This window comes from Corylus avellana, chromosome 5 (assembly GCF_965113065.1).
Source record: "Corylus avellana chromosome 5, dhCorAvel1.hap1.2, whole genome shotgun sequence".
NCBI classification, from domain to species: domain Eukaryota; kingdom Viridiplantae; phylum Streptophyta; class Magnoliopsida; order Fagales; family Betulaceae; genus Corylus; species Corylus avellana.
The window spans coordinates 29446093-29509800 of record NC_142494.1 but is presented as its reverse complement, the minus strand read 5'-3'; the positions used below and the strand labels follow the sequence as shown (position 1 = coordinate 29509800).

Below are 63708 nucleotides of genomic sequence, written 5' to 3'. Positions count from 1 at the left end.
ATTTTTAAAAAACTCCTACCATTAAAAGGTTCCCCCCTCACATGATGACAATTGAGTCAATTGACACTTTTTTTTTTTTTTTTTAATTAGTTTTAATACGTCAAAAAGTTATGCAATTTATCATTATCACGTATATTGGAAAAATGGCCATTTTTTCATGATTTATAACTCCACTCTAAAATAGTTTTAAAAATTACAATTTGATCAAAATTCAATATTGTTTTATCACAAGTTCAATGATAATATATCAAGTCAAGGTCAAGGCACAATAAAAACTTATAAAACAACCCATCTATGTCTTACTTGAAATAGACTGACCAACCTCTATTTTTTTTTTTTTTTTTTTTGATATGTCCATAAGGGAAGGAGGAGGGGGAATTCGAGCTAGTGATATTCGCTTTATTAGGCGTAGTTCACAGCCGATTGAGTTACCCCTTGGGGGACCTGACCAACCTCTATTGAGTATTAATGTTAGGAACTATTTTATCATCCTTGGGTTATCCCCAATGTAACGGAACTTTTAAAATTATTATTAAATTTGAGATTATTATTATTATTATTAAATTTTGATCTATTTATAATTTTAAAAGTCATTATCTGCATTACTCATTTTTTTAATTTTCTTAAAGTTAACGTAATTTTTAAAACTACCACTAGATTTTGATTTAATAATGATTTTAAAAGTCACAATTTTTTTATTTTTTTTTTTAAAAGAATGGTCCCTAGCCAGCATTACTCACCTCCACCATAATAGGTCATAATCTCAGCCCTCCAATGCAAGGATGAGGTTCTAACTGGTGAGGACGTCTCTGCAAACGTAAGACAATTGTTAATACTTATCCCTTCCACATTGGATTCTCTCCTAGTTCAGATGACCGAAGTACCCCCCTCATGCTATGGTTGGCGAGTGCATGACCGAAAGGCCAAAATTGAAATTGCCGAAGGCGGCGGACAAATTGTAATTTGCCACGGGGTTGAATGCTGACTCTATAAAGTCATTAGGTGAACCATCACGAGCAATGGAGACCCCACCCTGACCATGTGGCTTCAGATTCCTTTTGTTGTCGCTGCGGTGGCAAGCAAATTCTCTCTCAATTATCTATTATTATTATTATTATTAACTTTTAATTTATTGGTAATTTTAAAAGTTATATCATAATTAAAAAGATACTATAAAAACACTAAAAGAATACTTAACATTTTTCTTTTAAAAATAATATATACATGTGAAGAATTTGGTGTGACAAATTCAAACTAAATAAAACTAATGAGATAAACAAAATCAAACTAAATAATACCATTTATTTAGTTTGTTCATCTCTCTATAAGAGATAAACAAATTCACCATTGAATATATGGACTCATATGTAAATTTCACAAATTAAATAATAAATTTACAAAAGTGATGGACAAAAAATAAAAAAATAGAAGAATTCATAGCATCTTTTGGGTTTATGGCTGATTTTTATGGAGTGAGCCTTTATGGTACGTAATTAGCACCAAGCTTATTTATCTCCATATATACCAAGTTTCATTGTGAATTACTTGATAGTTCAATGGATGTATATTTCAAATGAATGGTATAATGTAATGTATTTATATATAATTCCACTTTTTTTTTTCTAATATATATAATTCCACTTTATTATGACCTTATTATAGCGATAAGTTTTTTGTAAAACAATGGTATAATGTCTTTTGATGTGGTTCACCAATGTAGGTGAGTTCATGAGGAGGGGGAGGAGGGCTATACCTATATAGGAAGAGGACACAAAAAAAAAACACGAGAAAGACATTTAAGTTAGGGGTGATCGTCGGTTGGTTACGGTCAGTCGTGGAAGAAAATTTTTTGTTTCGCCCCAAAGTCGGTAAAGCCGGTAAATTTATCAACTTCTTCCGCCAAGCTTTTGTTCCGTCACCGATAAGTCGGTTAAGATGTTGGTTGATAAGTCGAAATGAATTTCAGTAGAAATATTGTTGTTGTTCGCCCATTTTGTCGAGATAGTTGAGGAAGAAGTTTTAACGTTTGAGACGTTTTTGCAGAGAAGGAGAAGAAGATGAGCAATATTTTGTTTTTCATTAGGGTAAACAAATGGGCGGTGGAGATGACATCTTGGAGCCTTGGGAATAGAATTCGGCGTAAATGGGAGCATGGAGTATATGGACAAGTATCCGACAACATCCTGAAATAAGACAAATGAAAAAGAAAAAGTAGACATTATTTGGGAAAGTGGGAAATAAAATAATACAAATAATAACAACTTTTGTAATAAAAAAATAACATTATTTGGGGAAGTGGAAATAAAATAAGACAACAATAATTTTGCAATAAATAAATGAATAATGTCAGTCGAATGTCGCATATGCGTTTCATCTTCTTCTTCCACCAGCACCAGTTTCTTCCTCCATTACTTCTCAAATATTGCAGAGTCACAGTTTTTTTTTTTTTTTTTTTTTTTTTTTCTTTTCTTTTCTTTTCTTTTCTTTTCTTTTCTTTTCTTTTAAGCCGCAGAGTCACAGTTGATTCATCAAGGATATGCGTTATATATGTATTAACAGGTATTGTCGGTTTGGTGTCGGTCGAAAACCAACTTATGTAAAAGCTCTTCCGTCTACCGAACCGACAATGTCGAAAATCTTAAAAGTTTATCGCCTACCGGCCGGCTGGTAGTTGGTGTCGGTCGGCGTCGGGGCGGTTACGGTCATAACACGATCGATCGTCGACTAATCGGAAAATTTGCTCAGCCCTAATTTAAGGTAAAAAAAATAAACAAACAAACTATTATACTTTAATAAGCATCATCTATTTCTTTTATTTTTCAATTTAATAGAGTGTAATTATTGTCAATATCCTCCAAAGTAAGCAAAGACAAAAAAGACCACCAATTTTTGTCTAAAAAAATATATATATATATATATATTCCCATAAATCCGAAAATAAATAATAACAATTTTTGTTTCTTAAAAAAAAAAAAAGATAATTTTTTTTTTTAAAAAAAATTTCCACTCTCTTTCTTAATTTTTAAAATTTTTAAATTTTATTAAGGGTAAACATTAATAATTTTCAATAGTTTGAGTAAGACATAATCATAATTAAAAATTTGAAAAAAAACTTTATTAATTGAGTAATAATTCGAAGAAATTATATAAAATTTTCATAAACTTTTTAATTGTCATTTGGTCGTTGGTGAAATCATAAATAGCACTCGATGACATGGCGATGTTTATCCGGCAGCACAGAGCCACACGTGCACATCATGCATATAATTGGAACCGTGAAGCAACGAATAGAGGAAGAAACTACAGCCAATTTCGACTTCTCCAGACTCCCAAGTGGCCTACCAAGAAAAGAAAGAAAAAAAAAAGTTGATCTTGTACAGTGGACTTAGTTGTGTATAAGTAGGGGAGTCCGGCTTCTTTGTGCTGCAGAAAACAGAGACTCCATTGAAAGCCTTTTCTTTCTCCCTATATATATATATATATATTTGAGAGCGAGAGAGATGGCGATGAAGGGTGCTGCTACTTCTGCGATTAAAGCCGTTGCTTCCTCAGGGGTCACTAGGAACCTCCATGTAAGAATTTCCTTTATGCATGTGGTTCTAATTTTGATGTCCATAAACCAATTTTGAATTTGATTTGCAATACTTCTGTTCTTGTTGTTGTTTGCCAATTTCTTTGTTTCTTTTCTCTCCAACTTTGGGGCTGAAATTCGTATGATCGGACGGTAGAAAATGTTTGGATTACTCGTATTGGCTGATCGTTGATGTGTAGAATCCCTTCCCACAACCAGACGGTACGTCACGATCTGGGATCACTGATCAGGATGATCATACTTGGGTTGGGTGAGTTACACGCAAAAAGTGTTGACTGCCACAGATTATTATGATAATTGATAAAGCAAAGCTTATGGGGATAACCATTTAATTTCTTCACGGGCCCGCTACAATATTTTTTTAGTTATTATGATTAATTAATTATATTATCATCAGCAATCATTCAACTCGTTTATCACGTAGCAGCGGGTATAATTGAGGATAGCCTTGTCCATCCGGACCCACATTATGAAGCTTTAAGGGACAAGTTTAAGTGAGATGCTTTTTATATTTATATTTAAATATTAATTAAATAATATTTTATTTTAATTAATTGAAATTGACGTTGCCACCTTATGCATGTGACTTTCATGAATGTGAAAATAAAAAAGTAAAAAAGTGGGCACATTCCAATTATTAATTGTAGGCCTTAAGCAACAGCCTAAATTGCCTAAGGGTTGAGTTAGCACTGGCCTTCTCATAAGTTTGAATTGGCAGAATATTGATTGAGTCATTGATTTTTCCATTTTCTACCGGCTTAGGTTTTTGGGATAATTGAGAGTTTTTCGTGATGTCGAAGTAACTTGACCTAATCTAAAAGTTAAAAAATCCACACTTGTGATTGTTAATGCATTTGGGTAAGTGTTTTGTGCTTTTTGTTTGAAAAAGTGTTTTTGATAGAAGTGTATTTTGGTGGGGTCTGTATTTTTGTGAGGTCATGTTTATTTCTCTCAATGTGAACAGGCTTCTCCTGGAAGCAAGAAAATCGTGGGGGTGTTTTACAAGGCCAATGAATATGCTTCCATGAATCCCAATTTTGTGGGTTGTGTGGAGGGAGCTTTGGGCATACGTGACTGGCTTGAATCACAAGGCCACCAGTACATTGTCACTGATGACAAAGAAGGACCAGACTCTGGTCAGTATATTGTCAGATGATACCATCATACTTACATAAATTTGTTGCACATGATTTAAAGTAATATCTTGCTCTTCACTCATATTGTAGCATCTCTTACATGTATATGTTGTAAGTTTTTATTATTATTATTATTATTTTCCTTTGAATTTACTTGTACCGTGATATCAGAACTCGAAAAACACATTCCCGATCTCCACGTCCTCATATCTACCCCATTCCACCCGGCCTATGTTACGGCAGAGAGGATCAAGAAGGCCAAGAATTTGCAACTGCTTCTCACAGCTGGAATCGGGTCTGATCATATTGATCTGAATGCTGCTGCTGCTGCTGGATTAACAGTTGCAGAGGTCACAGGAAGCAATGTTGTTTCAGTTGCAGAAGATGAGCTCATGAGAATCCTCATTCTTGTCCGGAACTTCTTACCTGGATACCATCAGGCTATTAATGGGGAATGGAATGTTGCAGCTATTGCTCACAGGTCTTATGATCTTGAGGGAAAGACAATTGGAACTGTTGGTGCTGGACGAATTGGCAAGCTATTACTTCAACGTTTGAAACCTTTCAACTGTAATCTCCTTTATCATGATCGTCTCAAGATGGACCCTGAATTAGAGAAGCAGATTGGGGCAAAGTTTGAGGAGGATCTTGATGCAATGCTTCCCAAATGTGATGTAATTGTCATCAACACGCCTCTCACTGACAAGACAAGGTATTTATTTCATTGCTTGTCCAATCACTATTTTACTGCTAGTATTTTTGGCTCCTTTGAATTTACAGAAAATCACTTTACAACAGCTTTCTGTAAAGTGATACAGAATACATGACATTGCCGGGATGGTCTCAGTTTTGTTTAGATACCATGTTGTGATACGGTTTGAATCTGCCTGCTGTTGAATGTCATGTTTCTGTTTCACTTGTTTGCTATCATTATATTTTGGAATTATGCTCTGAAAAGTAAAACTTATGAGAATTTTGATCTTGTGAATCAGAGGGTTGTTTGACAAAGATAGGATTGCGAAGTGTAAGAAGGGAGTCTTGATTGTTAACAATGCTCGTGGAGCAATCATGGATACACAAGCAATTGCTGATGCTTGCACTAGTGGACATGTTGCAGGTAACTGAAGAACCGGCCCAAAAATAGATACTTTATCTTTGTCAGTCTCCTCTGTTTGGCTTATGGATTTGCTTTGTTTTCTGATTCTCCAGGCTACGGAGGTGATGTTTGGTACCCACAACCTGCTCCAAAGGACCACCCATGGCGCTACATGCCAAACCATGCTATGACCCCTCATATTTCTGGTACCACCATTGATGCACAGGTAGTGTCCTGTTCTCTTTTGAATATTCTTTTCCATTTCATTTGTTCAATTCCCTCACCATGGAATTTTGTGCAGTTGCGATATGCTGCTGGAACTAAGGACATGCTGGAGAGGTACTTCAAGGGTGAAGAATTTCCTCCACAACACTACATTGTCAAGGAGGGTAAACTAGCAAGCCAGTATCAGTAAAAGCTTGTGCTTTTTGTGTGAGCCGTCTCCTAGACGGAGTTTCTTGTCTGCTGATCACGTAATAAGTCAGCAAAATCCTGAAATAAATGTAATCTCTGTGGGATTTGACAAACAGTTTAATGCAAAGGTTTCAGCTTGCTTCATGCGGATGTCAATCAATTGGAAAATGAATTGTTTGATATTGACTCAAAGTAGAAATTGGAGTTGGCAACATGTTAGATGTTAACCCCGTAAAACAAATTTTTGTCTTGAAATAATCTGAAAATCATGATAAAATCAATATCAAGCTTGTTTGAGTTCATCGAGTTTGTAGCATTCTAATGACAAAAGAAAAAGAGCAACAAACTCAAATGATTCATAATATGACAGACAATACCAAATCACTACTTTTATTCACATCTAAAGGCTGATTAGTATTAACTACCTTGGATTCTTATTGATGCTTTGATGGGGCTGAGTCAGGCTATGGCTCAGTTAGACTTGAAGGAGCGTCTGCGGTTCCCACCGTTTAGGTCTTTCCTGTGCGGCTCCCAGCGGGTAGGTGCTACTATGGTCACGTACAAGTAAAATAGCCACAATTAGGATAGCTACAATTGGTCTCTTCGACCTACTCTTTTTGCTTTTAAAAAAAAAAAAAAAAAAAAAAAAAAAGCCATGTATGTTAAGGTGATCAAATTAATTTATTCATTTACTCAATTTGTCTCTGTATGATTGCAAAAAGCAATTTTTCTATAATTTATATTTTCCAAAAAAAAGGACCCTTTTTAGTAATAACTTCCACATTTCATTTTATAAATAAATAATTATTATTCTAATATGATGCATTTATTACCTTTTTAGTTTTTTAAATTTATATTTTTGTTCGAAACCCTTTTAAATTAATTCATCATATGACATATTGTGGCTATTGGATCATCCATTTTTTCACTTGTTCTTTTACTTTTGCTAAATATAACATGTTAACTTTTTTTTTTTTTTTTAAGTGTGAAACGTTGTGATCATTGCCAAAAGGTGTTACTTGAACTAAAAGTCATTCAATTTAAAAAATATCATATTTTCAAAAGTCCGAGCTACTAAACAAAAATTGTTTAAATAAAATTGATGCAAGAGCAAATCAATTCTTAAACTAAATTATTTTTATTCCAAGGGCGTTCAGTTTCCTATAAAGGGTTAAAGGCTTCTAAGCCTTGCCTTCTAATATCAAAGAAAAGAGATGGCTAGAAAATGTATTGGAATATTTATGGTGGTTTTGATAGAGTTGTGTATCCTTATTGTGGTGAAAATACAAGCTAACAACCTGAACTTCACCTCTTTCGCTCATTCAGATCCCATCATGATTTCTCATTTCTCTGAACTTGATGAAGCTCAAAACCCAAAGCATCATGAACAAGAGCCAAAGTCAGACCGAAAGCTAGAGCAACAAAAGCTAGAGCCAAAGCAAGCATCATGCGTTACAAAAAAAATTGAAAGTTGTAAGAAAATACACAAGGCAATTATTGGACATAGACATCTTGGCTATAGTAAGTGTCTCTATGCCGGTTTTCATGCCTGCCGTCTCATAACCTCCAATTACGAGCCTTGTGACGTTTTTGAAAGTTGCATATTTGATTGCTGGTATGAACACGGTTGGAGAGGTCTCTATAAGACTATTGCACCTTGTTTGGAACTTTGTTATGAAACGCATATCAAGAACTATCAACACAATCCTTGAGCTCCAATTTTAGATTGGGTAAAGTTTTCTTAACTACTCTCTCCTTAATTATCTCCATGTTCATTGAAATAATGCATTATGCACATACATATATGCATGAAAAACATATTCAGATGCCTTAAATGCTTATCAATATTCTTAAATGTCGTAAAAAATGCCTCTTTTAACTCTTACATTATAATTTTAAACGCGACAATAAAAGGTTTATTATAAATATTTATTTTTATTTACTGCGAAACATTGAACATTGTTTATTCCACATGAATCTTTACGTGTATTAGAAGTTAATTTATACAACCTTTCTAAATTATGAAGCAGAAGTTAATTTATGGGTAAAGTCTATTTAATTCCTCCAAACTATCAATTCAATGGCAATTTACTCCCCAATATCAATTATGACAATTTACTCCAAAAATTATCAAAACAATGACAATGTATCCCCCTCCCCCCCTCCCCCCCCCAATGCTAGCAAAATGACGAAATTACCCCTATAGAATTTGTAATAAGACAAAAATACCCTTAACAATTTGAAAAAAAATTAAATTTTAGTAATTTTGTTTTTATTTTAGTAAGGGTAATTCCATCATCTTGTTAAAATTTGGGGTACATTATCATTATTTTGGTAGTTTGTGGGGTAAATTGTCACAATTGATAATTTAGGGAGTAGATTGTCATTGAGATGATAGTTTTAGGGGGTTAAGTAAACTTTACTCTTAATTTATTCAACCTTCCTAATTTATGGGGCATTTAATTAGCAATTTCAATACTTAACGCAATGCAAAACATATCATTTTTTTTTTCACTTATTAATAATTGTCAAAATGTTTGTATTAGACTAGTTTTTGATGACAAGTATGTATGGATTGCCAAAAACAAAAACTGAATAATGTAATTTTATTTGAATTGAAGGAATAAAGTATAAAAATTTTGTACCAATAAATGAATATTATGAATATCTATGTATAAAATTTTATCAATGGAAATGTGTACAGGCACCACAAGTGTAATAATTGACTTTTATTTTTTATGTTTTACTTGTATTTTGTAATTTGAGCAAAATTTTCACATACGGAGTATTCTATTTACTTAACAAAAGGCACATATTTCCACGTTCTTCACTATGCATTTTATTTATTGAACTGCATTGCACACTTACAACATGCTCTGTTAGTCTGTTTCAGGTTCAATTGGAAGCTTTTCAGAGCAATGTGCGAGACTGCGATTTGTTACACAAAAGTTCTCAAATGTCTCTTGTTTCAAATAATATTTTTTTTATCCTTTTTTTTTTTTTTTCTTATTATGGAATAATATGAATCATGGACACTTTACTAAATGATTTGTACTATTGTATATTTTAGCTTTCAAGTGATGTTGATTGGACTATTTTGAATCCAAAAGTATGTTATGTGTGGTTTGAGTTTTATTTGGGGTTTGTTGATCTTGTTTGAAGGTTTTAGTATTGTTAAAACTAGCACAGTTTGTTAAAATGAGAACATTATGAAATAATATTAGTGCCAATAAAAACTAAACAAACCTCATCAGCCTTGTCTAGTAGTTCCCATTGAGACAAAATAATTATAGGATCCCCAAAGATGCATAAAAGAGTATAATTAAAAAATAAAATAAATAAACCAACCACATAATAGACCAAGATTTAAGTGGTTCGACTTAACAATTCTACATCAACCTGTGAAGACAACTCAGAGAAAATTCACTATCAAAATATAGAATACAAAGGTGGTGGGGAGAAAAATAAGTCAAGTCCAAAGCTCCAATATACCAAAATCTCACTCTCACACAAAAGAGAGAAAAAAAAAATCAAAAGAAAACTCTATTTCTCTCTAAATGCCAATGCAACACACTAAGTTGTGAGGACAAACGAAGTGAGACATGCAACTCTCTTTCTCCACTCCACCTTGTGTAGTGTGCTTCATTTCTCTATTTATAGAAGTTGAAAGTTGATGAGTTATCACGGTTGCAAAAGGAAAGGACTTCTATTCCATCCAAAATAAGGATTGACAATGTCGGTTGAAAGATCTCCAATACTAAACCAAATACAAAAGGTGTTGGGCCCCACTCTCTAGCTTAAATTCAAGTTAGTACACAACAAATCTCCACCTTGACTTGAATTTCATCGAGTCCCCAATGCAAAACTCTTCATGACGTCTCCTTCAACACCCCTAAGCGTAATCACAAACTACAAACAACAATCAATCCTTGAGAACATGAATTGGTTTAGTTAACATGTTCGTAGGATTTTCTGCCATGACAATTTTATTCAATATGATATGATGATATCTCCATCTTTCCCAACCACCCAAAGAAACTGATATCTGACGTCAACGTGTTTGGTTCTCTTCTGATACATTTGATTTTTGGTCAAATGTATTGCGCTTTGGCTATTACAAAATACAACACTTTCATCCTGATGTAAACCCGGACCACTAACTAGATCTCTTAACCAAATTGCTTCTTTCATTGCCTCTTATGCTGCCAGATACTTTGCCTCTGTAATGGACAAAGCAAGTGTCGAGTCTGTCGACTATAATTCCCAATAGATCTTTGTTGGTCTCCTCTATTTGGCTTATGGAATTGCTTTGTTTTCTGATTCTCCAGGCTACGGTGGTGATGTTTGGTACCCACAACCAGCTCCAATGGACCACCCATGTTACATGCCAAACCATGCTATGACCTCTCATATTTCTGGTACCACCATTGATGCACAGGTAGTGTCTTCTCTTTTGTTTTGTTTTTTTTTTTTTCATTTCATTTGTTCAATTACCTCACCATGGAATTTTGTGCACTTACGATATGCTGCTGGAACTAAGGACATGCTGGAGAGGTACCTCAAGGGTGAAGAATTTCCTCCACAACACTACATTGTCAAGGAGGGTAAACTAGCAAGCCAGTATTAGTAAAAGCTTGTGCTTTTTGTGTGAGCCGTCTCCTAGTCGGAGTTTCTTGTTTGCTGATCATGTTTGATACTGAATCAAAGTAGAATTTGGAGTTTGTAAAACAAAATTCTGTCTTGGTCTTGTTTGAAAATCAGGATAAAATCAATAACAAGCTTGTTTGAGTTCATCCAGTTAGAAGTATTCTAATGACAAAACCAAAGAGGGGAAAGTTAAAAAAGCTTTGCCAACTCTTACTAGCATTCATAATTACTACCATTTTCATTGTTTTCTCAACATGGACAATGGAAGTTTGAGATATGATGCTGCCAAAATGGCATAAAGATAAAACTCTGCAGTTTTCCTCTCAATACATGGTCAAAATAATTACTTTCTAATTACAACAACATCAAAAGCAGAACTTCGATTAGGTCTCTTGGTTTTGCTTAAGGAATTCGAGGTCCTTCATTTGCATTTTTACAGCTTCTTTTGTCAAGGGCTTCGGCTCCAGGACATTGTTATTGTCACTGCCTTCAGCTACTCTCCTTGACTTCTCATCGACAATCCTCTGAATCTCTGATTGCTCCACCGTTGGGAATACAGAAGCAAGCATGATAGATAATAGACTCTTATCTCTTTCCTCAATAAGGTCCCTCCCAAAGCAACAGACATAAACTGCTTCAAGAGCCTTCTCAACTCGAATCTCCATTGGGATGGTTGGAGCAGCAACCTTTGACTTCACCCGTCTCTACAGTTTGAAAGGCATTTCGTATAAGAATTTATCAAAGAATAGCTTAAAGGTTTCAAGCCTCACCAGATCAAGGAATCAATTGTTGAATGGAACAAAAAGCGCACACAGAAATATTTGGTATGATGCCAGTTGTTTACTTCACATAATACTAATTGTTGTTGAGATAAACAAGAAGTAGAGTCTCTAAGTGATGACTTGTCAGAACATTACCTTAACCCAAAAACATACCTATGGGTTGATTCGACAATGTTACATTAAATGCTCACTTTTGTTGTTATTATTCAATGTGGGTTTTATCAAGCATGAATTTCTTAACATAGAATTGTTGCGACTCTTGATGAGCTAATATAATTATAACCACCAGCATTTTACACTATCTTTGCCCCTTTAATTGTAGTATATAAATAACAAATTTTAATAAGTGAGAGAGACAATTCAAAAGTTTTGAGATTACTATGGATGAATCATGAGGTTGTCAATTCGCTGACTCTTTCTCTTTAAATTTGCTTCTTGTCATCTCCTTCCTCTTAACAATAAAGTCACATGACAGTGGGGAGGGGCTGTGATATGTATAGTTTCATATGTTTTAATCAATCTAGGAGGACATACACTTAGAGATGAATCCTTGACAGCACCTCTCTTGTTTATATGCTGTGACAAGACACATGGCATTGATGGCTGTTGCCGTCAGAGCATTATCTTTGGTCATAGTGTGTCTGTAGACGGGCGTAATTGCATAAATACATTTTGATGTTTATGTAGGACAAGATATTGGTTGATATACTATGATACACATGTATAATGCATAAAACAACCAGTAAAAAGAAAAGAAAAGAAATCAGATCTAATTGAAATAAAAAACTAAAATGATAAAATGCACAGAACAGTTTGGTCAATATACATAATGTACTAAAATTTGTATTAATAGATTATCTTATTGGTTTTCTGAGTATATATATGGTATGGATACTAAAGATCTGTTTACATCCTAGAAGGTTTTATGACTCAAATTACAGTAATCATCCTCTTCTTCTACTAAGGTTGCAACAGTTGCAGAATGGAGAATAATAACTAAGAGTGTCTCAAAATATTATCTGTTTCTCTTTTTTTTTTTTTTTTTCTTCCCTTAAACGATGGGGGATGTATAATCATAGTACTTCTGATGAAAAGAAATTAGGGTATCTCTATGTATTGTTCACCCAACAAAAAATTGAAGATAAAAGAAAGTATTGTTCATATAGGAATAAAATGGCAAATTGCATATTCCAAAACCATTTCCCAACCCAGTCCCCACAATATCAGTAAAATTATTAACATGGTTTTTTTTCTAGATTATGGGTATGAATATGACTAGTTTTGGTTATGCAAGAATTTACACTACCTTATCTGAATCAACTTGGGTTTGTTACAAGGTTCCAGAATAATTTTTATTAATTATGAGAAAAAAGGGGATCAGATGAAATTAGAGCAACCAACCTCTTTTGCTTCATTCATCATAGAAAGGAAAGTCTCCTCTTCAAATTCAATATCGTTTGAAATTCGAAGCCTGGCTACCCCCTCCAAAATCTCCTCAGATTTGAGAAGCCCTGCACCAACGGCTGCTAGCCAACAACATAGTAGAACATACAAAGGATCCCCTGCCTACCCAGAAAGAAATCTCAGCCTCAAACTCAATCCCAGTACAAAACTTCATGAAATTTAGAGTACTAAGCAATAACGTTCTTGTCTCGTCAAAACAATAAATCAAAAAGCTACCTATAGAATGAAAACTCCAACATTTCATGAAACACCAAACCATTAGCAAAGATTATTACCCGGCCTCGTCGTTCTTGGAACTCATAGAAAGCTCTAGAGTCAGAAATGCTACACTTGTTGCCCACACGCATTCTGAACTCAGTAAAATCAATAATTTCACCGCCAAGGCCACCTTCGTCGCTCATAATTCTCGCTATTAGGCCAACAACAGGGAGGGAACCGATGACCTTGCTGGCAAAACCGGATAAAGAGTTGGGATTCTCCATGTAAGCTCTAACAGACAAGACCCCATTAGAGTTTGGCACTTTTGGCCTACTGGGTCTCGTGGGATTGCCATAAACCTGGTGGAAGAATTGCAGCAAGGGTGAAACTGGCTTGCAGGTTATGTTGGTGAAATGGGTTGCGAGGTTGGTGGTGGGAGAAGATAGAGTGGAAGTGGGCGTCGACACAACCACCATGGTTATGGTAAGTGGAAGCTATTGGCCCCTCGTTTGTATTATTGTATATACGTTATCTGCGAGAAATGATTTGTCGGATCCCGCTTGTGTACAGCACACGTGCTGTAGAAAATTTTAACGGCCCAGATGCTACCAAGTAGAATTCTGGCATTTTTGTTATGGTGATCCGATGGTGAGGAGGATGGGGCCCATCCTCAGACTTAAATAGAATTCTGTCATCCCCATGGTGGGAGACTATACCGTTGTCTCTCACATAAGAGGATGTTTGGAACTGTTTTTTATTAATATATTTTTTAAGTAAAAAAATGTTGGTTTTTTTTTTAAAAAAAAAGTTTTTACTAAAAGTGCATTTTCGTTATTTTTGGATTTTTTAAACTCTCAAAAGCGCTTTCAATTTTTTTTTTTTACTAAATGTATACTTTTTTTCTCAAATGCACACCCAGGCCCTAAATCCCAAAGAATATATTTTGAAGGCGTGGCAGCTCTTTTAAGTAAGACTTCTGTTATATTTAAGAGAAATAATAAAGACACAATTTTTTGGCACAACTTTGTCCTAACTTTTTTTTTTTTTTTTTTTTTTTTGTGGTCATTTAAAAAAAAAATTTAAAAATAAAAAATAAAAAATTCTGAAGCAATAACATCCTATGTGGTCTTTTTTATTTGGTATTTTTTTTTTTAAAAAAAAAGGTCTTTTTCTTTATAATAATGACATTTTTTTATAAAAAAAATATGACCATTTTTATGAAGAAAAGTGTCATTTCTCTTTAAAAAAATATATATCAAATAAAAAAAGAACCACATAGGATGTTATTGCTACAAAAAATATTTTTTATTTTGTTTTTTAAAAAAATAAAAAATAAGAGAAAAATTGAGTAAAAAATGTGTTAAAAAATTGTGTCTTTATCATGCTTCTATATTTAAATACTAATTAAATAATACTTATTTATATTTGAATGTTATATATTTTTATTTAAAATCCATTCTTCTCGTTTGATGGTATGCTAAATTATTAAATTAAGTTTTTAGTTAGTTCTATTGTAATAGATTCTAGATCTCCCACAGAAAGATATGAACCGCAAAACACAAAACCTTGAAAGATAGAGAATACATGCATAGGCTACGAAGTGTTGAAACTTGAGAGGCAAAATATACTTACAATTTTCATTGGCTAATATTTAGGACCTTCTTCTTCTTTTTACTTTAGTTATTAAATAATTAAATTTGATTATTGCTAATGTGGCGGTGTCATGTGGATTACTACATCAATTTAAGTTCACGTAGTACTTACCATGTCAATTACTAAATAATTAAATAACATTTTGATTGAGTGTGTAAGCTAAGAATTGATGCCATGTTATTTGAACTTACCATGCATATGTATATAACTCTGAATTTAAATACGTTTTATTCCTTCCAAAGTCATATAATTCAACTAGATCAAGTTGATATATTTTATTATCTTCATATGTCTCTTCATAATGTTAATACCCAGTTACCATTTGTAAAAAGTTCGTTTGAAGAAAACTTTTTTTAGGCGAATGTTATACGATATGGAGTTTTGCATTGCTTAAACACCAAATTAATACATTGATCAAAAGCCATATATGTTGATGTTATCAAATTAATTTATTAATTTACTCAATTGTTTCTTCATAATTGCAAAAGGCAATTTTTCTATAATTTATCTTTTCCAAAAAACACAGACCCCTTATAGTAATAACTTTCATATTCTCACTTGATAAATGAATAATAATAATAACAATAATATGATACCTTTATTACATTTTTTTAATTAATATTTTTGTTCGAAACCCTTTTAAATGGGTTTATTGATCCGACATATTGTGGCTATTGGATCATCTATTTTTCACTTGTTCATTTACTTAAACTAAAAGTCATTAATTTAAAAAATATCATACTTTCAAAAGTCTCAACTACTAAACAAAAATTGTTTGAATAAAATTGATGCAAGAACAAACCAATTCTTAAACTAAAAATATTTTTATTCTAATTGCGTCTTTTCATTCAATTTCCTATAAAATATTTAAAGGCTTCTAAACCTTGCCTTCTAATATTAGAGAAAAGAGATGGCTAAAAAATGTATAAAAATACTTATGGTCGTTATGATAGAGTTGTGTATCCTTATTGTGGTTAAAATACGAGCTAATAACCTTAACTCTACCTCTTTCGCTCATTCAGGTCCCATCATGATTCTTCATTTCTCTGAACCTGATGAAGCTCAAAACCCAGGGCATCACGAGCAAGAGCCAAAGCCATACCAAAAGGCGGAGTATTATGGGCCAAAGCTACCATTGCCTAGTTGCATTACAAAAAATTGAATATTGCAAGGAAAAACATAAGCCAATTCATGAACGAGGAGCTATCATGAATGCCTATGGATATTGTCTCTTTGGTGGTTTTCAAGTTTGCCTCCACAGAACCAACGATTATGGGCTATCAATTGTTTTTGAAAGTTGCATATCTGATTGCTGGATTCACCACGTTTGGAAGAATCATAACTATGACGTTATGCATTTTGTACCTTGTTTGGAACTCTGTTATGAGACACATATCAAGAACTACCCACACAATTTATAAGCTCCAATTTTAGATTTAGAGCAATGTACAAGACTGGGATTTGTTACATAGCAGTTCTCAAATGTCTTTTGTTTCAAATAATGTTTTTATTTTTATTGTGAAATAATATTAATCATGGACGCTTTACTAAATGATTTGTACTATTATGTATTTGGGTTTTCAAGTTACGTTAATTGGACCATTTTGGATCCAAAAGCATGTCATTTGTGGTTTAGATTTTAACTGGGATTGGTTGATCTTGTTTTACCTTTGAAGATGTTAGTAGTTAGTGTAGCACCCCTAGCCCATAATGGTTGGATAATTGGATTAGTTAATAATTTGGACTTAAGAGGCTCAAAGAATTACAACACCAACGAAACTAAAACGGTTTGTTAAAATGACAACATTTTGAAATAAAAATTAGTGTCTGCTTTTTAAAATTATCACTAGAGCAATATTCAATAATTATAATATAAAATTTAATGATAAATTTAAAAGTCACTAATCCTCCTTATAATAACATTACTCATAATTATAATATAAAAAGTAGGGGGAGGCCTATTTAATATTTTTATACCACCTACGAGTCTCAAAATATTTCGATGCCACACTCCGTCTGGCAATGGACTTGGCTCAAATCCTTTTTTTTTTTTTTTTTAAATAAAAAAAAAAAATTAACTTTTCAATATTCTTATTTTTTATATCACATCAATAACTTTTTATTACTATTCAAACAGAAAAATATATTACAAAATAAAATTTTTTCATAAACAAAATTAAAAGGACAGTTTTTTTTTTTAAAACTGGGTTGGAGGACTTTCCTCTAACTTAGTCTATAAAAATGACATGTGTCTTTTTTTTTAATAACATATGAGATGCACATGAGTTTTTAATAAAATTTATTCCAACTTTGTCTCTACTATTAAAAAAATATGTGCATATCACATGTTCAAAGGACACATGTCATTTTTATAAACGGAGTTGGAGGAAATTCCTCCAACCCAATTTAGAGGAAAACTCTGTACAAATTCAAAACTTCTATTTACTTTACATCATAGATTCATAGCAATCACTTTCAAACTAAAAATTACTTGCCAAGTCTATTGTCATATGGAGCCCGGATTGATTTGAAATTTTTCCCATAATTTTATGAATAAACCTCCTATGCCGGTGGGCTGCAAAACATCACTTTTGCAACTCCCAATAGGAAGTTGACACCTCACCGAAAGCACAAAAAAATCACAAAACTAACCTACCACTTAAAACACTAAATTTTAAAGGTTTCATCTTTTTCTTTTTCCTCACCCATCTTCCAACAAGTCCCATTTATTCTTCCTTATCCTTCATTTCTTCTTCCATATCCTTCTTCTTTATCCTAAATTTATTCTTCCTTTAACATAGAAAGATAGAGAAAAGAGAGATGCTGTGAGAGAGAGAGAAAGACCCAGCCATAGAGATGCTGCCGTGACCCAGCTGTGGGTCATGCCGATGGTTTGGTTTTGTTAGCCAACGCGGTGGTTTGATTTTTGGTTTTGTTAGCGTCGGGTTTGGTTTTTTGGGTTGGCTGTTATCTAGTGTTTTGATCTTATTTTGTTAAAATGCACTTGCTGATGTGTCATCACATGAAGGAATGCTGCAAAACACCCTTTTTATTCACCGACTGCATAGTAGGGCTCTCTAATTTTATTTAGTAAGAATTCGAAATAATAATAAAAAAGCCAAATTGCAGAGAATGTTGTGTTCAAAACAAAACCCCTAATTCCCACTCCCCGGGAGAGAGGCAGACCAGAGAAAGACGAAAGTGAAAGAGAAAGAGAAAGAGAAAAAGCCATGGGAGCTTATTGCAACGACGACGTCTCTCTGTCCCCGATGTACAGCTTCACTTCCTCCCAAGATATCAGGCTCTCCAAGCACGTCTACGACAACGTCCACGGCAACATTTACCTCGATCCCGTATTTTTCATATATTCCTATCTTTTTCTCTTTTCTTAGACTGTGTTTGGTCGGAGGATTTTGATACATTTTTCATTATTCGTTAATTAATTCTCTTCGTTCTTGTACATAGTGCAATGCTAGATATTGGTGTTAAATTTTGTACTAAAAAATGAAATCAGAAAAAGTTCCTGGCTTGATGATATTCACTTAAAGGGTATTTAGTATAATCACTGTGTTATCTATTGGACGCAGCTCTCTTTGAAGTTTATTGATACCCAGCAGTTTCAAAGGCAAGTTAATTTTTTCTTTTATTTTCCCAGTAAATTTACCGTGTGCTTTTGTCACTGCTTGCAGTTATTTTTGGGTTATTGATTTGATTGATTTTCGTATCGCAGGCTTCGTGAGTTGAAACAGCTTGGTGAGTTTGCTAGTCTTTTCTTTCAGCCATTATGGGAGGCCCTGCTATTAAATACCAATAGAAAATGGTGAATTTAATCATTTAATTAATATTCTAAAATTTTCCTCTCTAAAAAGAGCACTCAATAGGTAGAATATACTGACACAATTTATCCCAAAAGCTTAAACTGGTAGGAAATTATGAGTTCAATTATTTAATTAATATTTTAACATTGGCTCTCGAAATTTCATATGTAATCATTTGGTTTTGTTAGTGAATGTTGTTTGTCACAGATTTGAGATTTATCAATTACTTGTATAGAATGTAACACCCTGTGAAAAATTCTTTAATCTGATTGAATGGCATAAACAATTTATATTAGTTGAAAGCAATAATTTGATTTTAAAAGTTTGCTTCACCAACATTGATTTTTATCCTCCCTGTTTTTTCCCTCACCCTGACAGTTGTATGTAGTAAATAAGTAAGGGGTTTTATTTTTTTTGATAAGTAAGGGGTTTTATTTGGGCGTATTAGGCCTATAGTGTGTTTGTGTATGTGTGTATTTGGCCATGATAATATAGTGGTTCTATCCTCCCTCTTTTTACCCCCACCCTGATAGTTGTATGTAGTATATAAGTAGGGAACTTTATTTGTTGTTAGGTTGTCTCTACACTTGTAGTAGATATCCATACTTTATATTAACACTGTGATGCCTTTGATGTTGAGTGTAACCCAAGCATCAATATTTTATAAAATAATTTGTAAAAGAAAAAAAGAAAAAGATATTCGCTAATCTTTAAGCAGAGATCAAACTTGCTAACTTGTCAAATGTTTCATGTGTTTCAGGTTTGGCGCACCTGGTTTATCCAGGCGCCATGCATTCAAGGTTTGAACATTCTCTTGGGGTGTATTGGCTTGCTGGTGAAGCTGTTCAAAAGCTTAAAAATTTTCAGGTATAAAATTGTTTACCGTACTAACTCGTAAGCGCATACTTTGGAGAATTTGAGGACAATCTGTAAATTTGCTTGCTACTATTGCAGGGTTCAGAGCTTGGTATTGATCACTTTGATATTCAAACGGTGAAACTTGCAGGTAATGAATTGTGTTTCTGACATGCTGCTTGTATTTTTTGTCAATTGAGTCCCGTTTTTCATTCATCCAATTTGTAGGGCTTCTGCATGATGTGGGCCACGGGCCTTTCAGTCACTTGTTTGAACGCGAGTTTCTTCCTCGGGTGCTTGATGGTCATTGGTACGTTTTACTGGAATGCATTTATCTCCCTTTACATTTCTAGGGGAAATGTGTTTTTCTCCGAATCCTATACATTATAGTGTTTTTTTTTTTTTTTTTTCATTAAAAGATAAAAATAGTTGAAGCTTGTTTTCTATGCTTTAGCAACTTCTTCCTTCTTTATTTTCTTTTGTAGGCATAATTTTCATTTGTTTTTTGTCTGCTTTCTAGGTCTCATGAAGAAATGTCAGTGAAGTTGATTGACCATATTGTTGATGATCACCATATTGAAATTGATCATGAAATGCTTAAAAAGGTCAAGGTAATCTGTTTTTGTTAAGCTGTCTATTTCTTCTGTGTTTTTGTTAACTATCCTAGTATTCTTTAGTTGGATTTTTGAATTTTTAATATGGAATAAGTCAAAGAAACTAGTGAAATTGTTGAATATTCTCACTAAATAATTGATGAATGATTACTAATAACTTATTTTGTAAACATTTCCTGATGTTATAGTCCCCATGACCTTAACTTAATCTGTAAGTGTTGCAAGTGAATGATTACCAAAAAAAGTGAATGATTACCAGTACAGTTGCTTTATATTTTTGGAAATTCTCTGTTTGTTACTAGACTAAATTTCATGGGAAAGTGAATTTCAAACGAGAAAATTGTGTGATCAAACCTGTCTTTTTTGTTTTTATTTTTTCTTTTCTGCCTCTTATCTTGGGTTTGCATGTTGCAAGAGGACTAGGGTGTGCTTTGAGGGTAATTGCACAAACAATATTGATTTTCTGTTTCCATGATTTATATTTTATTTTTCTGGGCAGGAGATGATACTGGCAAGCTCTGAATTTGCACCGCCAAAGGTAACATATTTTTCTAGATTCTCCTTTGTTAGACATATTATGATAAATTTAGAAGATTTTTAGTAACTCTATGTTTTGTTCAGCTAGTTTCATTGTCCTTGTCATTTCATATTTATTCTCATTTTTGACGCTGCTATTTGTATGTAACATGTAGAGCTCAGGGGAGAAGCATTTCTTGTATGATATTGTTGCAAATGGCCGAAATGGAATTGATGTGGACAAGTAAAATATAGTGACTTTCAAGCTTGATTTTGATTTTTGTGCTTGTTTTGACACTATTGATTCTAGATCTTATCCTTTCAACTAATTAATAATTTTGCAGGTTTGATTATATTATCCGTGATTGTCGAGCTTGTGGTCTTGGATGCAACTTTCAGTTTCAGAGGTTTCACTGAAATCTTAACTAACTTTATTTCTTAATGGCTCTTTGATACTTTTTCTTTGGAGATCAAGTGGAAGTAAAAATGAATATGAAGATGAAAGTTTTCTCCATCATTGCACATTTTTTTCTTCTTCCCATTTTCAGGTTAATGGAGACAATGCGAGTATTGGGTGATGAGATTTGCTATCGTGCTAAGGACTGTTAGTATTTTTCAGTCGATTTCACTTATAACATTCATATTTAATCTTTTTACATATTTTTTTACTTATCAAAAAAAACATTCATATTTAATCCTCGCTATCTCCTGCTTAGAATTGGTAATTTTGCTAGATCTTACCATCCACAAGTTATTTGCCACTCGAGCAGATCTGTATCGAACAGTTTATACACATTCAAAAGTAAAGGTAAAATAGATAAAGTTATCCTTCAATCAAATAAGGTTTTCATGGTGAGGCACAGACCTTCCCCTCCCCCCACTCCCACCAAAAAAATAAATAAATAAAAAATACAGACAAAAATATTATAGTTTAAACTTTCATTTTTTTATATGAGATTTTTCTTTTTGCAGGCAATAGAGCTTATGGTGGTAGATGCAATGTTAAAAGCTAATGATTATCTAGAAATTTCATCTTACATTCAAGATCCTTCTGAGTACTGGAAGGTTTCAAAAGCTGGTTACTAGAACTTTGATGTATCATAATCTATTGTTCGTATCATAAACTTTGTTTTTATTCTTTGGTAATTCAGCTGGATGACACGATAATTAAGACTATCGAGACCGCTCCAAACCAGGAATTGAAGGAATCGAGAGACTTGATCCTGCGTATTCGCAGGAGGAATTTGTACCAGGTATTGCCGTATTGGAGCTTGCTGATAACTCCTTTTGTACATTAACTTAACCTACAATGTAAGAAATAATGGCTATATATGGATCTATTCTTGTAATTTCATAACGTTCATGTTTCCAGAATGTCAATTAACCTATTGTTCTACACTTGTACGTTGTACCTTTTGAAGTTTATAGTGTTGTGTTCTTTTCTGTGGCAGTTTTGTAATGAGTATGCCGTACCAAAGGACAAACTAGAAAATTTCAAAGATGTCACTCCTCAAGATATTGTTTGTTCCCAGGTCCTTATTCATACCTTTCTATATACACATGCCTAAGTGCTTGTGCTCTTTGCTAAGGGTGTATAAGTAGAGTCTGTAATACTGGGTTTCAATTTCATATCATAGAGAAATGGTGGAATGATACTTAAAGAAGAGGATGTTGCTGTTAGCAATGTCAGGATTGATTTGACTCGTGGAAGGCATAATCCTCTGGAAAGGTACTTGATGAATTTGACTGGCCACTTGTTCTTTAACCTTTATTTTCTTGGATACAACAATTTTAAGTTATTAATGGTCTACCTTTTCCCCCCTTGTTGGCGCATATATTGTCTTCCAGAATCAACTTTTTCAAGGTACACAAATTCTCTTTACGTGCCTTGGCCTTATTGATTTTACTTTTGTTTATGCATAATGCCCTCAGGCCCGTAATGTGACTTGATTAGGACTTGGAATCCTTATTTTGAGTAGCATGAATAAGATGAGATAAATGCGTGTTATGAGTGTTGCAAAATGTAGATCATGGGAGAATAACCAGACTTTTCAAAAGCAAGTTGTGGGCTTGTTCAGCCAACTGATAACTAGCTTGCTGGTAGTATAAAGAGAGAACCTTGAAATTCACAGTTCCCCCCCCCCCCCCATTAACTATTGATATAAAAGGTAGAAATTACTTGTTCTCTAATTACTAATTTAACCAGTAGCAGAAAACTGGTTGTGCAACAACATTGTTTGCTTTCCCATTCTCCTAATTTTTGCCTGAAGCTGGCTGGGTTACCCTGAAATAAATAAAATAAATACTATGATACAGTTGATGTGCATTGCTTCTCAGTCCTCATTCTCAGTAATGAAGATTTTCTTTTTCTTAATTCGTAAGCTGCATGTCATGTCTTTGGGTATTGTAAACCTGGCATTTATGTGCTTTTATCTGATCTTTGGTAAGCAACATTTCTGACCTGCTCTGAAGATTGCAAATAATGTAAAGTCAGTTTCCAAAGCACACTGGGACTCAATTTTCAAAACTTTTCCTCAGTAAGTAAAATGTTCAGAGATAACTTTTTTGTTTATTGAAAAATTGTCATAGCTAAGCGCTAGTTCAAACTTCAAATTCAATTCCTTTTAGTTGAAGAACATGGAGAAAATGCAGTAACTTAGCAGGCAGTTTTTAAGTGTTTTGGGGGATAATTATTATAGTTATAAATCTCCTATTGTACAAGCTATTTTGAAGAAAATCAATGTAGGAAAATATTGGTTAGATAGAATGTAATTGTATTGAAAATGAGTTCGATTGATTTCTATTGTAGGATTTCTTTGAAGCATTTTAACAGGCTTGGTTTGTGTTCAGGATTATGAGAGCGAGGATAAGTTTTCGATACCTGATGATCGCATTAGTCACTTGCTGCCGACATCATATCAAGATATGATAGTGAGGGTGTACTCTAAAAAGCCTGAACTGGTCTGTATACTCGAGTAGCTATCACAGCTTGACCACAACGTTTCTTTACTTTTGTTCTGTTTGCAGTAACATTCAATTTTTCTCTATTCCAAATTACAGGTGGGAGCAATCTCTGAGGCTTTTGAAAATTTCCAGTTACGGACATATGGGATTAAAGCACAAGTGCATGCGACGCCGGAGAAGAAGAGACGCCGTCTATAAGGCTGCCCATGGTGGTTTGCCTCTATAATTTTTCCCATAAAAATAATTAATTGAATATAGATATGTGTATTTGATGGTCAGTTTTTTAACTTGTATAATCAAGTAAATATCAATGAAGCATTTAGCTTCCATCTAAAGATATGCCCAAAGTTTGACGGCTCTCTCTCTCTCTCTCTCATTTTGTTTCTAGAGAAATGTGAACACGAATTCCCTCTTTTACAGTCCCAAGTGATTACACCTTAATGTGGTGGTTGCCACTTTAGCTATGGGAATGATTTTAATGTGGATTTTTTTGACGGAAAGTATCATGTTTGGAAGTCCGTTTGAAAAACAAAAATGATTGTTTAAAAATGTGAATTTTTTTCACCTTTTGAAACCGTTGGCAAGAGGTGCCTTTTTAAAAACGCAACCGAACAGCAATTCTACTAAATTTTAAACTGCATTTTTAAAAATCGAGTTTTCATTATCTACTTTTTGAAATTGCCAATTTTGAAAACCATATGTTTTGAAATCGCTAAACCAAACGGACATTGTACAATCAATCATATGATATGGTGTCATTCTCTCAGTAGTTCCAAAGCCATAAAATTTCCAGCTGATCTGCTTTCAAAAGATTTGTGTCATGAGATTGAGGATCAACGTGGTGTGTGGTTATGGGTTTTCAAAGTCTTGGGAAGGAGGGTTTGAGAGAGAGTGAGGTTGGTGATAGATATATATATCACGGGAATTAGTGGCTGGTCTGTGAGATCTCTATCAAATGCTACCTTTAGAAAGACCAATGGAACTCTGGCCTCGTGACCCTCGAGTCCTCTTCTTTTGATGCTGCATGAAGTCAAAAAGGGTAGGCTTCACGGGCATGTTTTCATCAGAGTAGCTGCCTCTGCCTGCAGTCATGGGAAAGATGGTGCACCAAATCTACGTCTTTGGAATTGTCCCTCTAGTACAGGTTTTCTCGGTCCACTAGCTGGGACTTTTAGCTGCTAGGGTTTTCTGCCTACTTTGGGCCACCCAGGGATTGGATTGGATTGGACCAACATAATGTTAAACATTTCTTCTAGTCTTTGAATTTAAATCTTTAGAGAAAATACAAACAACTTCTGCTGGAGGTAAAATTTCTTCAGTTCTTGAGAATAATCCTTGTGTCGGTTGGGTAGAAAGCAAGGATGCCCCAGTACTGTCGGTTGGGTAGAAGTAAATGCAAATGCATCACTTTCTCTGTTCAATAATGTTCTCTCTCTCTCTCTCTCTTTTTATTTTCTTATAAAAAGAATATTTTGCCAGAGTTCAAAATTCTACTTTTACTGCTTCTAAATCACGTCCACCAGTAGAAAGTAATTCGAAAAAATGCAACGAGTGATAAGCTTCTTGAAGTCAAGAAAGTATTGTCTTCAATTTTTCAACTGGGATCTTTTGTAATAATTGTGAGAGCTTTTGGATTAGATCTACTTTCTTGACACGTCTACACAAAGAAGGAGGAGGAGAAATTCGAACTAGTGATTTTCGCTTTATCAAGCGTGGTCCACAGCCGATTGAATTACCTCTTGGGGATGATAGGGTCTACTCGCTTAAGCAATGAGCTCCACTCCATCGGAGGCCTCTAACAATTAATTGCAGCCTACAATTCAAATAGAAAAAATGCAAGAGATCTCGATCTTTTGATTTTCTTCATTTTGACTGAATAGTGTTCATAATCTTTTTTTTATTTTTTTTCTTCATTGGAGAGAATTTGACCCCCATGTAGAGCTATATTAATTATCATAGTTTTGTCAAGTGAAAAAAAAAAAAAAAAAGAGAGAAACAAGGAAAAATAAAAAGGAAGCCACATGGAATGGTGGGAAGCATCAAAGATCAGAATCTCTCTTCTGCTTTTATTTTGAGGGTGTTCTTTCGGCATCAGAACTATAAATTACTCTCAAAATGTACTTGAAATGCCGCATGTCGTCATATTGCTGATGGAAAATCATTTGGAGCAAAAGAAGGTGGCAAAAAAAAAAAAAAAGGGTTTCTTATTTGATTAACATACTTGGAAGTAGCTGTACATCTGATCCAACCTTCCCCATATCAGCAAGTTTGTCTAAGTATTGTTTTTTAAAGCTATGATTTTCTTTATTAGGTGGGAGGAACACTCATTTGGAGCCATGGAAGTGTCTATAAAGTTGTCAATTGTATTGCTGGGGTTCATTAAAAATCATTTGGGGCACAAGAAAGTGGCACAAGTTCTTATTTAATTGGTTATTTGAAGTGCCTTTGCCTCCAACCCATCTTTCTGTATATCAACAAGAGTGTTTCAGAGATAAATACCATTCACTACTTTTATAAGCTGTATGATTTTTGAAGACATGAAAGTAGGCTAAAGATTCAGTACTTCTATAGAGATCTCCTTTACTGCCTGCCTGTATATCTTTGTATTGTAGCAAGCAATCATGTAGCAGAACTCCTCCACTCCAGTATGGAAGACAGGGAGAATCCTTGACCACTCACTCACCCACACCAAGGACCTCTTTCTTCCCAGCCAGAAATTACTTTTTTCCCCAAAATCCTGGCCATCCAATTGCCATATGCGAAGTATTGTATTGTATTAATGTGTGATTCCACACCTGCTGCACTGAAGGAACAAAAAGAAGAAAACAATAGACAATTAGATCCAATGATATGATTAGCAGTTATAGCTTCAATTTTTTTTTTTTTTTTTTTATAATTACTTATAAAGCACAATCTCACATAATAAAAATTACTTATAGGTTATTCATCTTCTCAATGAGGTACTGAGCGTTACAACTTTAGTTTTTTATTTTTATTTTTATTTTATTTAAGTAAATCATATTAAATAAGGAATCACTAACCAAATGATAAATCCTAGGTCCGTCCGTGATACCAAGTTTGCGATTGTCCCAATCAAGATGCAAAACTTGCTATCCATATTATATCCCATGGAGTCATCAGTCATACATGGCATGTTTTTTGATTGGATCAGTGGGCAAGTTGAAAGAAACAATTGCAACAAGCAATGTCAGCCTTATCAGCACACAGCAAATAGGAAGCTCTTGCTATTTCCATATATATATATATATATATATATATATATATATGGAGGGATATTTTTGGAGTTAGCAGAGGTTATTCTATTTTTTAAATGAAAATATTGAACATTAATTGAATTGAAAAGAAATGGTACATATTGATTGCTATTGTCCAACAAGTGCTTTTGACCAATACTTCTATTATTATTTTTGGTATAATTACGATTTGAATTCCATCCCAACCCACCCTTAAGTGCCTGCTACTTTCAAAACTCACACACTATATTTCTTTCTCTCTTTTGATAAAAGACAAGAAATGCTATTTGGTCATATTAGAACTTAAAGTTTAGAGAAGAGAAATAAAAACAAAGAAGATAGACTAGAGAATTGAGAATAGGGCCCAGTTCTTCCATTCTATCTTCTAGTTTTTATTATGAACAAGCTCATTTGAGAATTTATATTTATTTATAGTAGTTAATTAAAAAACCCTTAAGAGCATCTCTAGCAGAAGTAGGCAAAATATCTATTGAAAAAGTACAATTTTTTACTTTAGCTACTCATTTTTTTATACACATACTAACATGTTTTTTTATTCTACTATCTATTTTTTTAAAAATATTATTTTATGTGGAAAAGAGTGAAAGAAAGAGGAGGAGAGAGAGTAAAAGGAAAAAAAAAGTAAAAAATAATAATAAACAAAATTTATAGTATGAATAGTGAATAACTTAATTAGCCTTTTCAAAAAAAAAAAAAAATCAGCCTATTTATTATTTATACTAGAAGAAAAAATTACAAAATAGCTATTATGCTAGAAAGGAAAAAAGGCTAATAATAGTCAAATTTGACTATTATATTATCTTAGAGATGCTTTTCAGTACGGATAATTAAACAAAACCCGTGCTATTTCGAGGAATAAGTTTTTATTTTTATATAGAAAACTTCAAAGGATCACATATGTGAACCCAACCAATAGATTTGTGTGATTTTTCATTCTAAATATAACAATTAAGGATGTTTTAGAATAGCAAGATAAGGGTGTTGACTATCTGAGATTGGAATTATCCAAATGAAGTAACGAACCTCTACGGCTCTACCCCTCTTTGCAACTTCCATTTCACCTGTTCCAAGTACCAACTGCTCTAGAGTGTAGAGTAAAGATAATAATGGCTATTTGGGACTGTGGCAGTCTTTATACAAAGGTACATTGACCGTGAATGCCATAAAATAACAACAAAGGGGAAACAGATAGAGAGAGAGAGAGAGAGAAGAGAGAGAGAGAGAGGGGTGGGTCTGGGGTCAGAAACACACGTCGTGTTCAGGCAAAATCCATGTGCCCACATGGACGATGGGGGGAGACAGATACTATAATAACTCTCATACTGATGCTAGTTCTACTCATGGACAGACATCATTATAATCCTCAGCAGTCAGCACCACAAGAAGAGGCAGCAGTAGTCAAGTGAAACACCCGCGAACAAACCATCACCCCTTGTTGGTGGTCTGTAACTTAACGGTTGCGCTTTGACACAACCAAGGGAGTCTGGGAAACACAGAGAGAGAGAGAGAGAGAGAGAGAGAGAGAGATGAAAGAGAAGAGTGAAAGCGGAGGTGGGTATGTGAGGGCGGATCAGATAGATCTGAAGAGCTTGGACGAGCAGCTTCAGAGGCATCTGAGCAGGGCATGGACTATGGAGAAGAACAAGAGCAGAGAACAAGAACAAGAAGCAAGGCCCACTGTAACCAGGCATGAGTGGGAGATTGACCCCTCCAAGCTCATCATCAAGGGCGTCATAGCCCGTGGCACTTTCGGCACCGTTCACCGCGGCATTTATGATGGCCAAGACGTTGCTGGTATTGGATTTTTTTTTTTTTTTTTTTTTTTTGGAGTTTTAAATTTTTTGTCTTTGTTTTGTTCTGTAAATTTCCATTTGAGAAAATAAACAAACCCATTTCTCAAGATTGTTTCTTTCTTTCTTTCTTGAGAATACCAATTCATTTCTATGTGTACTACTCCTTTGTTCATTTTGAGGTGCTCATTTTGGTTGTTATTGTGGCACACCATTTAGGGATTTTCTGTGTTTAGCCAAATTTTATGAGGATTTATCCTTTTAGAAAGTATGATTTTGTGTCTTTTTGACTGAAAAGGCTTGGTTTTGGAAGTGATTTCGTAAATTACTTCTTGAAATTACTTCTCTTGCTTTTAGAGGCAAGCAAATATCTCATTGATTAACTTCTTATGTACAATATAATCCCTTCTACAAGTGGCCAGCAAAGAGTAGTTCAAAATGTTGGTCATTGCTCATTAGGGAACTCTTTTCTCCTCTTCATTTGGAAGTGGCTGAGGCTGTGTTATTTGGCGGGGTCTTACTTTAAAGTTAGGCCTTTGTCTGGCTCAGCTGGCGAGGGTGTCTACTGGATTTGCTGTTGCTAGCTCCTCAATTTCAGTATCAATACTCTTTATTCTCCATTATTGATTTATTGATGAGGACATGCAGGAAAATATGTTAAACTTTATACTTTGGGACGCAAGAAACAACAATTTTCACTTAAGTATGCCATCTGTTGGTATGCTTAGTTAAAGTGACTTCATTCTTGAAGGCAAGCAGCATGAAACATAAGATTGCAAATTTCTTTCCTATCCCTTAGTTTTCTCAGCAACTAACTAGAGGGATGGTGCTGTGCTTCTTTCATTAAATGGCTACCTGGGTTTTTCTTTTCTTTTATTTTTTATTTTTTTGGATAGATAAGCATGAGTGGTTTGTGATTGACCCTTGTAGAGCTAGACTTACAAAATCCGTGATTCACGGGGCTGAGTTGAGTTGGCAGTTACCTGCATTAAATTCAAAAAAGTTGCTCTTTTCTTGAACTTTCATGTGTCCTAATTTATTACTGATCTGCAATCATTTCTTAACTCTGTCTGTGGAGGTAAAGAGCTGGGAATTAAAAGTGATTAACTTGATATTGGTCAGTTGTGTGTACTGCCAAGATGTGATGCTGCCAGATGGATGCTAATTTTTTCAACTCACAAAATCCTCATACTGACCATTTTGGGTTGGCTGGACAAATCAAACCAAATCTTTAGTTTTAATCCATAACTGATTTTGGATATTCTATGTAGTTTTTATTTGATTGTCATCACATAATGTTTGATAAGACTTATTATCTTTCATTAATAATTGATGTTGTTTTAGTTATTAAATTAAGAGTTCTTCTAAAATTATTTGTGAGTCAAATTCAAAGTGAATCACTCCTTTTCTCGTTCTCAGTTAAACTTCTTGATTGGGGGGAGGAGGGCCACAGGTCAGAGGCTGAAATAGCTTCTCTTAGAGCAGCTTTTACGCAAGAGGTTGCTGTTTGGCACAAGCTTGACCATCCTAATGTAACAAAGGTTATTTTCATGTCTTCACTATTCTCGTTTCTTTCCATTTTTTCCTCACTTCCATGGAGTTGTACAAGAACTTACGTAGCATTATGATAGTGGATACTTTTTCTTAATACATGCTATCGGATTATTGTTTTGAAGAAAAGTTTAATATAAATAAGGGAAAAAAAAATTACAAATATGGCCATTCAATAGAAGTTCTAGGAAACTGGCCTTGCTTGAACCAAAGACTATCTTATTCCTGAGAGGATTCATGTCATCTCTCATCCCGGCTTTTGTTCCAATTGAAATAAGTAAACTCTTTCTATTAAACCAAACTTGTAGGATAAGTATTTGGTTATTTATTTTGTCTGGTAAGAGGAGGAGGGGGTGAGTTTTTGGAGCTAGCTTAAGATTACAATACTAGAGCAAACACTTGGGGACTCCTGTGTCCTGAAAATGGGTCCCATAAAATGTTTCTTTCATTGAGCTTTTACATTGTCTTGCACAAACATAATAATTTTCCATAATTAGTTATGAAAAATAAATCTCATAGCTAGCCAAACAACTAAAAATTTCACTCCTTTTTTTTTTTTTTTTTTTTTTAATGCTTCACCTGTTTAGATTTCTAGGTAGTTTCTGCAAAGAACTCTGAATTCTTAGATGCAAATCACCTTAAGAAGTAAGGCTACAAGTCCCTCTTGTGTCCCTCCAAGAATGATGTGGCTATTAAAATTACTGTTGAGCTTGTGATTGATCATTATTGGATTTTGATCAAATTGTGATTTTAATAGCCACATTATTCTTGGAGGGACTTAAGAGGGACACAAGAGTGACTTCTAGAATTACTCTCACCTTAAGTTCTGCTTTTAGTTGTCCTTTTATATTGTCTTGCATAACTATGACAAGTTTTTCATTTTTAGTTTTGAAAATTAAATCTTTTATCTAGCTAAACAACTAAAATTTTCATTCTCTTTACTGTTTGCAGTTTATAGGGGCAACAATGGGTACTTCAGAGCTAAACCTACAAACAGATAATGGCCACATTGGCATGCCAAATAACATTTGTTGTGTTGTTGTGGAATATTGCCCTGGGGGTGCACTAAAAACTTACCTCATAAAGAACCGAAGAAGGAAGCTGGCTTTCAAAGTAGTTGTCCAACTTGCCTTGGATCTTGCAAGAGGGTCAAACTCAACACCCTTTCTTTATTTTGCTTTTATTCTTCAAATCTGTTGAATGTATTGAAGGTTCTGCATTTCAAGATTAAATTCACGTCATTATATATCTAAAGTTCTAATGTCAGGTTCATTATTATCCTCCATTTTTATAGGATGAGCTATCTTCATACGCAGAAGATCGTCCACAGAGATGTTAAAACAGAGAATATGCTCCTGGACAAGACGCGTACTGTAAAAATAGCTGATTTTGGAGTTGCTCGTGTTGAGGCTTCAAATCCTAATGACATGACTGGCGAGACTGGAACCCTTGGTTACATGGCACCAGAGGTATACACTTGATTTGCATTAAATTGAACTCTGTGACAAACCACAATCTCTCTCTCTCTCTCTCTCTCTCTCTCTCTCTCTCTCTCTCTTGTGTGCATGCTTACTATTACCATTGGTGTGTGTTTCATCCATTAAGTCATCATAATGGCCTCTGCTTCTGTGGATCCTTGAAGCTGAGGTGACCTGTTAATTAAGCTCTAGAAGGGTGTGAATGGTGCTTACCTTGCTAGGTTTCTATTACTGGCATGCACTGGATTCTAATTGGTTTCACAAAGCATGGGCCATCTTCTGTTATTTAGCAGCTGCTACCTATGAAATTCTTGGCTACTCATAAGAGCCTAGTTTATGAATTTTAGCATTCTTTGCTGTATTGCAAGGAAACAAAAGGCGAATAGTTTCGACTTGCACTTTTGGGTAGGTCTGGACATGATGGTTATCTTTGGTGTCGATTAATGTTTCTGTCTTTCAGTGCTTAGTTTGGGTTTGCTTAGGAAATGGTTCAGATATCCTTTCAGATTTTACGCATTTAAGCATCTAAACTTATCACTAATTACTTTGGATGTTGCAGGTTCTCAATGGCAACCCATATAATAGGAAATGTGATGTGTACAGTTTTGGTATCTGCTTGTGGGAGATATACTGTTGTGACATGCCGTACCCGGACCTCAGCTTCTCAGAAGTAACATCAGCCGTTGTTCGCCAGGTAGACAAAATATGTCAGATGTTTCTGCTTGCATAGAACTAACACTAGCAGATATTAAAACAAATTATAAATTATCTAAACAATATCAACAAATGTAACTGCTCTTGGTAATATGCCAGATTGCCTAGAATAAAATTTTTTGATAAGCAAAAAAAAAAATTGTATTGCATACAAAATACGTAAATATATAAGAGGAAAAAAAATCATTTGTATTATATCTCAACAATAGCAATGGATAAAATAGCTGTTGGTAAGATTGTACTATATTTCTTTAAACTATGGCTGTGATGTTTTCTATGAAAACAACAATTATGTCAGCCATCATTTGAGTAGAGTTGTAAGCTAAAAAAGGAAGTTAAACTTCCATATGCTTCTATATCAAACTGCAGAATCTGAGGCCAGAGATTCCCCGGTGTTGCCCAAGCTCTCTTGCAAATGTAATGAAGCGATGTTGGGATGCTAACCCCGACAAGCGGCCGGAGATGGATGAGGTAGTGGCCATGTTGGAGGCCATTGACACCTCAAAGGGTGGAGGTATGATCCCTCATGATCAGCCTCAGGGTTGTTTGTGTTTCCGCAGGTATCGAGGGCCGTGAAATACTTCGAACTCCTCCAAGCAAAGCAATTCTGATGGTATGCAACACAGAGCTCTGGAAATTCAATTTGTATCTTATTCAATTTAAACAGATTGAAACTAAAGGGAAAACGAAACTGTGAAGGCTATAGGCTAAGAGAGGCTCTCCAATATCTGTTACCTTATTGGACTATAGATTTTGTAAAGCAGTTCTTTCTTTCTCATCCTTTGGCCTACTTGAAGAAAAAAAAAAAACCCTAGTAGTTCATATATAATGGTAGTTCAATGGATATATAACCATGGGGATGTTCTGTTCTAACAAGTGGGCGTGTGCCCGTACCCGTGCCCATGCCCATTCGTGCGCACACTTTTTTTTTTTTTTTTTTAATTTATGACGAGGAATCCTTGTTAAGGCATGCCATTTTATGGTGACTTTACTCAAAGTGGAGGTTAGGAACTACTATGCTTGATCATATTTGTTTCCTATCTCATTTTTGAAGTCATTTAGATGTCAAGGAAACTACATACCTTGTCCTAGTGTGTTATTTTTGCTCGGATTGATCCTCTCGTTTGGTAACGATTTTGAAAACATTTATCTGTTTTTTAAATAAAAAGCACATTTTTCATAAACCATTAGCAAACAACTTAAAACACAAGAACTCCACTAAAAAACGCTTCTCACTTCTTTATTACATCAGAACACATTTTCAAACCGAAATCTAAAAGTACTTTTCAAAACCATAAAATTTTGGGTTTGACTAAATGTAAACAAGGGATCTAGACATTAGTAAAAGGGTTTGAAGATCTCAAATAAAGGGAGTATAAACACTAGATATTGGTCGCATTGGCACATTATATATCGAGGTTGGATTGGTTTATACCGTCTATATATAATTTTTGACGTGACTATTTGGATTAGATATAACAATTCGTTTGAATTTGTAATCCTTTTGAGAAGGAAGATGGTATTATTATATATAACTTATGCTGTCAGGTAGTATGTTATCATTTTCTTCCTATGGATCACCTTGAGGTCACTGTCAATGGTTTCACTCGATCTTCTTGTCCATGGCCAATCACCTACAAGGCTACCACTCGATTTTGTATTCAACAATTCATATAGGCAGATTGAGATTCCACTTGGTGTATAGGATGCGATAGCTTTAATTTGGACCATTCATTTAGAATCAATGACCCAGAATCAACTACTTTCAGAGCAGTCAAAGGGGTGGCTAACAACCCCCAATAGTGGTGAAAGTAGGAGACTAGTAGTGGCAGTGTGGTGGTGAGAGTGGCCGCAGCTAAAAAGTGAGAAAATTTCAGATTTTTAACATGCAATATAGTATTATGACAAAATCTAAGTTGTTCATTTTAAATGAACGGCTCAAATTAAAGTTATTGCACAATGTGCAATATCCTAAATATTGTATTTGCACTCAATCTCAATCTCACTATTGGTCATTTAAGCTTACTACAATTAACAACCACTAATTCTTTTTTAAAAAAATTATCTTTTATGGTACTTAAAAAATGAATAAGAATAGTAACATAATTAAGAGCAGTAATTCCTACTCCTCGTGTATTTTGATTATGCGACCAAAGGCACCTTAATCGTTGGAAATAATGTGTTACTGGAATTTGGAATTTAGAACGAAACATATTTAGTCCCTCAGTAGCAGGAGCACTAGCCATATTGGACACTTTCTTTTTCATTCTTTTCTCTTCCCTCTAATGAAAAAGGCATTATAAATATTCTTAACATCAAAGTTGAAGAAAAGGCATGATGATCAATGGAAGATACGAAAAGTAAGGAATCAGATGAAAAGTAATCAAGGAATCAGATGATATCAATATTCCCACAATAGAAAAAGGCAATTTGGAGTTCTATGCCCTATTGACAAAAAGTGGTATAAAGCTGGCCAAAGCCACACAAAACTATTCCTGTCATAAGAAGCTCCCCACTAGTATGCCTCCGTATTGGAATCAATTCCCAAGTCCAGAAAAAGTAAATAGAGTTTTTCCTCAAATCCTAAGAACCCATCATCTCTTTTGAAAAACGACCACAGTTTTGTTGGATGAAAAGGCCTAATTGTATCACTGCAATGACATGGCCATAAGAAGTCCAACAGAGCAAATACAAACAACCACACAACAAGAAAACAAAGAACTAAACTGAAGGGAAGGAATAAGAAGCGGAAAGGGATGAAATAAGAATGCTTCCACTTAGACCAGTGGAGGGCGATCCATCTAGTGAAATTGTGAGCGATGCACTGCAATGAATTTTATGAAATTACCATATTGGAATGAGATTCAAAAGCCCACAAACTTCAGAGATGAATGAATCCAATTTGCCAATTCAATGGGAGATCCGGGTTAAGAAAAGTAGAAACAACAACTTGAGAATCACCCTAAACAATAATTTGCCTTCTAAAGTACTCGAGCATCAAGTGCTCCAACTACGAATATTGCACCAATAGAGCTCGCCAAACCAAGTCCAGCAATGCCCCAGATAGCTTCCCCCATTTCATCACAGTTCTCAAGGTACATTTTTGTAGTTAATAAACATGACTCGTCTAGGGTTTTCTTAAGAAGAAAATTGTATGACTAATGTTACTGAGGAATATATCTTTGATGAGATTACATCCTATCAATAAACATGTGAATATAAGAATGCATGTAATATGAAATGAATCTGATCTTGGCATCAGTAGTCTTACAAGAACACCTTTTCAATTTAGATGCTAAAATTCTCCCAAACTATCAATTACTGAATCCTTGAAGGAAAAATACGAACTTAAAAATGGAACCCCATAAATTATTATCTCCATTAACAAATTTAATGGAATCAATAAACTCTCATATCCAGTATTTAACACTAAAAATATGTTAAGGTAACTACCCAGCAATTTTGTAGCTTGGATTGGCTAGATTATCCAAGCCAGCGACAACTTGAATGGACTCTATGACATCACCGACCTTGAGATCTGCCAAAAAATCCTCATTTTCTGTCACATAACCAAACACTGCATACCGACCATCCAATATGTTCGCATTACTGGGAGTTAATTCACTTTCTTTCAGTAGCCAAAATACTTGGCTGGACCCAGAATTGTTATCAAATTCCTGTAATGAAAACAAGAAAAAACACAATCTGGTTAGCCTTCGGATTACCAAAAGCACTGCATATTGTAGGGAACGGCATTGTTGAAGTTCAAATGCTCACATCTCTGGCCATGGCCATCGTTCCAAACGCATTAAATGGAAGCTTTGTTTGAGCCTTGTACAGACCAATATCCTGTCCAAACACACATGTTACAACTGGGACCAACAAACAGTAGCAAACACAGATTTTAACAGTGATTAGAAAAACTATTAACATCTGGCAGACAGAAGCATGATTTTAAGTAACTGATCACAGGGAGGGAATAACTAAGAAGAAGACTTCAATTTGATAATGTTTATTTATATAGCTACCCAGCCATGGTGGATGAGAGGCCCCTTTAACCCAAGAATGACGGTCATGCTGAGATTTACTCTGTCTCAAGGTGGACAAATCAACAGCCACCACATTCAACCTGAGTTAATCCTCATATACCTCCAACCACTTTAATGCACCCTTGTTTAGAAGCTCATGTACTGACTTTAGCAAAACCAGTTTACAAAAGGAGGGACATAATCAAGGTTGAATGAATACATGGATATTTGTACCGTAATCTATAAAATGACTTCACAAAATTCAAAGAATACTAAAGTAATCAAGTAATTTAAATTGTGTCAAACAAGGGAAGACAAGTTAATCAAGTTTCTCAATATCTAAACAATGAATGACAAGGTTGTGTCTCTCATTTAAAAGAGTTGATCAAAAATTTTCAAGAAATTTTTTTCTGTAATACACACTATAACAGAAATGGGAAATATTGAGGTGTTGTCTTCTCATTTGACGACTCTTATTAGTTTTAAATTCATTATTACCTATGATTTCTTGTTTCATCTCATATGTGTAACTATAAACAGAATGACAACCAGACAGTTTGACAAACTTACTTCCAAAGTTGCTCCATAAACAGGTGCATTCTCCCCTTCCACCATGATTTCTAATGGTACTGTCCTGGTTTTCTCTGTACTTGGATCAATGAATCCCTCTGCAGGACCTTCAGGGTCCCCAGTTTGAACAACAAAGCCATCGGCTGCAGCAAATCCAAGGGAACTTCTAAGCTTTGTTAAGGCATAAGTAAATCTAAATTTGTATCTATAACATGATTAACAGTTAGAAGTGTTTGAGTAGACTATAGGTTGCAGTATAAATAGCAAAAGATGGCAAAAAAAGACCATGAGTGAATCTTGAATGTATACTTTAGGTTCACATATGATGTTACAGTAAGATCTTTTGCTAGCTGTCAGAATATAATGTCCAACTTATTGTGTTTGAAATGACACAAACAGGATAGAAAAAAATTAAGTTGATGATGTTGATCATGGCAGTTGAACCACAAAACTTCCTGTCCCAACGTAGCAGGAAAACTTGACGTATTCTTTTATGAACAAGCAATAATCATATGCATTTAATTTGAGATGCATTACCTCTCTGGATTTCCATGCCATCATAGAAGTGTCTTTCCACCAAGTCTACAAAATTCCCAGCTGTTACAGGCGCATTATAACCATCTAGAACTATACGGAAGACACACTCATCTAGGTTAGGGTTGTCCTTGACCTTGACCTTCATCTCTACAGTTGCTCTCCCCTTCAATAGAGGCATACTTCGGTACTCTTCAGGCACTTCATATGGAAAGCCATCCACCATATCCTCTTCAACACTGCAGAAACCCAATGCCCCAGGAAGATCTCAGCTGCAGTCAATGACAAGGGTATATATGAGAAGGAGTTTATCTAAAAGGATTAACTTATACAAGTCCTTCCCCATTTTTATGCAAGATATTAGGACTCAATTCTTGTAGACGCATGAAGTCGTAATCATTCCTTAACAGGATTAGGGAGCAATCTCCATAAGTCACTAATTGCACTTTCAATCTTGGAAACACAACAAAACCAGGTGAGCTGAACTTTGAGCAAATTGAAGGGAAAAAATAATGGATGTCCTATAGGCTATAGTTGACAAATTAAAAGATTCAAAGTGTGAAAATAAAAAGTTCTTTTTAGGAGATGAGGGATGATCAATCAGTGGTAAGAATATCAAATAAATGAATTATGATGCCACTTCTTAAGAGAAAACTGCATCAAAATCCAGTTGCATACAAATCTAGCCTAACACGTGAACAATGGAGATAGTTAGAGCCGTTAAGCATCACCACCAAGCCATAGTACGAACTACAGCCCAACATTAAATAATAGGTTATGTTACTCTTTGTACATAAATCAAGCAGACCAGACCAGCTCTCAGTCAACAAATCATCTTCCAATGTCCGTTTCATTAGTAATTACAGTTATCAGAAGTAAAATCTCTAACACACACTTCTCCAAGTCTTAAAATAAACCAGTATCCGTGCAACTCATTTGAGACTGAATCAACCAAATATTATTGGAGAACGTCAAATGAGGCACTTTCTGAACATAAAAAAACTTAATGGCAGGTCTTAAAAATATATTAGGCTACCAACATGCAGTACTTCCCCAAAACATCTTTCTATCATATCTAGCAACATAAAGTAACAACCAAAGGTCAATTTTGCATTGTCAGAGTGACACTTAAATGAAATTCATACATCCTAACTTAACTCACACAGATCAAAAATTTCAAGTAATGCTAAAAACTATAACTGATTCAACTACCGCTTTCTTGTGTCTACCATCTTGACACAGCTTCACATTCAAAAATACCACTTAAAACACAAGGCTATTCTATGCCCATTCGAGTTCTTCTTTTGAGTTTTAGTGTGACATATGGATCTTTGTGTGGTTTAAAGATTGTTTTTAAAAAAAAAAAAAAATTAGTGTTTCTACAATACTCACCCTCCAATATATTGAAGTAGCTCCTTCTGCTTTGGTGCTACTGCATCTCTATTCCTATCCTCCACAATTCGTTGGAGCTCATCCATTCCCGCTTCCAGCTTGTCTAGCAGTTCTACTCCATGGTCCTTCTTTGATTCAGCTAACCCTGATATAATTAAAGTTTTCCCCTGCTTGAGGGTCCGAGATGCCTGCCTCACATTCTACATTTTTTCATGCAAATTTAAGCGTCAATTGATTTCTACTCATGGTTTTCTCAAGCCAAAAATGGATACCGCGAAAAAAAAAAAGGATTTTAAACATTACCCTCTCAACCGAATCGAGTGCCTTAACTCCAGCAACCTTGAGACTGTCAGTGATGTCTTCGAGTGGTTTTTGTACTTCCCTGATAGCTTTATTGTTAATAGGCAGCGCATATCTCAACAACGCTCCCGGGTCCTTGATTGGCGGTCCAGATATCAACACAGACAGATCAGGCAAAGCTGGACTAGTTGCTGCATTGGCATTTGCAGACCAATCCAATGCAGGAACTCCAGTTATCAACCCAACTGCCAAAGCTACTGAAATTGCACACTCCTTCAAGGAAAACGACCTCTCTTTCTGCTAAGTGAAATGACAAAAAATAAGCCCTTTTCAAACACCAATCTCTAGAAAAAGCTCTTCAATTTTGTACAAAGTTTTGATTTTTGTCAAACATTCAGTACGACATAAAATCATAGTAAATTGACCCACTTAAGAGTTCCAATAACACATGGAATTAGACTGAACCAAATCTCAAAAACATATTGTGGTACAAAAAAATTCACCAACAATATGAATAAACGAACAAAATAAGATCCAAAAACCATACCTGTCTAGTTTGGAGGTGGGGCTGATGAGGATTTTGAGCATAACATCGGGGTCCAAATCGGCGAGGACAAAAATTGGTTTGGGAAAATGGGAAGCGAATATGGTTGGTGGTGGGTATCTTTGGAGTGAAGATAATGGCGGCCATGGAAAGTTGGACTTGTATTATCAGAAGACAAATAACATCAGGAAAAAAAACTGATGAATATTTGTGTTTTTGAGAGAGAGGATAGCAGTAGATAAGGTTTTCGGTCAGTTGGGGATGTTATATTGTAAGAGATGGGTGTGAAAGGGCCGCCATCCTCACGCTTTGGATAAGATCTAGCATTTCTTAGATTATATATTCTCGTTTTCGTTTTTGTTGTTTGAATGGCGTCTTGTTTATTTTCCACGGAATTACCCTCTCGTCAGATTTATTACTACTTTTCTTTTCTTTGTGAGCTCAATCATTAACTTATATAAAATTTATATAAATTTATAAATTTAATAATTAATTTATAAAATAAAATAGATCAAATAAAAAATAAATAAATAAATAATGACCCATAATATTTTTCAATAAGAAAGATATTGGACTGCCATGTCATTGACACGAAAACTCCAACTCCAAAAGTTATACAAGCCAGTAAAAAAAAAATAAAAAAATAAATAAAGATTTTGTTGTGGGACGGGTGGTCGGCCACCTTATATCGTAAAAAATGGCTCTCTTATTTGTGAGAGGGAGCGGCCAGACGGCCACCCTGTACAAGGAAGCGAGAGTGATTTGATAAAAGTAAAAATGATTTAATAAAAGTGAAAACTTAAGACCAACGGAGCATTTTTTTCACCTATTTATGCTTTAATTGGTTTTTGATATTCATTGAAATTGAGATTGAGAAACAAATAGATAGGGTGTAACTCTTTATTTTAGAAAATATATTTAAAATAAAGTCATGGGCCTCAGTGAATAAGCGACGTGTTATCAGATATTGTTTGGCAAGTGGTACGGGGCCGGCCTCAATGTAGAGCGGTCAAGGGCCTCAGTAAACTAACTATTTGCAAACAGATTTTTCTTCTTTTTTTAAAAAAATTTAATTTAATTAATTAATTTTTTTTTTTCAGGTTGCTTTATATTGCAAAGAGTTTATAAAAGGTAGTAATCAAAACATAAATTGCCACCCTTAATTAAAGGGTCGTGCTATAAAGTCAAGGATAGGAGAGAACATATTTTTTAATGATTTTGTTTTTCTTTTGCTTTTTTTTTTTTTTTTTTTTTTTCGAAACATTCTTTTGTTTTCTATTCTCAACATAAAATACGTTAACAAATAATTACGAAGACAATTAATTTTCATGTTTATAATTATGTCACATCACAGTACTTAAAAAAAACACACAAAAAAATAAAAACACTCCCCAGAACACATTAACCAAGAACATATGTTTAAGCAAGCATAAGCTTCACCCCCAAAAACTCTCATAATTAAGGTGATGGTCTTTCATTCAAGTGATGAATCAATAGGTACACAATCTGATAGGGTCTCAAGTACTCGTGGGCTTTAGTCCACGCAACAATAATGCAGGGGACTTTAACTTTTGAGAGAAGGGCTAATTCCAAATAACAAAAAAAAAAAAAAAAAAAGGTTTCTAAGAGTTAGTTTAATCGGCTGAGACCACGTCTAATGAAGTGGAGGCCATTCCCCTTCTTGTGCGGACATGTAAAAGAAAAAAATAAAAAAAAATAAAAAATAAAAGAGAAGAAAAGAAAATGATGAATGAATATCGTGTTTAATATATAAAACTTAAAAAACAACTGTGAAATTAATTGCACGTCTCAATAGAATTATTAATGCTGGCAAATAATAATCCAAGAGAAGAGTATCTAATGACTAATGTTGCAGTCTACAGGGACCTAGTAATTAATACTCTATTTACAAGATCCACGAGTACTTCAAAATAAATTCCAGAATTTGGCATCAAAATGATTAAAGCAAAATTGTTTAGCGACTAAAAAAGAAAATTAAAAGAAATCCTAATTAAGAGCAACCCGGCGCTGGTAGGGTGCATGCATGTGTGTGTTATCAGACTCTACTAGAAGCTGCATTTGTGCCTGACATCTGCACCTCAGACGCCTTCACATCATCGTCTTTTGGAGTCGTACGGTAGTAAATTCCATATAGTATGAGTTGGACTAGACCGGAGACTGCACCAATGCCGTTGCTCACCTGCAAGAATACGGCCGGTTAATTAAATTAATTCCTAATTGAACGTATAAACAAGAAAAAACGAAATGTTTCAAACACCCAGCAAGCCATTACCAGGATGTAGACGTCAAACTTGATGAGGGCATAAGCAGTCCAGACGCAGCCATTGAGGAAGTTGGTCAATGAGAGATAAAATGGCATGTATTTCACACTCTTGGTTGTGATGACTTTTTTCTGTCAAAATCAATACAAAGAAAAAGACACCCAAGATATATACTCGTGTTAATTAAAATTAAGTTTAAGAAATTAATTATATTAAAATCATGTGGTTCAACTTACCATGATCGTAAGAGGAGAACAGTACATCATAATGTTGAAGATATCGCAGATGACTCCAACCATCAAAGATCTTTTAGTGTGAGTGTGTAGTGTCAACATTGTTATCGCAACAATGATGGCCACGAAAATCACTTCACCGGCAAGCCCAATGAGTACCTTCTTCTGTAAAATATTAACAAAATTAAACACAATCACAAAATCTTTCTTAAACTATTAATGCATAGCATTATATATAGGTTAAGCAAGAGTTGAAGAGCAAATTAAACTTAATTAATTACCCGTCCATTCCTGTGTTTGGAAGCATAGGTATAGTATATGGCTAAATAGATCAGCTCCAACACTAGCCCAACACTATTGATGGTCACCACAAGAATGCTGTCTGGGTGAACAAAAGGCATGCCATAGAATACCCAGAACATGCAGTTCAGAACCGTTGCAATATAGGGATCCGGCGAGAAATCCTCCACTGCCTTGTTCTTAAAGATTTTATAAAATGTTGGCCTGTCACAAATTTTTCAAATTTTTCAATATGTCGATCTATAGGATTCATATATGCATATGATATCATGTATTCATGAGAAAAAAAATCAAGTTATCAACTCTTCCAACCAATCAATTCTGTACGGCTTAATCTGATCTATTTCATGACCAAATATTTTTCCCGTTGAGGAATAATAAAACATGAAATCAATTTACATAAATCATACTCTTAGTTTTAGTTTAAATATCATTGATTCATTGATATAATCATCTAATATAATTATCTAAGATTATTTCACTAAAAGGATGGATTTGAATATAGTTAAAAGTAAATAATTAATAACTTCTAAAGCTGTAAAACTAAATTTTTTTTTTTTAAAAAAAAAATTCTTAGAATCAATAAAAGGCAACCCCTTGATCAGGAAACCAAACCAAAGATTTTCTTGCGACCAAATATGAGCAACAAATTAAATGTGCAAGGCCACATACTATTTATGCTGTTATCATTTATCACAATCCCATATATATATATATATATATATATATATATTTCTACTTATATATATATATATATATATATATATATATATATATATATATATATGTGTGTGTGTGTGTGTGTGTGTGTGTGTTATAGAGAGAGAGAGAGAGAGAGAGAGAGAGAGAGGTTACACTGGCGAGAGGAAAAGCCCAAAGGAGATCACATTCCCTGCGAGGAGATTAAGAACAAAACGACGCTAAATTAGCACACACAACTCTCGTAATAAATCTCCATGAAAGAATCCAAATAACAAAAAAAGAATCGAATTATATGCGAAGTACTAAACCACTATACAATATCAGTCTCTCTTATATACGAGAATTCCCAGCAGATTTGTGTATGAATAACACTAACAGAATATTACTCGAAGAAAAATCACCTCAATATATCAAGATTTTTTAAATAAAATAAAATAAAACACACACAAAGAGACTGATCGTCTGAGAAAAAGAAGAAGAAAACCCAAGCACAGTCTTTTCAGTCAAAACGGAGTAAAACACAACCAAAACGACAGGCCATAATACTAGGGTTTCGTAGCACACACCGATTACCCCGACCACGTTTCTAGCAGCTTCAGCGGACACCATCTTTGAAGCCTTAAATGCACAGAAACAAGGAGACGAGTCTCAGAGCGAGAGAGAGAGAGAGAGAGAGAGAGAGAGAGAGAGTTGTTGTGAGCTTTGGATCACGAATAGACGGTTTATATACACCTGCGCTAGTTTAAAGAGCTTGATTTGGACTAAACTTATCCAACCCAGATAAGTTTACCCCTCTTAATATCTCTTTCTTTTTTTTTAGGGTTTTTCTTTTTCCACAAGAAAATTAATTCTCTCTCGCGGCTTGGATTTTCGAAATTTTTGTAGTTTTGGTAACATTAATCGGACACATTAAATATGTGGGAATTAGATTCGGCGAGTTTGAACGAATCGGATTTCGTCTCCTGCCAGGTCTCCAATACTTCAATCCCGAGAATCTCTCCTTCCGGTAACAGACTCAATGTAGTACTGCATGCATGGTATGCGGAGACCCGTGTGTGCGGCACCGATTCGGGTGGTTACGTGGCCTTCTGAAATTGGTGATCACGAAAACTACCCCTCACTGCAAATTGCAAAAGACGTGGAAGACTTCGGGTGGTTACGTGGCCTTCTGAAATTGGCGTTGTATTTCAACTTAATCACGAAAACTACCCTTCCCTGGCTCCCTGCAAAAGACGTGGAATACTCTTGTCAACGTATTCAACACGGTCACTGCCCTTTTATCCCGATTCTGTTGGTCGATCGAGTAATGTGGGATATTTCTTGCCATCTCAAATTCAAAATTTAATTATACGATAACCAGATTTTGTGTGTGTGTGTGTGTGTTTTTTTAATTGGATAAATTTTTTATTATGTCCTTAATTATTGGGTTTGAATGGTTTAACGAACAGTTTTTTTTTTTTTTTTAATAAAATTGTCTTTCAAATTCAATTCGAGTAAATCTCTCCTATCTAATCTATTTTACTAAAATATATCTTATAATATTATTAAAAATACATATGAAAATCACATATTAATAGACGGGGTTGGAAGAATATATCCTGAACTTAATTTGAAAGATTTTTTTTTTTTTTATCATCTATTTTTTCATTAATTATAGAGTAAAACCTCAATGGGCCAACAACCATCACTAGTAAAAAAACAAAAAAAATTAGAGTATTGTTTCAGGCGGAATTTCTTAAAAATCATAATTATTGACATAATGACATCATTCATAAAGTTAGAATATATATATATGCATATTGATCAGTTGATATTGAAATAATATTGGTGGTTTGATGATCAGTTCATTACTCTGAATAGCTCTAAGGATTACATTATACTCATTAACTTGACCTTTATAATACAAATGTTCGTATTAGTTTATAGGGTAATGAGTAAATAGTAATCAAATCCCATTAATTTGATTACAATCCCAATGTTTAATTACACTTAATATGTAAATAGAGAATATTTCAATATTAACAAAATATAAAATATGCGAAAAATATTATATATTTTCCATATATTCTAACCCATAACTACTTTTACAAAATAATTATGATTGAGCAATTAAGAATACATATGAGAATTATATATATTTTGAAGACGTGTTAATTTAATAAATTAAATATTTTGAAGGAAAACTTTTTATTTTTGAAAATTATATCATGTAAGGGTGCGTTTGGGATTGTGATTTCACAATAATAATCTGTTTGGGATTGCGATTTCACAATAATAATCTGTGTTTTTAAAAGATATCGCAAAACGTAAGGTGTTTAGCATTGTGATTTAAAAAACACTTAATTTAAAATAGGAAAAAAAATCTACGATTTTTATAAGCAGGCTAGGGGTGATTATTTGAAAAAGCGCGAATTTAAACTAAAATCACGATTTCGCGTAACAAATATTTGATATAAAAAAAAGTAATTTTTAACATGTTTTACCCAACGCTTTTGTAATTTTAAAAACGCAATTTTTAAAATCTCACTTATTAAAACCGCAATTTCAAACACACCCGGAGTCGTAGTAGACTGAGGAGTGAAAACTGAAAACTTACAAACTTTAAGGGCTTTAGAAAATATATGGTAACAACAAGGTATACCACCAAAAAGGCCAGGTAAATGCCCATCAAGCTTTAAATGATTTATTGGAAAAGTTTTTTTTTGGGATTCTGGTCCATATATAGACTTCTAATATTTATAGTAGGTTGCAATTTCTTTTTGTTTTCTTTCATGCGTAATTTATTCCTTTTAAGTGTCTTTCTTTTCTTAAAACACTTTTTTTTTTTTTTAGCACATTAATTAAATAATTAAATTTTTTTTATCTGACTTAAACTTTTAGAATAATTGATAATTTAACATGAAAGTTGTAAGTTCAAACTTGACTAAATTGATTATTATTTTTTATCTGCCTCGTCATTTATTAAAGGAGTGTTTGAGTCTACACATAAGAAAAATGTTGTTCTCAAGAGGTAGCTCAATCGGCTGGGACCACGCTTAATAAAGCGGAGGTCACTAGTTTGAATCTCCTTCCCCCTTCTTGTGCGGACGTGTCAAAAAAAATGTTAAAATATCAATTAAATTATTAGAATATGTATTAAAGTAATTATTTTCAAATTGATGAGAAGACAGCAACCCATATACTTTTATTTTTCCAGAGCAAATAATAAGGATGCACAAACCAAAAAGATGAAACAACAAAGCAAAAGACTAGACACAACGAAAAGAAAAATACACAACAAATAATACAAAACCTATTTAGGGATTTAAATCATTAATCGAGACAATATCTATAAGGGGGAGACATAATGAGAATGCTTCCATATGCTCAAAAGAAATCCTCAGTGTACACAACAATGGGACTCCTTGTTGGAGACAAAGATGTGGGAATTGCAGGAAAAAGTAGATGTAGAATACAAACAAAATGAGAAGTAAATGAAATCTGGACAGTAAGGCTATTGTAACTATATCTTTTAGATAAACATTGCCTCCCACTTGTAATACTGCCCGATGTAGTGTGCAAATTGCAAACACTGAATACTATCCAGAACAGAAATATTTTGTAACAGCTGTTAATAATGGTGAGAGGAAGAAAGAGAAAATAAAATTATCTGTAAAAAATAATAAAACTACTGGGAATTAAAATATATCTATATAATTCCATATTATCTCAGAAGCAGTTTTTTTAATCGAAATAACGGTTAAATATATTTTAAAATTTAACGTTGAAAAAGCAGTTGAAACTTGAAAACACATGATCTCATATAACATAATAATAGGAGATAGTGATGAAGTGGTGGTAACCATCAAAACAAGATAATATGATAAAAAGTTATTTATTTAAAATAAATGACTATCAAAACATAATAATAGGAGATCAGTTATTTATTTGAAATTCAAAATAATCATGAAATAATAATAAATTCGAAATTTTAGTTTCATGAAATAATATCAACACTCCTCACGAGATGTTTTCTATTTTCTTCAACCCACTCTATCTGACCAAATGAACTTGAATCCAGTCTCCCTTCAGATGACAGGGTTAAAGTGTGAGTTTTCCTCTCAGGCTTCCTTCCAAATACTAGTGTATTGGGCATAATCGTAACATCAAAGCCCCTTGGTTTTGTCACTTTAGCATTGTAAGTTGTGGCGCCTTCACCAACATTAGTTACAATCCTATGAAATCTCACTGCAGGTTCCGGTTTTCTAAATATTTTGCAAGTGTATGAGACGATGAACAACGGGTAATTAAGATCAGAAGATGGGTTCGAACAACTATATTTTCTTGATCCAACAATCTTTTCGATTTTTCGTATGCTTAGATATAACAAAGCATACTAGATTCACATAATCTTGTGGGGTTGCATCATATACCAAACCAGGATCAAGTGCTTTATTAGGATCATGTGACCTGCTCCCATGGCCAAAGGTGAAGCCATTTGAGATCTGTTGTACCTGTACTCCTCTATTTGGTGTCGAGTATTATCAATATCCAGTATGTTAGCAATGGTCATAATGGCAGACTTGATAGCGGCTGCACTCCATTCTGGGTGTGCACTTTTCAGAAGCGCTGCCACACCAGCGACATGAGGACAAGCAAAGGAGGTTGTCGAGCTTAAAATATAGGTGTCATTTATGGGCATATTTGACATTATTTGTGATATTGGATTTGAAGTTGCCAAAACTAGACTTCCAAGTGCCATTATATCTGGTTTAAAGATGTTTGGAAAATATTGCGATGGGCCTCATGAAGCATAGGAAGCCACAATTGGTGCAAGCTTCAACCCTATAATGGTCTGCTTGAACTGCATGCTAGCAAAGGGCATGTCAACATTTTTTTGCATATATGACCACATACGGTCCATCCTCTTGTCTAATTACAATATATGGATAAGACAATTTTTCTAATAAATTTGGGGTAATTTCACTTTAGACCTCTAAATTACTACGTGATTTGATAAGTCCTATAAACTTCAAAACTTCTCAATTTGAACTCCTAAACTTTCAATTGCAGTCAATTTGAACCCGCCGTTAAATTCTAACGGCAATATCTAAAAAGACTAAAATATCCCTGATTTTCTTTTTATTTTTTTTTTATTTTTTAATTTGGAATTAAGTGTAAATTTGAAATTTTATAAAAAAGGCAAGGGTATAAACGTCATTGTCTCACTTTTAACGTTTAAAATCTGACAGAGGGAGTTCAAATTAACTGCAATTGAAAGTTTAGGAGTTCAAATTGAGATGTTTTAAAGTTTAGAGATAACTTGTCAAATCGCGTGATAAGGGTCTAAAATGAAGTTACCCTAATAAATTTAATGTATCAAGGTCTTGAAATGATAAACTAACTGTTGACAGGTTTGTGGTGACAATAGATTTGATTTGTTTGTCGACATCGCATATGATGATGCCATTTGGGGATTCGGATAATAATGCAGCGGATGTGCATGTTGATAAGGTCTCATTATACAGTAGGGCCATATTTTGTAACGTGGTGCCTCGAAACATGGACCATCATCCATTGATTCTTACCCCATTCCCCATATCATTCTCTACGCTATTATAGCGTGGGCCTGAATTTCCTGCTGAAGTTGAAACCAAAATTCCCTTCTCAATAGCTTTGGGTAGGGGTGTCAAAAATTACCGGGGAATCGGAACCGGAACCGGAAAACCGGGAAACCGGGGTCCCGGTTCTGGTTCCGGTTTGAAAAATTTAAAAACCGGGTACCCCGGTTCTGGTACCGGTTTTTGGTATCCGGTTTTTACCGGGAATACCGGAACCGGGTTTCCATTTTATTTAATAATATTTATATATTAATATATATAATATATATATTAATATTTTTTACACTTAGGTTTAGGTTTAGGGTATTTTAAAAACTTAAATTTTTATTTCTAAGGCCCAAATAGGCAAAAACAATGATTTTTTAGGATTTTTGGACTTTTTAAGGTTTATTTTTTAATTATTTGGAACAATCACAACAAAGCCCCTTTAATTTAGACAAAGAAACTAATAGATTTTTAAAAAAATGGGCCAACTTATAAAAAAAAAAAAATTGGCTTATTTTAGGCCCAATACCTAAAATAAGCCCAAAAATCAATTTAAAAAAAAAAAACCGGTTACCGGACCGGGTAATACCGGAACCGGCCGGTAACCGGGACCCCGGTTAACCAACCGGGGTCCCGGTTCTGGTTCCGGTTTCTCAAAATTGAGAACCGGGGTACCCCGGTTCCGGTTCCGGTTTTGGCCAAAAACCGGAAAACCGGACCGGGTTGACACCCCTAGCTTTGGGCATGAGGGACTTGTCCATATGGACACTATAAGTGGACCTCTTTGCTAAATTCGGTACCCAACACAAAGTAATAAAGAATAAGTATGCGTGAAGAATTGTCTTAACAAAACCCATTGTTTCTTCACAACTAAAGCTTTTGCTCAATGTGAAGGAGAAAACAATATATTTGTTATATATATATATATATATATATATATAGAGAGAGAGAGAGAGAGAGAGGGAGGTGACACGATTTCAAGAATTTAGAAAATTGATTTTAAAAAAAATAAAAACAAAAATTATATTCAACTCTTGTAAAATACGATTTTATTAATCCTTTCTCCTTCATCGATCGATCATTCCTAAAGGTTGTAGTAGAAAACTGTAGAATGCCTCTTAAGTAATGGAAAGGTTGTAAACTTTCAAGCCTAATTAAGAAGTAGAAAAAATATTTATTTATTTATTTAAAAAAAAGGGTAAAGAGATTAGAATTATAGCTCCTCTTACTTAGGGGCCAAACAATAAATCACACTTATTTAAGATGGATGCATTATCAAGGCTAGAAATGTTAGAAAATAAAAACTAGATTTGCTCTAGATGGAAAATATCTCTAGTGTTAGATTGTATTGTTTAGCATACGTCATCTTACCCTACCTAGCAGGCTTTGCCTTGTGGAGTCAACCATTGACTTATGTGGGGTGCATATAAATTCATAATTCTAATGGTTTATTAGTAAGATGAGATAAAAATAAAAAATTAAAAAATTAAAAAAAGGGAAAGTCCACATACCCCCTCAAGTTACTACCAAATTTAAAATGTTCCCCCAAAACTTTCAAGTATGACAATATCCTTCCCAAACTATCACAAATTATCAATATTCCCCCAATGACAAAACTACCCTTAGTAAAAAAAAAAAATACTAAAACTTATAGAAAAAACTTAAAACTAAAAATAAAATAAAATCCAAAGGGGTGGCTAAATTTAAAACTAAACAAAAAAATCATTTCAAAATAACATCCAAAGGGGTGGTATTTATTTATTTATTTATTTTTTTTGAAAATGTCTATGTAACCCTTAATTGTATGATCTCTATTTAAAAGTTGATAAAAATTTGAAAACTTACAATTAATATTCAATATTAAATTATGTGGGCAAAAACTATAGAGGTTTTCAATATTTAGTTCATCTACTTTTTGGCCCATCAAAATGGTTTTTGTTCAATCAACTCATAATGTTCATTACAATTATTTTTGAAATGCATTAGAAGACTACAACCCATATCCTTTTTTTTTCCTGAGCAAATAACAAGGACTTATAAACCAAAATAGAAGAAACAACAAAAACAAAAAGATACAACAAAGATCGGAACAGCTATGAGGATTGAAATCATTAAGAGAGACAACAACTATGGGAATACTTTCATTGTGACAAAAACAAAAAGACACAACAAAAAACAGAATACCTATAGGGGATTCAAATAATTAATCGGGACAACAACTATAAGGGAGTGACCGAACGAGAAGGCTTCCACTGTGGCGAGTAGAGTTGGCCCATTTACTCAAAATAAATCCTTATACATGCATATGCACGACAATAAGGCTCCTCACGAGATGTTTTCCATTTTCTTCAACCCACATTAGCTCAGTAATGAATGAAGTCAAATATTCTAGTCTCTTTTTAGGTGATAGAGTGACATTATAAGTTTTCTTCTCTTACTTCCTTTCAAATACTAGTGTCTTGGGCATAACCATAACATCAAAGTTCTCTGTTCCGTTCACTCTAGCATTGTAAGTTGCTGCGCCTTCACCAACATTGGTTACAATCCTTTGGAAGTTCACTGATTTCGGTTTCATAAATCTTCTGTACTTGTATGTAATGAGCAACGACGGGTAATTAAGATCAGAAGATGGGTTCGAACAACTATAATTACTTGATTTAGTAATCCTCTCGATTTCTCCCTAGTTGGATGTAACAGAGCACATAATCTTGTGGGGTTGCATCAGATACCAAACCAGGGTCAAGTGCTTTATTAGGATTTACGTGACCTGCTCCCATGGCTATAGGTGAAGCTTGTTGAGAATGTCCGTTGTGCGTGTACTCTTGTATTGGGCATAGAGTATTATCCAACATGTTAGCAGTGGTCATAATGGCAGACTTAATAGCGGTTGCACTCCATTCTGGGTGTGCACTTTTTAGAAGTGCAGCCACACCAGCGACATGAGGACACGCCAATGAGGTTCCAGAGCTTATCTTATAGGCGACATTTACGGTCTTATTTGACACTATTTGGGATGCTCCACTATTTAGATTTGAAGTTGAAGACAAAACTAGACTTCCGGGTCCATTATATCTGGCTTCAAGATGTTTGTAAAATATTGCGATGGACCTCTTGAAGCATAGGAAGCCACAATTGGTGCAAGCTTCACCCCTATAAATGTCTGCTTGAACTGCATGCTGGCAAATGGCTTATCAATATTTTTTGCATATTTGACCACATATTGTCCCTCATCTGGTCCAATCACCATATAAGGATAAGACACCTTGAATAAATTTAATATATCGGGGAGTTGAGATGTAAGAATAACTGCCGACAGATTTGTGGAGACAGTAGCTCTAATTTGTTCATAGATGTTTCCAATATCACATATGACGATGCCATCTAGGGCTTTAGATAATAATATAGTTGATGTGCATGTTGATAAGGTCTTGCTATACAGTAGTGTCATGTTTTGTAACATGGTGCCCGAAAACATGGACCATCCACTAATTTTTAGCCCATCCCCCACAATCAAAGTTCCACCAATTTGTCGGTCAATGGTACCTGCAGTAACAGTCAAGACCCATGGGATATCATTCATTACGCTTTTATAGTGTGGACCTGAATTTCCTGCTGCAGTTGAAACCACAATTCCCTTCTCCATAGCAGCAAATGAAGCTATTGCCAAGGGGTCTTCATAAAGATTCCTTCTTTCGGGAAACGTCAAACAGAAACAAATCACATCGACACCATCTACAATTGCTTGTTCTAAACCAGCAATAGCATCAGAGGCACGAATCCCCTCGAGCCAACCGACCTTGTAAATAGCCACCCTTGCATGTGGTGCAACACCTTTGGCAGTTCCTTCAGCATAACCAAAGAAAGATGCTCCTTCCACATAATTCCCAGCAGTTATGGTGGAAACTGTAGTCCCATGCCCTAGAAAGTCCCTAGCTGAGTCCACGCTATGGAACGAGTCTTTTAGTTCAGCTTTGAAACCTGCGTTGAAATATCTAGCTCCTATAAGCTTTTTGTTACACATGGAGGAGTTAAAGTCATGTCCGCCCATGCACGACCCCTTCCACTTGGTTGGAGCTTTAGTAGTTATATCACCGTCTTTGAAGCTTGGGCTTTCAGGCCATACACCGGAATCTATGACGCCGATGATCGCATCTTGGCTGTAGTTTGAAGCATGCAACAGATCAGAAGCGCGGTTCAGGGATAGAAATTCAGGGGTATGGGTGGTATCGAACATCATAGTACTATCAGGATAAGCGGAGATGAACCCTCGAGACTTCTTCAGAGCTTCTAACTCATCTACAGATAAAACAATACTAAAACCGTGGAAAGCATTATCGTATATGTATACAAGAGATGGACCAGATGGTGATGATGGATTTCTGGTTAATGAAGGTTGGTTCATAAATTTGAGGGAGTCAATAGTGGATGAGTACCAGTTTTGGTGGCTATTGAATGCCTTGGGCATGAGGGACTTGTCCATGTGGACAATATAAGTGGACCTCTTTGCTGAAATTGGTAAAAGATTAATAGTTACCCAAGACAATGTAATAAAGAACAAGTATGGATGACGAAACCTTTTAACAAAACTCATTGTTTCTTTGCAACTAAAGCTTTCCCTCAATGTGAAGAAGGAGGCAATTTTATTTGTTATATATAGTAGTGATAAGGTTTCAAGAATTTTGAAAATTGAAAGAAAAAAAAATTGCATTCAAAACCTTTAAAATACGATTTTATTAAGTCTTTCTCCTTTATCATTCGCATAATTAACCAGAAGATGTTGAAAAGCAAATAGTAGATTGCTTCTAAAGCAAAGGAAAGGTTGTAAACTTTTAAGCCGGGAAAAAAAAAAAGAAGTCAAGATATTATATTTATTTAAGGAAAATTACACTTTACTCTCTCAAAATTTGGAGCGATTTTCAATTCGACCTCCAATGTTTCAATTTTTGCAATACGCTACCCCAAACTTGCAATTTTTTTTTTTTTTTTCAATTCGACCAATGTTATCCCAAAATTCTCATATTACCCATAATTTTTTTTTAATTTTTATAAAAGGAAAATTTGGGGGGGTGCAAAAATGGCCAAATGGCCAAAGGGGTGGCTACGGCCATCCTGAATTTTTTCTTTTTTCTTAAATAAAAAAAAAAAATTAGGGGCAATATGAAAATTTTTTTTATGATCCTTTGTTTACCTCTATAAAAAAAATTAGGCCGAATCACCTCAAATATTTATCTCTTCCTTTGTTTAGGATCCTTTTCTTATTTCAGATTTTATATTTTTATTTCTACACTAGCAAAAAAGAAGGAGAAGAAGCCAATCAATATCAAAAATATATAACAAAAGAGAAATGGTGATGCCATGACAATACATATAAAAGTTTGTTGGTATAGTATAAGAAAAATCTCGACGATACTTTTATATAACAAATATGAATGATTAAACGCCCTTTTTAAAGATATTTTATATCAAGGATTTTGGCCCTTGAATTTCGCAAGAAGTTTAGACATTTGGTGTTTGAAATTTAACAAGTTGCAATTAGGTCCTTAAATTACTTAAAATTCTTTCTATTTGTCTTTTTTTTTTTACATGTCCACACAAGAAGGGAGATAACAAATTTGAACTAGTAACCTCCACTTCATGAAGTGTGGTCTCCACCCGATTGAGCTACCCCTTAGGAACGTTTTTCTATTTGTCTTACTAACGACAATATGACACAACTTTTAGATGACATGAAAACTACTAAGGTGTCTAGGCACTTTTAGACGTTTTACGTGATATTATTTAAAGGAGTTAATGGGACAAACGAAAATGATTCAATTCCAATTATTTAGAGGTATGATTGTAACTTTTTAAATATTGAAAAAAAAGGACATAAGAATGTTGATAATCCTATGTTGAAAATTTAAAATTAAATGTGACCTTTATGACCATGCAAACTATCACGTATCAAATAAACTTATCATGTGATGTTTTTAATTTATTTTTTTGATAAGGCTAATATATGTATCGGAGGGACAAGATGACTAAAGTCATGTCAAATCATCAATTCTAGAAAAAAGCGGCCTGCTATAACTTTGAAAACGTAAACCCCGTAATATTAAATTTTCGGTGAGGTTGCGGTCGAATCCACGTAGATCGGGAAATTGAAGAACCTATGCTGAAATTATTAATTAAAGTAAGACAGATAATCAGAAATGTTGTTTGGAGTAAGAAGTTTACTCTAGCATATGTGTTGTAATTTGTCAGTGGTTCATATTTAATTTAGTTCTCTCTCTTTCTCATAAAAGAATTAAATTTAAATTTAAAGTGTCTTTTAAGATAATTAATGGCTTGTTTGGGATTACGTTTGAGGAGTCTAAAAGTACTTTTAACACTCAAAAAATCCATTTGAAAAAAAAAGTATTCGTTTGGTAAAAAAAATTAACAATGTTTTTAAGAGTTCAAAAAATTTAAAAATGGCCAATAAAAACATTTTTTGCAAAAGCTTAAAAATGAAGCTTTTGTTCAAAAACTCTGTTTGACTTAAAAACTTTATTTCTGAAACTCGATCTCAAACATATGCTCTAAGCCAAAAGAGTCATATCAACTATCAAGCTGCTATTTTATATCTTTAATTTAGGAAATAGGCTATCATACGTGTGACTTCTCTATCCATCTCGTTATCTCACATCCTTACTGAAAGGCTTGGGCTTGGGCCTAGTTTAAGCAGAAGGTAGTACTAGATTGTTGTGGACCCGTCTTAGCCTCTCGTTTCAACAGATTTGCAGGCTTCAATTAACGTACTATCAGCCCAAGCAAGCAACCTTCTTCCTTTTGAAAAGGCTTGGGCTTTTTCACTCCCTCTTTATTCATCATTTTATGAGATTTGATTCCAATTTCCAATAGCTTATAATCACAAGCTATTTTAAATTTTTTTAGTTAAAATGATTAAATTCACTTTATCCTATTCGCTTAAGCTTTTAGTATAATTTGTGATTTAGAGCATGTTTGAGATTGTGTTTGAAAAATAGAACTTTTAAGTCAAAAAAACGTTTTGACAATTTTGACACTTTTTAGACCCTTAAAAGCGATTTCAATTTTTATTATCAAACATATACTTTTTTTTTTTCAAACAGACTTTTAAAATGTAAAACTCACTTTTAGGCTTCTCAAACTCACAACCAAACATGCCCTTAATATAGTATCAAAACAGACATTTTGAGTTTGAACTATAACTCCACAATTATCTCTCGTTTTTAGGTAAATATTGTATGTGTTGAGCCTTATTGGGTGAGATCAGAGTGTTAAATTTTAATTAAATAATTAAATATTCAATTTTCTTATCAGCCCGGTGATTTAACACCCCTTTTTTTTTCCTCCAAATGGATTGATGTGGTAAGAATAATTAAAAACGTTATAAGTAAGACATTTATTCTTCTTTTATCCCGTCAAATGTGATGCGGCTTTTAAAATTACAATTGTATTCAATAGTAATACATCGCAAATCTAATGGTGCTTTTAAAAGCCACGTATATCATCTTCAAATATATATATATATATATATATATATATATATATATATATATATATATATAAGTCCCACTATATATAGCATTAATTCCCACCTATATATAGCATTAATCCTACCCCGATGGATTCCGCGGACAAAGAAAATAGTGTATTTTAGAAGAATGAAATAGTGGGTGCCATTGTAGACCCATAAAGGCTAAAAATTTGATATATAAACGTAGGCACGCATGATGGGTAATAGTTGTTGTATGGTAGTGGGTAGCCTGGTCCCCAAGGAAGAGAGATAGATAGAGAGAGAGAGAGAGAGAGTGAGTTGTTGTGAAGACATAGACACTTGAGCTCAAAATGCTACAAGACATGTATTCACCCAATTCGTCGCATTTAATTTGTTCAAAAGAAAGAAAGAAACAAGGAAAGAAGCATGCACTAGCTTATGCTTGTTCCACTTTATGATCATGCCCTTTATCTCCAATACACACAAAACACACGCTGAAAAAACGTATCTCAAAAGCATTGTTCCTTCTCAGGTGCCCTCTTCCTTTTCTTTCCCTTCTCTCCTACTCACTACTTCTCTCTAGCTAGCTAGCTTCACCATTCCCTCTCATGGATCCCCCACCTTTTCCTAAAGCTAAACTAAGGACAAAAGAAAAAGAGAAAATCTCCAATCCCATTTCCAGTCAAAAGATACCACCCATTTAGTCTCTTACTATATAGCCTTAGTAGTGAAGGAATTAAATTAACAAAAAGCAAGAGATCAGGGTGCCGGATCAATTCAGTGTATCCACACAATCAACTTAAAACATCCCTTTACAAATACCTCCTCTTGCCTACCACATCTATAGATGCACATTTTATATACTCTTCTTAGGCACTAAGTTTTTTGTTTATATTTTTTTCATTTCTCCAAAAGCTCTTGTCATCTCAGCATTCCCTACATCCTTCCTTGTATTGCATTAATTTAGAATAGTCTCACTAAAGTTGTTAAAAGTGGAGATTCTTTTTAATATAATTTACTTGCCCAATTATCTTTGACATGTATAAAATAATTGATATGCACAAATCCGTCATCATGATCGATCAATGGAGTAATTACCACAGTAGAAGAAGTCCATCGGCCGGCCAGTATAAAAACTAAATGATATGGTAGTATATATTCCATGCAATCCCAAAACTACTAAATGATGCAATTGTACTTTATAATATTATAATGAAATTATAAATTTTTTCTTCTTCTATGCAGTACAAGGGAGAACTGCAGAAAAAAGGGAGGCTTTGGAAGAGATAAGGAGAAGGAAGAAATTAAGTTGATTTGCTTTAAGGTTTTGTGACTTTTTGCATATTGCCCATCCCAATATCACATGAAAGAAAGTATATATTGTCAGGTGGAGGATCTGCTTATAATCCTGAAATAAAACTTTAAATATCTGACACAACGTACACTCAAAGAAGACATATTCTTAGACAACATATGGACAATGCTCATTGGTGGGGAGCTAAACGCGTCAAAGAGAGAAAAAGTAATGAAAGATTGTTTCCTTGATTCCATTAATTGAGTGAGAAATGATGCTTACAAGATGAGAATAAAAGATTGATAAAGTGATTAAATTGTTACCATCTTGCCTAGAAAAGATTCTTAGCTGTTATCTTTTGGGGGGAAGTGAAACCCATTCCTTCTTAGGATGGGAAGTCTTTATTTTTTTGTGTTTGTTCCTTTTTATATTCAGATGTTGATAATTTGCCATTGGCAGACAACTGGCCTACACATGTACAGTGCATTTATTTCTATTTTATTTTCCTTCAACCAAGGCTTTATTAAGAGTTTTCTATGAAACTTGCTAAATCTTTTAACTTAATTCCACTAGGATCTAAACATGCATGTGCAACTCTCTCTCTTACAATAAAGCTTCTTACACATGCAACAATTTTTCCTTCAATATAAGTCTAAGAGATAATTTAGCTTGTTAGGACTATCCAAACCCGTGCGACACTCACCTAACGTGTCTCACATTAGCTACCCGTATTACCTCCGATTTAAATCCAAGGAAATACCTTGGAATTTGATCATGTATTATACCTTGTAAATGACAGTGAATTAATGTGCATATCTTTTCGACATATACATGCTTATCACTCTTTCTATGAACACATTTTTTTAGCTTACAGGTCAGTTGACTCAAATTTGAAAACAGTTTGATAGCTTAAAGAAATATCCTTTGTTTACTTTTAATGGTCCTTTCTCTCCCACTACAGGAAGAAACCTTTGATTCCCTGGGTCCCATCACTACATGGTTCTCCTGCTAGTGCCTTTGCCAATGGGGTGAAGAGGACCTATACTTAATTATCACCTGCAACTGCTGCTTCCTGCAGTGTCATTACAATCTCTAATCATCTAATTATTTGGTAGGGTTTCTTTGGTTCCATCATATTTCACAAACAGACAGTCCTATATGCAAGGATGTACACCAAATCATAGCTCCAATTGATTAATAACATCAAGTCGATCATTACATCTGTAATTTGTACTAATTGTTTAAATAATTTATGTGCCCACACATGATTTTGTCGGCTATGACATGTTTTTGGAGTATAAAATCTATAAACAGACAAATAAAGATAGAATAAGATTAGGCTAGGCTGAGTTTTCTTGCTGCAAGTTTTGTGGTGGCCTAAATTCATTGATTTTTTTGTTACTTGTGCTACTAAATTTATTGCCGATTGCTGATGTAACCCTTCATACAACCAAAACTTTCTTTTCAAAGCATTTGCTGCAATTAAATTATTCTCCACTTTTTCTTTTTTTTTTTCATAGAAATTCATTGGTGATGTAAGCACTCTCATCATCAGGGACAGGCTTAAAGATTTTAAAAACACAAAAAAAAAAAAAAAAGCAAAAAAAAAAAAAAGAAGCAAAATAGAATTATATTTTAGAAATAAACATCCTGGTTTGGCTATCTTTTTACATCAAACACTTGGACTAAAAACTTACACGTGCATGGAAGGCACTCAAAAGTTGATCAAATGCAACAAGGTACTTATTTCATTTTAGTCAAAAAAAAAAATCAACAGGAACCAGAGAGGTTGATGGAACTCGATCTTAAGAGCATGATGCAGCTATTGAAAAAAAAGTAGACGATCCAATGTTTCCCAAGTGTCTGCCACTTGGGTTCCCCAGCAAATGTGTGTGACTGCATCATATTAGCAAGACAATAGTTGCTGAGAATAGTTAATGATTTAGACAAGTTATGTCATAATCTGTCATGCCCCACCATGTGAATTTCATCCACACCACTCATTTCCAAGATGCTGTCTTTGTTTCCTTCTTTTGTTTCTTCTATAGTTTTCCATTTCCTCCTTTCCCCCCAATTTGATTCTGTGGGGATGAATGCTGTACGTGCACCAATCAAATTTTGGTCAAAAGTTAAAACAAATTTAAGAGTAAACTTATTTAGATATACATAATTACTCAACGACTGTTTCTCTTTTGGGTGCTGTTATCTGTAGTGACTCAGTCAAGAAATTTCTCTTCCCTTAAACAAAAAAGCAAATTCCTCCAAGGAGAATCCTTCTAGAGGGGAAGCTAGGATAACCTTATTTGCCATTAGATATGCAATGATAAAGAGACTTACTAATATTGTTAAAAAGGGTGACTCACAAATTATTATTTCTACGTTCTTCAACCGGGCTTTTCGTTTGATTGACAATTGGATACATTCATCTCGAATCATCCCTAAAGCTCGCTAGTTTTTAAAGCTCTTTTGGTCTAGTTCTTTCGATAAAATTTATCGTAACGCTAATTGGCCTACACACAATTTTGTCAAATTTGCCTCTATTCTTATTTTCTTTTAAAAAATATATATATATAATTTTGTCTTATTTGCTAAAAAAAACAGATGTAGATAATTACTTGTAAAACATAAAAGCATTAAAATGCATATTCTGTAATTCTTTTTTTATGTGTTAAAATTAGGTTGAATTGAAAGGGCAAGTTATATATGGTGCAGGCAGTAAAAGCAATAAGATATAGCAGAGGATCAAAACCGTTAAACGCGACAGACAAAGTTGACTCATCTGTATCCGACAAATCCCAGACAACAAAGCATGGGACATATTTAACACTCTGGCACGAATTAACAAATCCAACAAAACAATCACAGATTTAACGTCCCAGATCCATCCATCTAATGCGGACCGTCACCCGCGGCGCAAGTTAGTCCCAAGTCCCACCTCGCACAAATCACACTTAATTTAATCTAAAAATAATAATTAGAATTAAAAAAAAAAAAAAAAAAGTTACAATATATAATTTTTTTTATTTAAGAAATTAAGAATATAAAAAATGCATGAGGACAATTCCGTAATTTTATAACCAGCGAACCTGTATAAAATGCCGCTAGAGTCACCTCTGTCAACTTTAGTTGCAAAAAACGCCTAGAAGAGACACTCAGATTAGTGCGATACACGGAGACCGATTCTCACCGGAGCTTCAATCTCCGGCGACCGTCGTTTCCTTCCACCTTCCGGTCAAAAACCTCTCTCTTAACTTTGTAAACCCATTTCTGGGCCAAAATATTTGGCCTCTTTTGTCTCCATAAAATTACTCTCCTTTTCCTCTAGGAGTGCAATCCAAGTCAAACACAAGTGGCTTGCACAATCCGCCGGAGCTGGGGGAGACCGGAGGTCGTTTTATGATGGGATCTTGTATATGCCCGTTGGAGACTCCGGCGAGGTTGCTCTGGACGACTAGTTTCTTCCGTCACAAGCTTATGATCTTCTAACTCGTACCATATCGATCAAACAACTAAGTTCCTATACTACTTCTACAGCCACCGCCACCAGCGACGTAGCTTTGCTTTATTGTCTCGCTGGATTGGACCATGGACTCGGGCCGCCTTTTCTTTGACCCTTCGGCTTGCCACGGCGGCAACATGTTGTTCCTAGGGAATGCTGATAACGTTTTCCGAGGTTATTTTTATTTTTTTGTCTTTTGTATCTTTTCTTCCAATGTTATCTCTGTTGTCTGATGTTTATTACTTGGAATTGTCATGGTTTTTGGTTTCTTACCCTCTGTTTGGTTGATTGGAAAGGTTAGGAAAATAGAAGGAAATGAATTCTAGAACTTAAGGTAAAAAAAATTGTATGTTTTATGTTGTTTTGGATTCTAAAACATGGAGTAGCTAGTTCCTTTGTCTGAGTTTCAAGTTTTACGCTTGATAGATTCCGATAATGGAGTAGAAACAATAATCCCAACCTTAAACTTCTACAAGTTAAAATCTGTTTTATGAACAAAATCAGCATCCAAAGAATTCAACTTTATTCTTAAATTTGATCCATGATATCTATTCTTATTGATTTCGTAACTGTGAATTTTTTTTTTTTTTTTTTTGGTTATTTGGTTCCATACTAATATGTCCGGGTACGTTTCTCTATTGGGTGGTATTGAATTAGGAGGAGCAACAATGATGAGCATGGATGAAAGCTCTAAGAGGCGACCATTTTTCAGCTCGCCAGATGAACTGTTCGACGAGGAATATTATGATGAGCAGTTGCCGGAGAAGAAGCGCCGCCTCACACCTGAGCAGGTTTGTGCCACCGGTTACAAAAATATGCTTGTGATCTTATACGTATCTGCTTTTCCCCCCCCAAAAAAAGACTTCATATTCCTTTATGATATGGCATATTCACATTTTACATTTCTTTTATTCTTAAATCTTATCAGCATCAAATTCACTTTGTATTCAATTGATTTTTTTTGTTAATTGACAACTTTTGAGCAGAGATTTGTAGGATTAAGGGGTATTCTATCTGTTGGTATTTGAAAATCATTTGAAGGATATTGGATACGCGTAGAATAATAAGTTAGAGTAGAAGTTATATCAGTAAAGAAGAGTATTAAGAAAGTTACATGAATTTAAGAACCATCTCTTTGGAATTGATGCTCCATTTGGCTGCTAAGGAGGTAGAAAAATTAAGGAAAATCAAAATTTTGTCTTGAATTTTTCATTAGGGACCAAGAAAGTACTAAGGATCCTCCATCTATGTATGAAGAATATATACACAACTAATCAGTTGGTTAACCACAAGAGCTATGAAACATAAGAGTAGGATTGTTTTGTTTTGTTTTCCTTGTGTTTTTGAGCAATTAAATCCAAAAGTTTGAGAGGATATGTCAATTCATTGAGCAGAGTGATTTGGTGAGTATTGTTGACATATTCTTTGTTAACTTTATGAGGGTAATTTTATAAGGTGCATATGCTGGAGAAGAGCTTTGAGGCAGAGAACAAACTGGAGCCGGATCGAAAAACCCAGCTGGCCAAGAAGCTGGGCCTGCAGCCGAGACAGGTGGCTGTATGGTTCCAGAACCGCCGGGCTCGGTGGAAGACTAAGCAGCTCGAGAGGGATTATGATCTCCTCAAATCCTCCCATGACTCACTTCTCTCTAGTTATGATTCTCTTGTCAAAGAGAATGAGAAGCTGAAATCTGAGGTATGCTTACCTTAAAAAGCTAACATTTTTGAACATTAACTTCTGAAATATTCATATTTGTGTACCAGAATAACTGTAACAGTATCTAAAATTACATTTAGTATGATGGTTATAATGGAGATGATTGGACTCGGGGTTTCTCTAGTTCTCAATAAAGTTATCTGCAATTTTTTTTTCTTTAAGCTTAGATCTGCTAGTTGATGAAAAACTACAAGGGTAGAACGTGGACAATTATGTTTATTGGATAAATTTAGTGCCTTCCTAATCAAAAATCCATGATATGATATTGACATCCCTGACATGGAAGACGATTGGACCCTGTTTCCTACCAATTGAGATTCGACCAATAAATTTTTCCAGTATGGCATCTGTTCTAAGCCCCACCTTGATTTGAAAAGACAATTTTAAAGGTCACTAGAGGAATATACTTAAGTAGCTTTCTCAAACTATTCTTTAAAGACGCTTCTTTATTGAAAAAGAAAGGCTTATACAAAAATGTAAACAGTGACAAGTTGTTTTAAGAAGGTTATATCAGTAACTTCAATAGCTAGACTGCTCAATTTAGTTGTGATCACATGAATGATAATTGGACTGCAGGTGGTTTCCTTAACTGAAAAGCTTCAAGCTAAAGAGGTGGCTGGAGCAGCAGCCATTTCAGCTCAAAAACCTGACCCACTTCCGGGAGATATCAC

At 34.3% G+C, this 63708-nt stretch overlaps 8 protein-coding genes and 1 pseudogene across 11 annotated transcripts in view; 4 read left to right on the top strand and 5 right to left on the bottom strand.

Annotated features, from left to right (window-relative positions):
* Nucleotides 1-3302: 3302 nt before the first annotated feature.
* Nucleotides 3303-6382, top strand: FDH (formate dehydrogenase). Its single transcript, XM_059593252.2, has 6 exons — nucleotides 3303-3572; nucleotides 4557-4728; nucleotides 4900-5440; nucleotides 5721-5845; nucleotides 5938-6050; nucleotides 6126-6382. Exons 1-6 carry the CDS (start codon nucleotides 3501-3503, stop codon nucleotides 6237-6239), a joined length of 1137 nt encoding a protein of 378 aa, XP_059449235.2. The 5' UTR covers nucleotides 3303-3500; the 3' UTR covers nucleotides 6240-6382.
* A 4739-nt stretch (nucleotides 6383-11121) lies between these two features.
* On the bottom strand, nucleotides 11122-13843 carry PDE329 (calcium homeostasis regulator). The gene is made up of 3 exons (XM_059594340.2): nucleotides 13407-13843; nucleotides 13069-13233; nucleotides 11122-11589 (listed from the first exon to the last, which is right to left on the bottom strand). Exons 1-3 carry the CDS (start codon nucleotides 13803-13805, stop codon nucleotides 11269-11271), a joined length of 885 nt encoding a protein of 294 aa, XP_059450323.2. The 5' UTR covers nucleotides 13806-13843; the 3' UTR covers nucleotides 11122-11268.
* A 3884-nt stretch (nucleotides 13844-17727) lies between these two features.
* Nucleotides 17728-24108, top strand: LOC132180800 (uncharacterized). 2 transcript variants are annotated; one of them, XM_059593757.2, is made up of 19 exons: nucleotides 17728-18335; nucleotides 18570-18607; nucleotides 18713-18735; nucleotides 19561-19667; nucleotides 19755-19806; nucleotides 19884-19965; nucleotides 20176-20266; nucleotides 20769-20807; nucleotides 20962-21029; nucleotides 21130-21192; nucleotides 21334-21389; nucleotides 21520-21593; nucleotides 21758-21850; nucleotides 21937-22038; nucleotides 22237-22317; nucleotides 22423-22514; nucleotides 22634-22649; nucleotides 23636-23746; nucleotides 23846-24108. In XM_059593757.2, the coding sequence occupies exons 1-19, from the start codon at nucleotides 18213-18215 to the stop codon at nucleotides 23945-23947; spliced, it is 1413 nt and encodes a 470-aa protein (XP_059449740.1). In that variant the 5' UTR covers nucleotides 17728-18212; the 3' UTR covers nucleotides 23948-24108. The 2 variants fall into 2 exon arrangements, with proteins under 2 accessions (XP_059449740.1, XP_059449741.1); XM_059593758.2 differs by having other exon boundaries at nucleotides 18247-18607; nucleotides 18713-18802.
* Nucleotides 24109-28230: 4122 nt separating this feature from the next.
* Nucleotides 28231-33335, top strand: LOC132180377 (serine/threonine-protein kinase 54). Its single transcript, XM_059593176.2, has 6 exons — nucleotides 28231-28818; nucleotides 30234-30355; nucleotides 31317-31513; nucleotides 31660-31834; nucleotides 32403-32537; nucleotides 32927-33335. Exons 1-6 carry the CDS (start codon nucleotides 28551-28553, stop codon nucleotides 33131-33133), a joined length of 1104 nt encoding a protein of 367 aa, XP_059449159.2. The 5' UTR covers nucleotides 28231-28550; the 3' UTR covers nucleotides 33134-33335.
* Nucleotides 33336-35770: 2435 nt separating this feature from the next.
* On the bottom strand, nucleotides 35771-40243 carry CYP38 (cyclophilin 38). 2 transcript variants are annotated; one of them, XM_059593174.2, is made up of 7 exons: nucleotides 39929-40243; nucleotides 39385-39681; nucleotides 39082-39281; nucleotides 37693-37928; nucleotides 37156-37298; nucleotides 36335-36406; nucleotides 35771-36234 (listed from the first exon to the last, which is right to left on the bottom strand). In XM_059593174.2, the coding sequence occupies exons 1-7, from the start codon at nucleotides 40070-40072 to the stop codon at nucleotides 36007-36009; spliced, it is 1320 nt and encodes a 439-aa protein (XP_059449157.2). In that variant the 5' UTR covers nucleotides 40073-40243; the 3' UTR covers nucleotides 35771-36006. The 2 variants fall into 2 exon arrangements, with proteins under 2 accessions (XP_059449157.2, XP_059449158.2); XM_059593175.2 differs by having other exon boundaries at nucleotides 39385-39678; nucleotides 39929-40242.
* Nucleotides 40244-41981: 1738 nt separating this feature from the next.
* On the bottom strand, nucleotides 41982-44051 carry LOC132180375 (bidirectional sugar transporter SWEET4-like). The gene is made up of 6 exons (XM_059593173.2): nucleotides 44009-44051; nucleotides 43596-43632; nucleotides 42722-42944; nucleotides 42444-42605; nucleotides 42219-42338; nucleotides 41982-42125 (listed from the first exon to the last, which is right to left on the bottom strand). Exons 1-6 carry the CDS (start codon nucleotides 44049-44051, stop codon nucleotides 41982-41984), a joined length of 729 nt encoding a protein of 242 aa, XP_059449156.2.
* Nucleotides 44052-47418: 3367 nt separating this feature from the next.
* Nucleotides 47419-48183, bottom strand: LOC148586029 (subtilisin-like protease SBT3). Its single transcript, XM_088516870.1, has 2 exons — nucleotides 47860-48183; nucleotides 47419-47778 (listed from the first exon to the last, which is right to left on the bottom strand). Exons 1-2 carry the CDS (start codon nucleotides 48181-48183, stop codon nucleotides 47419-47421), a joined length of 684 nt encoding a protein of 227 aa, XP_088372996.1.
* Nucleotides 48184-52076: 3893 nt separating this feature from the next.
* Nucleotides 52077-53507, bottom strand: LOC132182205 (subtilisin-like protease SBT3 pseudogene; annotated as a pseudogene).
* Nucleotides 53508-60964: 7457 nt separating this feature from the next.
* LOC132183258 (homeobox 1) overlaps nucleotides 60965-63708 on the top strand; it is a 3264-nt gene continuing 520 nt past the window's right edge. Inside the window, exons 1-4 of one of the 2 annotated variants that reach the window (XM_059596660.2) lie at nucleotides 60965-61495; nucleotides 61979-62112; nucleotides 62777-63016; nucleotides 63614-63708. The exon at nucleotides 63614-63708 is cut by the window's right edge and continues 520 nt beyond it. In XM_059596660.2, the coding sequence (XP_059452643.2) occupies nucleotides 61408-61495; nucleotides 61979-62112; nucleotides 62777-63016; nucleotides 63614-63708 (557 nt within the window). In that variant the 5' untranslated portion in view covers nucleotides 60965-61407. Of the gene's footprint in view, nucleotides 61496-61579; nucleotides 61656-61978; nucleotides 62113-62776; nucleotides 63017-63613 lie in introns of those variants that run through there. The other variant, XM_059596661.2, reaches the window with a different exon arrangement.

Bases quoted from the DNA above. Each gene is read 5' to 3' on its own strand.
- LOC132180800 (XM_059593757.2), top strand. From the start codon at position 18,213: ATGGGAGCTTATTGCAACGACGACGTCTCTCTGTCCCCGATGTACAGC. The intron at 21,851-21,936 runs GTTTCAAAAGCT...TTGGTAATTCAG, and splicing joins ATCCTTCTGAGTACTGGAAG to CTGGATGACACGATAATTAA. The intron at 22,318-22,422 runs GTCCTTATTCAT...TTCATATCATAG, and splicing joins AAGATATTGTTTGTTCCCAG to AGAAATGGTGGAATGATACT.
- LOC148586029 (XM_088516870.1), bottom strand. From the start codon at position 48,183: ATGGCACTTGGAAGTCTAGTTTTGGCAACTTCAAATCCAATATCACAA. The intron at 47,779-47,859 runs GTTTGGTATATG...AAAATCGAAAAG, and splicing joins TAATAAAGCACTTGATCCTG to ATTGTTGGATCAAGAAAATA.
- FDH (XM_059593252.2), top strand. From the start codon at position 3,501: ATGGCGATGAAGGGTGCTGCTACTTCTGCGATTAAAGCCGTTGCTTCC. The intron at 3,573-4,556 runs GTAAGAATTTCC...CAATGTGAACAG, and splicing joins GGGTCACTAGGAACCTCCAT to GCTTCTCCTGGAAGCAAGAA. The intron at 4,729-4,899 runs GTCAGTATATTG...CCGTGATATCAG, and splicing joins CAAAGAAGGACCAGACTCTG to AACTCGAAAAACACATTCCC.
- LOC132180377 (XM_059593176.2), top strand. From the start codon at position 28,551: ATGAAAGAGAAGAGTGAAAGCGGAGGTGGGTATGTGAGGGCGGATCAG. The intron at 28,819-30,233 runs GTATTGGATTTT...TCTCGTTCTCAG, and splicing joins TGATGGCCAAGACGTTGCTG to TTAAACTTCTTGATTGGGGG. The intron at 31,835-32,402 runs GTATACACTTGA...TGGATGTTGCAG, and splicing joins TTGGTTACATGGCACCAGAG to GTTCTCAATGGCAACCCATA.
- CYP38 (XM_059593174.2), bottom strand. From the start codon at position 40,072: ATGGCCGCCATTATCTTCACTCCAAAGATACCCACCACCAACCATATT. The intron at 39,282-39,384 runs GTAATGTTTAAA...GAAAAAATGTAG, and splicing joins CACTCGATTCGGTTGAGAGG to AATGTGAGGCAGGCATCTCG. The intron at 36,235-36,334 runs GTGAGCATTTGA...TTTTCATTACAG, and splicing joins CGATGGCCATGGCCAGAGAT to GAATTTGATAACAATTCTGG.
- LOC132180375 (XM_059593173.2), bottom strand. From the start codon at position 44,051: ATGGTGTCCGCTGAAGCTGCTAGAAACGTGGTCGGGGTAATCG. The intron at 42,945-43,595 runs GTAACCTCTCTC...AATTTGTGACAG, and splicing joins GGGCTTTTCCTCTCGCCAGT to GCCAACATTTTATAAAATCT. The intron at 42,126-42,218 runs GTAATGGCTTGC...GTATTCTTGCAG, and splicing joins AGTTTGACGTCTACATCCTG to GTGAGCAACGGCATTGGTGC.
- PDE329 (XM_059594340.2), bottom strand. From the start codon at position 13,805: ATGGTGGTTGTGTCGACGCCCACTTCCACTCTATCTTCTCCCACCACC. The intron at 13,234-13,406 runs GTAATAATCTTT...CTTTCTGGGTAG, and splicing joins TCCAAGAACGACGAGGCCGG to GCAGGGGATCCTTTGTATGT. The intron at 11,590-13,068 runs GTTGGTTGCTCT...TTCAAACTGTAG, and splicing joins TGATGAATGAAGCAAAAGAG to AGACGGGTGAAGTCAAAGGT.